The sequence below is a fragment of the Bombina bombina genome, chromosome 1 (genome assembly GCF_027579735.1).
Source record: "Bombina bombina isolate aBomBom1 chromosome 1, aBomBom1.pri, whole genome shotgun sequence".
Taxonomy (NCBI): Eukaryota; Metazoa; Chordata; class Amphibia; order Anura; family Bombinatoridae; genus Bombina; species Bombina bombina.
In genome coordinates this window covers 463,517,715-463,589,803 of record NC_069499.1, presented here as the reverse complement: position 1 = coordinate 463,589,803, position 72,089 = coordinate 463,517,715, and positions in this window count along the sequence as shown.

Below are 72,089 nucleotides of genomic sequence, written 5' to 3'. Positions count from 1 at the left end.
AAATCTCGCGTGGGAAACGTATCTTGCAACACGCGATTCGCATCTTTAAAAATGAGATTCTAATGTCACGCAATAGCACACACTCGATGTGCATTATAAATACATTTAATAGAGCAATGTCAATACTTCACAATAAGTAACAAAATTTATTTAATAAACAATAAATACATACAATGTTAAATTTGTATTAATAAAACGTATTTGTATTTAAGAACCTGATCGATATTAAACATCGAAATATGTAAAACATTTACTAATGTGACTGGATTATATTTCCAAAAATAAAAAATAAAATTAATATTTAATGGATCACGGATATTACATCTGCGTCACACATATCCGCATAACAGTCCCATGAGTTACGAATAAGTCTACATGAAAAATGTAGTAACAGCACCCCCAGGAGGTATGTGTATGGAAGTTACTAAGATATGAAACATTAAGGAACAACCAATCAGAGTTCATCACACAAACATAACTTGAGTCAGTATGGTCTCACAGACATGATAACAAAATTTCAATATTTTATCCAATCAGATGTACAGATAGCATGTCCCATGGTGCATCTCATGTTTACTTCACCATATAAAAGTCCATTACACATTGCCATCTTTGTCAGTTCTCTAATGCCTGCTGTCAGTGATATATAATAATATATAATATATATATTCTAAGGACTAGCAGGCATGATGTCTCCCAGGTTCACCAAGCCAGAGAGAGCAGCACTGATCAACGCCGTTGAGGACTTCTATCTGCAGCTGTTTGGGAACAAGAAGAGGTCGACGAAGCAGAGCATTAAGAAGGCCCTCTGGGCGTCTATCACCAATGATGTTAATTCGGTGTGTGGCGTCCAGAGGAGCCAGGATCAAATCATGCGGAGGTTCGGGGATATGAGGTTGCTTCTCACCAAAAAAGTCGGCCAAATAAGGGAGTGGGTACAAGCCCGTCAGAGGGATGGAAAGAAAGCTCCACCCCCACGGAAACTATACCTTCTCACTTATGAGGTGGCTTTGTGTGACCTCCTCAATCTTCGGGTCCCCCACAGATTTAGTTCCTCTTGCTCCTCGGCTTCTTCTTCCTCCCTCCCAGCTGCTGGATCTGAAAGTCCTGACCCGGAGGCCAGTGCAGTTGCTTCTCCATCCGGTGGCCTGGGAGAGGAGGACAGAGAATCTGAACCAGGTAAATATCCAACTTCATATAATATATTAATATTTGAGTAGATTTTTAAGAAATGTGTATATAGTCATATATTCAACCTATATAGATCTCACAACATACACTACATATGATGTTTAGATATCTGATTTTAGATTTGTCACACATGAAATAGGAGTGATGTTTCTTGCGCTCTCCAGAATATGCATCACAGAGCGAAAAGGGAATTGCGCATCCGTGAAAACCCTATCATCCGCCATTTCATACATTGACTATCGAATCATAACCCAGTTATAAATATTATTTGTTATTGTTCAATATTAACAAATATCCGATTGGAATCTCGTAATACACCCAATTTCAAATATATTTGAAGTCTTTATAAATGATACTCATTACACTACTATATCCAAATCAATTCTGAATCACGGATGCGCAATTACGCATAGAATCATTGCGCAATGATCACGAAAGATAGAATTGCGCACACACATGAACATGTGTTTGCTGTAACTGGCATTGCTTTAGACATGTTGGTCAAATCACGGATGCGCAATTACACATAAAATCATTGCACAATGATCACGAAAGATAGAATTGTGCACACACGTGAACATGTGTTTGCTGTAACAGTGGCATCGCTTTAGACATGTTGGTCAAATGTATACGTTAATTGGTATATATGGGAAGAATAGAGTATCCTTATTTACAATCTTCTACATTATAAAAGCTATACTAGCAAGATCACAAGAAGAAATTAACTATCTATATCAATTGGTGAGAATGCAAGAAGACACAAAATGAATTAAAGCTACAGTAAACAACATAAAAGATTGAAAATAAGAATACAGGATCTATTTATTTAGACATTAATTGAGGAAACAATTAACTCATGTGAATACAAATCGATTTGTACTTTGTCAATTATAATTTAAAAATCAGATTGTTTGTCTCCATGGCCTGATTTGTATTAATGATATTCAATACTCATTGGATATTTTACAGCTATGGATGTTGGTGCTGGAACCTCAAGCCAGGGTTCGTCACAGCATGGTATGTCTCATTTTAATTTACCTTTGTCTTACAAACCTGGACATAACATTACATAATACATTCACATTGATCGATATTTATTTGGATACTCTAATTCTCTTTTCTTGTTATTTTAAATTAAGAAACACGAATCAAAGTTGGGATTATATTGTAATACAAATCTCAAATTATGAGTATTTGAAGATATCCCTTCTATTCTTGATATCTTCATTTTAATGTAAGCTTAGGTTCCTGGCCATTTTATATTCTGCCCCTGTGTAGTGCTTGACATTTTTTGGATACATTTAGACAACATTAACACATTTTTGCATATGTGCAGATTAGAAAAATATACATCTCATACGTTATTTTGTTTATTGTTATCATTAAAGGGACATGAAAACAAACATTTCACTTTTAGGATTTAGACACATGTAATTTACCACTAATTTAAAATTTGATTTGATTATCTAAATTGCTTCAGTCTATTGTTATCCTTATTAGCAAATCATATCTAGGTAGGCTCAGGATCAGCAATGCATTACTGGGAGTAACCGGCTGATTGTTTGATGCTGAAAATTGCATATTTTCATTGGTTCAACTCATGTGTTCAGATAACAGTAGTACATAGTTGCTCCTTTAAAAAAAGATTATAAGACAATGAAGCAAAATAGCCAAAAATAAGTCTATTTGAAAGCTTTTTTAAATCACAGGATGGATTTGAAAAAGAAAAATTAATACAATTACACATTTTGAGCTTCATGTCCCTTTAAGAGAGAAGGATAATTAAAGAAGCTTGATGATATCCTTAAATTACATATTTTATTGTAATTGCATGCTCCATCTCATTCATTACATCAACATATGGACTCGACAATTCATTAACAGCGACATTGTCAAATCAAGATATTTTAATATTAAAGGGACACTGAACACAAATTATTTCTGTTGTCATTCAGATAGAGCATGCAATATTAATAAACTTTCTCTTTTACTCCTATAATCATATTTTCAGTATGCTCTTGGAATCTTTATTTGAAAATCAAGAATGTAAGTTTAGATGCAGGTCCATTTTTTGGGAACAACCTGGGTTGTTCTTGCTGATTGGTGGATACATTCAACGACCAATATTTTCAGAACCAAAGTATTGTTTAGCTGACTTTTTTTTTAAATAAATAAAGCAAGAGAACGCAGACAAATTTATAATAGGAGTAAATGTTAAATTTGCTTAAAATTTAATATTCTATTTGAATCAATGAATTTAAAAATTGTGGTCAGTGTCCCTTTAATAAACAATATATTCAGGGGGGGGGGGGCTAACCACTGAGCTGAGCGCCTGCATGACTCTAGAGCTCCGTGAGAGATAACAGTTTATGACCCAATAAAAGTTCAAAATTATAGTAAATACTCTAACTTGGACTTACAAAGACAGAGCTTTTTCTAAGGGTCAAGCCGACACCATTAACCTGCGTGTCCCCAGTCGGGGGAAACCGGTTCAACGTGACCGTCAATCCTGTACCTGAACGCCAGCCTCCACAGAGAAGAGAGCTTGCTCTTGCACAGAGCCACAGACACACACGACTTCGGAGGGTCGGGGCTCCGTTCCAGAGTCTCTACTGGCCTAGGCATACCTGATTCCTGCACTCGGGACCCTGAAGAGGACTCCTCCGGGACCCACGCCACTAAGTCACAACCCCTGTGATCCGGGGCATAGAGGACTATTAATCGGAGCCTGAGGCAGGCCGGGCTCGTCCACTGACACAGGTGTAAGTGAACTTACCATATAGGGAGCACCCCCAGAGGACCTCACCATCCAGAGGCGATCAGGGTCAGAGGATCTGCAGTGCGATCATTATTGCAGTGGCACGAACGGCCGCCATATTGGGCCTAGCACTCTACTGGCATTAGCTGCGCACTTCACTAACATACAGGCATCCGCTCCGGATCTGCGGAGCTAGCATCTGGACTGAAGAGACAAGACACAGGATAGTCGGGTGAGTCTGGCCTACACCAAGTAGAGCAGTAGTGAAGATAGCTAAAAAGACGTAGCGGCAACACCTTACACCCGTTATAGGCCCAAGTATACAAACTCTGCACCATCTACATAATACTCATAACCCCACGAGCCTCCTTAACTTGAATCTATACCTATATATATTTTCTCTACCTGTTATATTGAGCCTGAAAGGTACCTACCATGTGGGAAACTGACTGTTTGGGCTGCAGTTAGACCTCCCTGAGGCCTAAATTTCTGCCTACACCATAGCTCAATTTACATCGCATTGTACACAGCTTCACACCTCCTGGTATCAGAGCTGGAACTTTGGCCAATACTCAATCTACCTACATATCAGAGTCAAACCATACAGCAACATCCAATTAACTCCATAACGGCTGGGAGACAGCCAGGAGCCTCCAGAATTTCACTGCAATCCATTTATGTAACCCAGACCCTACTCCCCACCATTTCCCACCTGCTATCGCAGGTGGGTCATACCCCCATCCCTTTTCCCAGCTTCGTCAAAAGGAGACACATCCCTTGGGGAGTGGGATTTGAATGTAGGGACTCTGCTCTCATAATTGCCACCTGGTCAATGAGCCACAACAGCACGCTGAGACAGTACTGAGTCAGCAAAGCAAAAATATTCTTTAGCCATCCTGACGGAGGACTGACCCCTAGTGCAGAGCACTCTGGCTTGAGAAGTTAGGGCCGAACAATATTCAATTCAATACAATTTTTTTTCCTGAGGTGACCAGACTGCAGCAGCATGTAAACAATCCTTAAGTGTCTGTGCCCCCCCCCTGGCCTATGTCATGCCAATAGCATACTTGAAACAAGCAGGTTCTCCCTGATAATGAGCAGATACTTTGCAAGACATCTCACCTACTACGGCAGTAAAATGTTGCAGGCTCAAAAATGAAAACAGAAACCCCATATCACGCCTAAAAGAACTGTTGCAGACCACTTCCAACGCCACTCTGGAACAGCCCAGACAAGATCAGAAGATGAATGTTCAGACACAGAAAGCCTCTCAGATAACCAGGCAGGTTCAGTGCTAGTGCAACAAGTCTCTCAACTGCCAGCTACAGACAATCTCTCCAACAATTTGATGGACTTTATTAAATCAATGTTGGCCTCTTATCATGACTCTCTGTCAAAAAGATTTGATAGGTCTCATGCTGACTTGAAGAGAGACATTGGTATAATAGGAGAAAGGACCGATACACTAGAGCGCAAACAAGAGGACCTTACAATAGATCATTCTAATCTCCTCAGCTACTCCCAGAACCTAGCCTGTCAAATCTCAGACCTGGAACTGAAACTTTCAGATTTAGAGGATCGGTCACGCCGCAACAATATCCGTATCAAGGGCATTCCAGAGTCAGTCCTACCACAGGATTTAGAGAAGTATCTGCAAGATCTATTCGAAGCTATACTGGGGTCAACAACCAGTAATGAAACCCTTATAGATAGGGTACATAGGGCGCTCAGAACAAGACCAACTGAAGGCGGCCAACCAAAGATGTAATAGCGAGACTCCATGTAAAGTGCTGGTTTCATAGGGGGAGTGTCAGTCAGGCCTTGTGCACACCGTACCACCTGGAAATGAAGATTATTGGATAAGGACATCCAGAGAACAGTAATTCAGACCACACAGAAATGATCTAAACCTGTTCTGTTTATTGAAAGACACACAACATCTCTTATAGCCAACAATTACAGCATATGGGGTTAACTTGATGACACGTTATGGCCACGTCATTTTGCACAGTTTCACAGTGTGGGTCAGGAAAAATACTAGCTCATAAACAATATTTCTAGAGTCATAATAAACAGTGCATCTAGGATGAAGACAAGGTTATTCGAGCATCTTATAGAGATAGTGATTTCCAGGCGTTGTGCCAGGACCTCTGCAAGGTTAACTATCTTTGCAGAGAATAATAACAAGCATGTATTTCTCACTACAGAATAACTGCTATAATAAAAGATTATTCAGACAAGATGGATGCCAAAGACAAAATGGAGCTCAAGAACAAGATGGTGCTACTTACGCTAACAATAATTCCTAACATACCACTCTTTTATTCTAACAGAATAACATACAAATAGACAGGCACAGAAAATGAGGAAAGCCTTTAACAACAGTATGAGCCTAATACTACGGTAACAGAACTCTATGTGAGAATACTATAGAGAAAAATATTCACATGTTGTGGTATAATTTTATAGGCTAATAGGACACAATTTGTCACTGCACATAGGTGCGGCCTCTCCAATACGCTCCGTCTACCATCCAGCATCCCCAAAACTACCGGTCTACCTGCACAAAGACCCAACCAGCCCCCCATCTACCCCCAAACAACGCTGCATCTTTTATTTCTCCACCTGCATTGCTAGCACCCCCCCCCCCCAATATGCCCAACAGTTCTTTGCTTTGTACACTCTCCACAGTGAAGCATGACATGGGAACAGCACAAATGTCTCTAGGTGGCCTCTGATCACTTTAAGAACAGTCTTTGTCCTCTTAGAGCGCTCCACCTTCCTCAGACACTTTGCATTAATACAGTTCATTTGCAGTAGGGGTGCTTATCCAGTGTTCTTCCGCAGGGAGATGCTGGAAATCTGATGGTTTGTTCATGGGGTAGACAAGGTAGCCAGTAGATCCCCATAGCAAGCAGACACTTGAGTCAGAAGGAGTCTAAGAAGGAAACAGAAACAGCAGAAGATGAGTACACACCCCAATACAATCACAATTATGTCCAAATAAAACTTCTTTCATCCTTTTTGTAAGCATCACAATTCCTTTAGCTTAACTCATCCTATGTCATTTAAAACCAAGAAAAAACATTGTTGATATATAATACAAACTAAATACATTGATACTTTTACAGAGAATAATTCACAGCTTCTCTATACAATTTAAATGATACTTCATGAATACTAAGCAAGTGAAAACTGCTAGACTTCATCAAGAGGCTGAATGGCTATGCTAAAAACTTATGGTAAGGCCTGCCCTGTAGCAAAAATGAAAAAATAAAACAGTCAATAAAAATATTTTAGTAAAAAAAATGAATCTCTTTACACTGTCACTTGGAACTACTAAAAATAAAAGAACCTAGTGTTGCTTTATTCTGCACAGCTACTATCTATAATGTTTATAATTCTCCAACTATGATCCTAATAGTCAACAATCTCATCTGATATAAACACTACTAGTTTACTAATTATTTTATGCAACCTAAATTCTCTCACACTCCTGTATGAGGAAAGAATACAATCATAACATTATTTAAAACTACAAAATCTTTTAAAGGTAAACACATCTTTATGGAAAAATAATTCCTTTCATTGACAAACCTCTAGAACTACAAAATTCAAGTTGCAGATATCATACCAATTAATAAAAGGGAAAAATACATTTGCTTTCATAAACTATAATTATGCTACTCCCTAAAGAAATATTTCTCTGTATAATTAATATAAACTTCTAGCTGAGACATGTCCTCATTGCGTTCTATAGGGTGAAGGGTCTAAAATATTCTGATATATTGCAGCATTTTCTTTAAACTATAAAGGTGCAAACATATTTTCTATACTCAGTGGGCCATTCAATAGGCCACAACACTGCAAGGTTTAGAGTTATGCTTATCTAAAGGGTTACTTTGTTTAAGTACATAAACTACAATGTGCACTAATACCAATAAGGCATGCTTTTCTGTAGAAAAAAAAACTATATGATTTCTTATAACTAATATGATCAACAGAAAATAACACCAATACAAGAGCATACAAAACAAGAAATATAAGTAAACGAGTTAAAACAATACTCCCCTAATTTAATTGGTTGACCCTGTAACAGCATAACAGGTCCTCAATATCAACCGGCAAGGCACAGTCCAGAGAAGGATAGTCTTTATGTCCTGAAGACACACCTCATAGGAAGCAGTCATGGATTACCCAGAGTCCAGTTCTGGGGCTGGTACCAGCATGCAATGCAAAGAATGGATCCAAAGATAGTTCAGCAACTTTTACTGCAGTATGGTGGTTAAAACAAGCTTGACAAAAGGTCTTTTATCTTCATCTTTTCTTTCTTTAAAATGTTTACTTGCATTCAATCTTCAATCTTTTGAAGAGTGCACTTATGGAATTTTATCTGTACAGATTTTACCTAAATATGGAAAACTCAAAAATAATTCAGTTAGTGTCTTTAATCTCTGGATGCAGCTGCATGATCTCATCCTGTAAATACAAATATTGTGTTAAGAAAAAAATAGAAAAATAAAACCATTTTAGGTTCACTTTCTTACTTAAAATAATAATCACCCAACTCACATAAAGATACTCATCAATATTTCCCCCTTGTTTGCCTGAAACATCCCATGTGGCACGCAAACACAATATAACACAAAACTAAAAGACAAATAATGCACTCCACTCATGCATGCAGAATACTATTCTCAATAGCAAGCAAAATCAAATACACCTTACTACTCAATATGCCATTCATACAGCACGCTGTCACACGCAGTCACAAAAGAGAAAAACATAACAATCTCTTAGAAAACAGTTAAAGGGACATGAAACCAAATTTTTTTCTTTCATGATTTAGAAAGAGCATACAATTTTAAACAGCTTTCTAATAAACTTCTATTACCTAATTTCTTTCACTCTCTTGATATACTTTCCTGAAAAGCATATCTAGATATGCTCAGGAGCTGCTGATTGGTTGCTGCACATAGATGCCTCATGTGATTGGCTCACCCATATGAATTGCTATTTCTTCAACAAAGGATATCTAAAAAATGAAGCAAATAAGATAATAAAAGTAAATTGGAATGTTGTTTAAAATTGTATTCTCTACTTGAATCATGAAAAAAAATGTTTGGGTTTAGTGTCCCTTTAAAACAACTTGTCCATTCCACACAACAAAACATTAACAGCCGACACAAACTTTAAATAACCACAATTAACCTGAAATTCAACACATATACTTGCATTCACTAAAACACAGCACTCGCAAAACACTACAATAATTAAAATCCTATAAGAACCATCTATACCCTGGTTTGCAAATTCTACTATGCACAATACTATAAGATCATACTAATGATACAATCACTGCAGATGCTCAATAAACTCCAGTTGCATATTTACAAATAAAATCCTGAACCATAAATTTACAAAGGAACACACAAACACCTAAGTATCCTATTTTGGGAAAGATCAGATAACAAAGGTACCGCCACTGTTCTATATAGCCCCTGCCCGCATGCACCATGCAAATCCATTGTTAACCCCTTAACAACCGAGGACGTGCAGGGTACGTCCTCAAAAAAAAGTCACTTAACGATCAAGGACGTACCCTGCACGTACTCGGTCTGGAAAGCAGCTGGAAGCGATCCTGCTCGCTTCCAGCTGCTTTCCGGTTATTGCAGTGATGCCTCGATATCGAGGCATCCTGCAATAACCTTTAGTAGCCATCCGATGCAGAGAGAGCCACTCTGTGGCCCTCTCTGAACCGGACATCCATGGCTTTCATCGTTGGTGGGTGGGAGCCTGTGTGGGAGACGGGTGGCGGCCATCAATGGCCCAGGTGATGTGGAGGGGGGCGGGATCGTGGGCGGGGATGCCCGGGGGCGTGCACAGGAGGCGCGCACGTGCACGGGGAGGGAGCGGGTGGGAACCGCTACACAACAGAAAACTTTAACTGATTAGTGGGGAAAAAGGGGGGGGAAAGGTAAATAAAAACAAAAAATGGTCATCAGGGGGTGTTGGGTTGCTCTGTGGAGGGAGGGAAGCTACACTACAGAAAAAAAAACATGAGGAAAAAAAAATAAAAAACATTTTTTTCTGCAAACTGGGTACTCGCAGACAGCTGCCAGTACCCAAGATGGCCCCCAATAAGGCAGAGGGGGAGGGTTAGAGAGCTGTTTGGGGGGGATCAGGGAGGTTGGGGGCTATGGGGGTATTCTACAAAGCAGCATATGTAATTATGCCAAAAAAACAAAAACAAAAAAAGATACCTTATATTTTAGTATTGGCAGACTTTCTGCCAGTACTTAAGATGGCAGGGACAATTGTGGGATGGGGGAGGGAAGGAAGCTGTTTGGGAGGGATCAGGGGGTGTGATGTGTCAGGTGGGAGGCTGATCTCTACTCTAAAGCTAAAATTAACCCTGCAAGCTCCCTACAAACTACCTAATTAACCCCTTCACTGCTAGCCATAATACATGTGTGATGCGCAGCAGCATTTAGCGGCCTTCTAATTACCAAAAAGCAACTCCAAAGTCATATATGTCTGCTATTTCTGAACAAAAGGGATCCCAGAGAAGCATTTACAACCATTTGTGCCATAATTGCACAAGCTGTTTGTAAATAATTTCAGTGAGAAACCTAAAATTGTGAAAAAATGAACGTTTTTTTTAATTTGATCGCATTTGGCGGTGAAAGGGTGGAATGAAATATACCAAAATGGGCCTAGATCAATACTTGGGGTTCTCTACTACACTACACTAAAGCTAAAATTAACCCTAGAAGCTCCCTACATGCTCCCTAATTAACCCCTTCACTGCTGGGCATAATACACGTGTGGTGCGCAGCCTTCTAATTACCAAAAAGCAAAGCCAAACCCATATATGTCTGCTATTTATGAACAAAGGGGATCCCAAAGAAGCATTTACAACCATTTATTCCATAATTGCATAAGTTCTTTGTAAATAATTTCAGTGAGAAACCTAAAGTTTGTGAAAAAAATTGTGAAAAAGTGAACAATTTTTTTTATTTGATCGCATTTGGCGGTGAAATGGTGGCATGAAATATACCAAAATGGGCCTAGATTAATACTTTGGGATGTCTTCTAAAAAAATATATATACATGTCAATGGATATTCAGGAATTCCTGAAAGATATTAGTGTTCCAATGTAACTAGCGCTAATTTTGAAAAAAAATGGTTTGGAAATAGCAAAGTGCTACTTGTATTTATGGCCCTATAACTTGCAAGAAAAGCAAAGAACATGTAAACATTGGGTATTTCTAAACTCAGGACAAAATTTAGAAACTATTTAGCATGGGTGTTTTTTGGTGGTTGTAGATGTGTAACAGATTTTGGGGGTCAAAGTTAGAAAAAGTGTGTTTTTTTCAAATTTTTCCTCATATTTTATAATTTTTTATAGTAAATTATAAGATATGATGAAAATAATGGTATCTTTTGAAATTCCTTTTAATGGCGAGAAAAACGGTATATAATATGTGTGGGTACAGTAAATGAGTAAGAGGAAAATTACAGCTAAACACAAACACTGCAAAAATGTAAAAATAGCCTTGGTCCCAAACGGACAGAAAATGGAAAAGTGCTGTGGTCATTAAGGGGTTAAATAAATCAGGTGCGGCACAAATAAGTTGTGAAAAACTCTAGAATCCAGTCTATACTTTTACATAACCAAAATTTTAATAACAATTACAAACAATTATTTGATTTAACTTTGTTTATAATTTGATATTCACCATTCTGCAGCTCTCTAGCCAAATATAACAATTGCATATAACAAAAAATAAGCTTTCTACTAAAGAATAATTATAAAATTTCCCCTTTAAATTGTTCCCAATGATCCATTGGCCTTACGTATAATAAAAATGTATACTGACGTTCATTAAATAGCCTAAGCAAGCATAACCAGCATAAAAACACATTTACGGGGGGGGTGGAGTTAACCGCAGGAGAGAGAAGACGTGCTTTCAGGAGCTCCTCACTAGATAGCACAATTTTAATAGTTTTTTTTAATATTTAAGAGAACTTTGGGAGTTTATACTTTCTTGCAAACAGGGCACTGAAGAACAGGGTCCTATTCCTGCGATCCTGCGCTTTTATATTAGGCCCTAGCTTCAAGACATCCCGGCTGGTGTAAGGCTGAGTGAGACTATATCCTCCGGGGCTCTGCTCTGGAGGCTTAACTACTACATTTAACAGCTCCTAGCCGAAGCCTGTCCCTTTATTGCATTCTACTCCGGAGGGTCGGGGATCTGCTCCGGAGTACCATTACCCTACCTGGCGCCCCTTAGCAACACGAAGACATTGCACGCTACAGAGAACCTTCCTCTTCAAGTGCTGAGAGAACTCTGAGACCGCCTCAGCCGCAAAAGGAGTTAAGGCTCTAGCGAAGTACCTGAGGCGCCCTGCAGCAGGCTCCGGAGGGTCGGGGATCCGCTCCGGAGCTGAAGAATTAAGCCGCACCAGCAGATTTGAGGAACCGGAGGACCTTTTACACCGTTATATACAAATAAACCGGCTGAGTCTCAAGGCATATGTTTTGTAAAACTCTTGCAGCTTTATTAGAAACAAAATTATTTTCCCATCATCAGGACAAGTAGATAAATTCTCCTTTTAAAAGCAAATATTCTTCATAAGATCAGCTGGAGCAGTACTGTCTTACGCATTTCGGCTTGATGTCAGCCTTACTCATAGACATATTGATGTGGGTGAACACCGGGCTTAAATAGCCCTGTATCATCCATTATCAACTGCCCCAGCTGTGTACAATTAAATGCCATAGTAACACTTACAGGTAATGTTAACAGAGTATTAACAATAAACTATGAACTTTTTCCCCCACAAAAATGGATATATACATATGTGAAGCACATCTTAGCTAAATAAAGATGGACATTATTTGTATATAATCATATTACAATCATATTGCAAATTCAAGATGCAGACTAAAATTCTTTTTGACAAAGTCATAATGTTAATGGAGATGGGCAATTCAGTAGTGGCTCATATTTGCTCTTATTGTTAAACTCCCTCTGTTATCTGTCTGAAAAAAATCTTTAGATTAATTCTTAGACTAGTAGATGGTTTGACATATTTAATCCTGTCATTTTTGGGGTTAACATAACCAAACTTTGTATGTCTGCAGTTGATTCTCATTATTTCTCACAAATTATTTTGAGATCACTGATATTCGTTTGAAATTAACCCAATAATTACTTGTGATCAAAACCATCCCAGTACTCACAGAGTCAATAAGGTCACTGTTTGAAATTGTATGAGTTGTGTTATATATCCTATCTGTGGAAATCATATTATTGAAGGATAATCTTTTTACTTGTATTATTGCAAGTTGTCCACTCTATATATACTTCAAATATGTCCTGATTCATCCTCCCCGCTCTTATCCTCATGTTTTATGAAAAACATATGTTGAATAGTGATGTCGCGAACCTAAAAATTTCGGTTCGCGAACGGCGGACTCGAACTTCCAGTATTGTTCACGAACCGGCGAACTGTGCGTTGACTTTGATAGGCAAGCAAACTTTAAAACCTACAAGGACTCTTTCTGGCCACAATAGTGATGGAAAAGTTGTTTCAAGTGGACTAACACCGGGACTGTGGCATGCTGGAGGGGGATCCCTTTCAAAACTCCCATGGAAAATTACATAGTTTATGCAGAGTCTGCTTTTAACCCATAAAGGGCCTAAATCACCTAACATTCCCAAATTGTTTGCAATAACGTGCTTTAAAACATCTGTTATGATGTCGTATCTATCAGGTAGTGTAAGGGTTACGGCCGCTTCACAGTGACAGAGCAAACTCCAAGTGTAACGCACCGCAATCAACCGCAAACAGTCCATTTGCACAACCATGAGAAAGATAGATTTGATAGATAGATACATAGATTAGATAGCTCAATCGATGCAATATACATATGATCGATACAATTTACATAGATCAATAGATGCAATATACATTTGATAGATACGAATTACATCGATCAATAGATGCAATATACATTTGATAGATACGAATGTTATCGAATCAAAGATGCAATATACATTTGATAGATACGAATTACATCAACCAAAATATGTAATATACATTTTATAGATACGAATTACATCAACCAAAATATGTAATATACATTTTATAGATACGAATTACATCAATCAATAGATGCAATCTACAGTTGATAGATACGTTTGATTGTTCGATCGATTTGATAGATAAATAAATAGATTTGAAATATATATAATTTCCCTGACAGAGTATAACAACAAGACATGCGGTCTGTGACCCGTGGTGTGTTAAGTAGTACTATTCTTAGCAGTTTACTACAACCTGTTACTCCCCCTATCGGGGGAGGTCTATATGGCCTTCATTTTTGGAACCGGGAGATGGAAGAAGATGATTTGTCTGTCCTCCTACTTCAAATTTGTCAAAAACACAAGTGTCTGTCTCAAAACAGTCCGGACCGAAGATAGATAGGATAGATATACATAGATTGATAGTTAGATAGAATCGATAGAAGAGAAATAGATAGATTTGTTAGATATATAATTACCCTGACAAAGTATAATAATTAAACATGCGGTCTTGGACCCATGGTAACTAGGTTGTGTTAAGTAGTACTATTCTTAGCACTTTCAGCCCTGTAACTTCCCCTATTGGTGGAGGTCTATATGGCGTGTATGATTACCCTGATAAAGTATAACAACAAGACACGCGGTCTGGGACCCATGGTAATTCGGTTGTGTTAAGTAAAACTTTTCTTAGCACTTTAATCCCTCTTACCCCCCCTTTCGGTGGAGTTCTATATGGCCTGCATGATTAGCCTGACAAAGTATAACAAGAAAACATCTGGTCTGGGACCCATGGTAACTAGGTTGTGTTAAGTATTACTATTCTTAGAACTGTAATCCCTGTTACTCCCCCTATCAAGGGAGGTCTATATGGCCTGCATGATTACCCTGACAAAGTATAACAACAAGACACACGGTGTTGGATCCATGGTAACTAGCTTGTGTTAATTAGTACTTTTCGTAGCACTTTAATCCCTGTTACCCCCCCCCCCCTATCGGGGGAGGTCTATACGGCCTGCATGATTACCCATACAAAATATAATAATAAGACATCTGCTCTGGGTCTGGGACCCATGGTAACTAGGTTGTGTTAAGTAGTACTGTTCTTAGCATTTTAATACCTGTTACTCACCCTGTCGGGGGAGGTCTATAGTGCCTGCATGATTACCCTAACAAAATATAATAACAACACATGCGTTCTGGGACCCATGGTAACTATGTTGTGTTAAGTAGTAATGTCCTTAGCATTTTAATACCTGTTACTCACCCTATCGGTGGAGGTCTATATGGCCTGCATGATTACCCTTACAAAATATAATAACAAGACATGCGGTCTGTGACCCATGGTAACTAGGTTGTGTTAAGTAGTACTCTTCTTAGCATTTTAATACCTGTTACTCACCCTATCGGGGGAGGTCTATATGGCCTGCATAATTAACCGAACAAAATATAATAATAAGACATATGCTCTGGGACCCATGGTAACTTTGTGTTAAGTAGTACTGTTCTTACCATTTCAATACTTGTTACTCACCCTATTGGGGGAGGTCTATATGGCCTGCATGATTATCCTTACAAAATATAATAATAAAACATATGCTCTTGAACCCATGGTAACTAGGTTGTGTTAAGTAGTACTGTTCTTAGCAGTTTAATACCTATTACAACACCGAATGGTGGCAGGTCTATATGGCCTTCATGATTAGCCGCACCCAAACCAAAAAAAAAGCCAAGCGGTCTTGGACTAACACCCATGGCTAACTCGGTTATTTCAAGTAGTACTATTCTTAGCCCTTTCATCCCTGTTACTTCCAGGCCTCTCGGGGGTGGTCTACATGGCCATCATGATTAGCCTAACAAAATACTACAATCCAACCTTGACTCAGTCTTGATAGGCCCTTAATTGGCTGTATTTTGGTAGTACTGTTCTTATTAGTTTAATACCTGAAACAACACCGAATGTTGGCAGGTCTATATGGCCTTCATGTTTAGCCACACCCAAACCCAAAAAAAAGCCAGGCGGTCTTGGACTAACACCCATGGCTAACTCGGTTGTTTCAAGTAGTACTATTCTTAGCACTTTCATCTCATCCCTGTTACTTCCAGGCCTCTTGGGGGTGGTCTACATGGCCATTATGATTAGCCTACCAAAATACTAAAATCCAAACTTGGCTCAGTCTTGATAGGCCCTTAATTGGCTGTATTTTGGTAGTACTGTTCTTATTAGTTTAATACCTGATACAACGCCGAATGGTGGCAGGTCTATATGGCCTGCATGATTAGCCGCACCCAAACCAAAAAAAATAAACAAACGGTCTTGGACTAACACCTATGGCTAACTCGGTTGTTTCAAGTAGTACTATTCTTAGCACTTTCATCTCATCCCTGTTACTTCCAGGCCTCTCAGGGGGTGGTCTACATGGCCATCATGATTAGCCTACCAAAATACTACAATCCAACCTTGGCTCAGTCTTCATAGGCCCTTAATTGGCTGTATTTTGGTAGTACTGTTCTTATTAGTTTAATACCTGAAACAACACCGAATGTTGGCAGGTCTATATGGCCTTCATGTTTAGCCACACCCAAACCCAAAAAAAAGCCAGGCGGTCTTGGACTAACACCCATGGCTAACTCGGTTGTTTCAAGTAGTACTATTCTTAGCACTTTCATCTCATCCCTGTTACTTCCAGGCCTCTTGGGGGTGGTCTACATGGCCATTATGATTAGCCTACCAAAATACTAAAATCCAAACTTGGCTCAGTCTTGATAGGCCCTTAATTGGCTGTATTTTGGTAGTACTGTTCTTATTAGTTTAATACCTATTACAACACTGAATGTTGGCAGGTCTATATGGCCTTCATGATTAGCCGCACCCAAACCAAAAAAAAAGCCAAGCGGTCTTGGACTAACACCCATGGCTAACTCGGTTGTTTCAAGTAGTACTATTCTTAGCACTTTCATCCCTGTTACTTCCAGGCCTCTCGGGGGTGGTCTACATGGCCATCATGATTAGCCTAACAAAATACTACAATCTAACCTTGACTCAGTCTTGATAGGCCCTTAATTGGCTGTATTTTGGAAGTACTGTTCTTATTAGTTTAATACCTGAAACAACACCGAATGTTGGCAGGTCTATATTGCCTTCATGATTAGCCGCACCCAAACCCAAAAAAAAGCCAAGCGGTCTTGGACTAACACCCATGGCTAACTCGGTTGTTTCAAGTAGTACTATTCTTAGCACTTTCATCTCATCCCTGTTACTTCCAGGCCTTTTGGGGGTGGTCTACATGGCCATCATGATTAGCCTACCAAAATACTACAATCCAACCTTGGCTCAGTCTTGATGGGCCCTTAATTGGCTGTATTTTGGTAGTACTGTTCTTATTAGTTTAATACCTGATACAACACCGAATGGTGGCAGGTCTATATGGCCTGCATGATTAGCCGCACCCAAACCAAAAAAAAGCCAAGCGGTCTTGGACTAACACCCATGGCTAACTCGGTTGTTTCAAGTAGTACTATTCTTAGCACTTTCATCTCATCCCTGTTACTTCCAGGCCTCTCGGGGGTGGTCTACATGGCCATCATGATTAGCCTACCAAAATACTACAATCCAACCTTGGCTCAGTCTTGATAGGCCCTTAATTGGCTGTATTTTGGTAGTACTGTTCTTATTAGTTTAATACCTGATACAACACCGAATGGTGGCAGGTCTATATGGCCTGCATGATTAGCCGAACCCAAACCAAAAAAAAGCCAAGCGGTCTTGGACTAACACCCATGGCTAACTCGGTTGTTTCAAGTAGTACTATTCTTAGCACTTTCATCTCATCCCTGTTACTTCCAGGCCTCTCGGAGGTGGTCTACATGGCCATCATGATTAGCCTACCAAAATACTACAATCCAACCTTGGCTCAGTCTTGATAGGCCCTTAATTGGCTGTATTTTGGTAGTACTGTTCTTATTAGTTTAATACCTGATACAACGCCGAATGGTGGCAGGTCTATATGGCCTGCATGATTAGCCGCACCCAAACCAAAAAAAAGCCAAGCGGTCTTGGACTAACACCTATGGCTAACTCGGTTGTTTCAAGTAGTACTATTCTTAGCACTTTCATCTCATCCCTGTTACTTCCAGGCCTCTCAGGGGGTGGTCTACATGGCCATCATGATTAGCCTACCAAAATACTACAATCCAACCTTGGCTCAGTCTTCATAGGCCCTTAATTGGCTGTATTTTGGTAGTACTGTTCTTATTAGTTTAATACCTGATACAACACCGAATGGTGGCAGGTCTATATGGCCTGCATGATTAGCCGCACCCAAACCAAAAAAAAGCCAAGCCGTCTTGGACTAACACCCATGGCTAACTCGGTTGTTTCATGTTGTACTATTCTTAGCACTTTCATCTCATCCCTGTTACTTCCAGGCCTCTCGGGGGTGGTCTACATGGCCATCATGATTAGCCTAACAAAATACTACAATCCAACCTTGGCTCAGTCTTGATAGGCCCTTAATTGGCTGTATTTTGGTAGTACTGTTCTTATTAGTTTAATACCTGATACAACACCGAATGGTGGCAGGTCTATATGGCCTGCATGATTAGCCGCACCCAAACCGAAAAAAAGCCAAGCGGTCTTGGACTAACACCCATGGCTAACTCGATTGTTTCATGTTGTACTATTCTTAGCACTTTCATCTCATCCCTGTTACTTCCAGGCCTCTCGGGGGTGGTCTACATGGCCATCATGATTAGCCTACCAAAATACTACAATCCAACCTTGACTCAGTCTTGATAGGCCCTTAATTGGCTGTATTTTGGTAGTACTGTTCTTATTAGTTTAATACCTGATACAACACCGAATGGTGGCAGGTCTATATGGCCTGCATGATTAGCCGAACCCAAACCAAAAAAAAGCCAAGCGGTCTTGGACTAACACCCATGGCTAACTCGGTTGTTTCAAGTAGTATTATTCTTAGCACTTTCATCTCATCCCTGTTACTTCCAGGCCTCTCGGAGGTGGTCTACATGGCCATCATGATTAGCCTACCAAAATACTACAATCCAACCTTGGCTCAGTCTTCATAGGCCCTTAATTGGCTGTATTTTGGTAGTACTGTTCTTATTAGTTTAATACCTGATACAACGCCGAATGGTGGCAGGTCTATATGGCCTGCGTGATTAGCCGCACCCAAACCAAAAAAAAGCCAAGCGGTCTTGGACTAACACCTATGGCTAACTCGGTTGTTTCAAGTAGTACTATTCTTAGCACTTTCATCTCATCCCTGTTACTTCCAGGCCTCTCAGGGTGTGGTCTACATGGCCATCATGATTAGCCTACCAAAATACTACAATCCAACCTTGGCTCAGTCTTCATAGGCCCTTAATTGGCTGTATTTTGGTAGTACTGTTCTTATTAGTTTAATACCTGATACAATACCGAATGGTGGCAGGTCTATATGGCCTGCATGATTAGCCGCACCCAAACCAAAAAAAAGCCAAGCCGTCTTGGACTAACACCCATGGCTAACTCGGTTGTTTCATGTTGTACTATTCTTAGCACTTTCATCTCATCCCTGTTACTTCCAGGCCTCTCGGGGGTGGTCTACATGGCCATCATGTTTAGCCTACCAAAATACTACAATCCAACCTTGGCTCAGTCTTGATAGGCCCTTAATTGGCTGTATTTTGGAAGTACTGTTCTTATTAGTTTAATACCTGATACAACACCGAATGGTGGCAGGTCTATATGGCCTGCATGATTAGCCGCACCCAAACCAAAAAAAAGCCAAGTGGTCTTGGACTAACACCCATGGCTAACTCGGTTGTTTCAAGTAGTACTATTCTTAGCACTTTCATCTCATCCCTGTTACTTCCAGGCCTCTCGGGGGTGGTCTACATGGCCATCATGATTAGCCTACCAAAATACTACAATCCAACCTTGGCTCAGTCTTGATAGGCCCTTAATTGGCTGTATTTTGGTAGTACTGTTCTTATTAGTTTAATACCTGATACAACACCGAATGGTGGCAGGTCTATATGGCCTGCATGATTAGCCGCACCCAAACCAAAAAAAAGCCAAGCGGTCTTGGACTAACACCCATGGCTAACTCGGTTGTCTCAAGTAGTACTATTTTTAGCACTTTCATCTCATCCCTGTTACTTCCAGGCCTCTCGGGGGTGGTCTACATGGCCATCATGATTACCCTCACCAAAATACTACAATCCAATCTTGACTCAGTCTTGATAGGCCCTTAATTGGCTGTATTTTGGTAGTACTGTTCTTATTAGTTTAATACCTGAAACAACACCGAATGTTGGCAGGTCTATAGGGCCTTCATGATTAGCCACACCCAAACCCAAAAAAAAGCCAAGCGGTCTTGGACTAACACCCATGGCTAACTCGGTTGTTTCAAGTAGTACTATTCTTAGCACTTTCATCTCATCCCTGTTACTTCCAGGCCTCTTGGGGGTGGTCTACATGGCCATTATGATTAGCCTACCAAAATACTAAAATCCAACCTTGGCTCAGTCTTGATAGGCCCTTAATTGGCTGTATTTTGGTAGTACTGTTCTTATTAGTTTAATACCTGATACAACACCGAATGGTGGCAGGTCTATATGGCCTGCATGATTAGCCGCACCCAAACCAAAAAAAAGCCAAGTGGTCTTGGACTAACACCCATGGCTAACTCGGTTGTTTCAAGTAGTACTATTCTTAGCACTTTCATCTCATCCCTGTTACTTCCAGGCCTCTCGGGGGTGGTCTACATGGCCATCATGATTAGCCTACCAAAATACTACAATCCAACCTTGGCTCAGTCTTGATAGGCCCTTAATTGGCTGTATTTTGGTAGTACTGTTCTTATTAGTTTAATACCTGATACAACACCGAATGGTGGCAGGTCTATATGGCCTGCATGATTAGCCGCACCCAAACCAAAAAAAAGCCAAGCGGTCTTGGACTAACACCCATGGCTAACTCGGTTGTTTCAAGTAGTACTATTCTTAGCACTTTCATCTCATCCCTGTTACTTCCAGGCCTCTCGGGGGTGGTCTACATGGCAATCATGATTACCCTCACCAAAATACTACAATCCAATCTTGACTCAGTCTTGATAGGCCCTTAATTGGCTGTATTTTGGTAGTACTGTTCTTATTAGTTTAATACCTGAAACAACACCGAATGTTGGCAGGTCTATATGGCCTTCATGATTAGCCGCACCCAAACCCCAAAAAAAGCCAAGCAGTCTTGGACTAACACCCATGGCTAACTCGGTTGTTTCAAGTAGTACTATTCTTAGCACTTTCATCTCATCCCTGTTACTTCAAGGCCTCTCGGGGGTGGTCTACATGGCCATCATGATTTGCCTAACAAAATACTACAATCCAACCTTGGCTCAGTCTTGATAGGCCCTTAATTGGCTGTATTTTGGTAGTACTGTTCTTATTAGTTTAATACCTGATACAACACCGAATGGTGGCAGGTCTATATGGCCTGCATGATTAGCCGCACCCAAACCAAAAAAAAGCCAAGCGGTCTTGGACTAACACCCATGGCTAACTCGATTGTTTCATGTTGTACTATTCTTAGCACTTTCATCTCATCCCTGTTACTTCCAGGCCTCTCGGGGGTGGTCTACATGGCCATCATGATTAGCCTACCAAAATACTACAATCCAACCTTGACTCAGTCTTGATAGGCCCTTAATTGGCTGTATTTTGGTAGTACTGTTCTTATTAGTTTAATACCTGATACAACACCGAATGGTGGCAGGTCTATATGGCCTGCATGATTAGCCGCACCCAAACCAAAAAAAAGCCAAGCGGTCTTGGACTAACACCCATGGCTAACTCGGTTGTTTCAAGTAGTACTATTCTTAGCACTTTAATCTCATACCTGTTACTTCAAGGCCTCTCGGGGGTGGTCTACATGGCCATCATGATTTGCCTAACAAAATACTACAATCCAACCTTGGCTCAGTCTTGATAGGCCCTTAATTGGCTGTATTTTGGTAGTACTGTTCTTATTAGTTTAATACCTGATACAACACCGAATGGTGGCAGGTCTATATGGCCTGCATGATTAGCCACACCCAAACCAAAAAAAAGCCAAGCGGTCTTGGACTAACACCCATGGCTAACTCGATTGTTTCATGTTGTACTATTCTTAGCACTTTCATCTCATCCCTGTTACTTCCAGGCCTCTCGGGGGTGGTCTACATGGCCATCATGATTAGCCTACCAAAATACTACAATCCAACCTTGACTCAGTCTTGATAGGCCCTTAATTGGCTGTATTTTGGTAGTACTGTTCTTATTAGTTTAATACCTGATACAACACCGAATGGTGGCAGGTCTATATGGCCTGCATGATTAGCCGCACCCAAACCAAAAAAAAGCCAAGCGGTCTTGGACTAACACCCATGGCTAACTCGGTTGTTTCAAGTAGTACTATTCTTAGCACTTTAATCTCATCCCTGTTACTTCCAGGCCTCTCGGAGGTGGTCTACATGGCCATCATGATTAGCCTACCAAAATACTACAATCCAACCTTGGCTCAGTCTTGATAGGCCCTTAATTGGCTGTATTTTGGTAGTACTGTTCTTATTAGTTTAATACCTGATACAACGCCGAATGGTGGCAGGTCTATATGGCCTGCATGATTAGCCGCACCCAAACCAAAAAAAAGCCAAGCGGTCTTGGACTAACACCTATGGCTAACTCGGTTGTTTCAAGTAGTACTATTCTTAGCACTTTCATCTCATCCCTGTTACTTCCAGGCCTCTCAGGGGGTGGTCTACATGGCCATCATGATTAGCCTACCAAAATACTACAATCCAACCTTGGCTCAGTCTTCATAGGCCCTTAATTGGCTGTATTTTGGTAGTACTGTTCTTATTAGTTTAATACCTGATACAACACCGAATGGTGGCAGGTCTATATGGCCTGCATGATTAGCCGCACCCAAACCAAAAAAAAGCCAAGTGGTCTTGGACTAACACCCATGGCTAACTCGGTTGTTTCAAGTAGTACTATTCTTAGCACTTTCATCTCATCCCTGTTACTTCCAGGCCTCTCGGGGGTGGTCTACATGGCAATCATGATTACCCTCACCAAAATACTACAATCCAATCTTGACTCAGTCTTGATAGGCCCTTAATTGGCTGTATTTTGGTAGTACTGTTCTTATTAGTTTAATACCTGAAACAACACCGAATGTTGGCAGGTCTATATGGCCTTCATGATTAGCCGCACCCAAACTCCAAAAAAAGCCAAGCAGTCTTGGACTAACACCCATGGCTAACTCGGTTGTTTCAAGTAGTACTATTCTTAGCACTTTCATCTCATCCCTGTTACTTCAAGGCCTCTCGGGGGTGGTCTACATGGCCATCATGATTTGCCTAACAAAATACTACAATCCAACCTTGGCTCAGTCTTGATAGGCCCTTAATTGGCTGTATTTTGGTAGTACTGTTCTTATTAGTTTAATACCTGATACAACACCGAATGGTGGCAGGTCTATATGGCCTGCATGATTAGCCGCACCCAAACCAAAAAAAAGCCAAGCGGTCTTGGGCTAACACCCATGGCTAACTCGATTGTTTCATGTTGTACTATTCTTAGCACTTTCATCTCATCCCTGTTACTTCCAGGCCTCTCGGGGGTGGTCTACATGGCCATCATGATTAGCCTACCAAAATACTACAATCCAACCTTGACTCAGTCTTGATAGGCCCTTAATTGGCTGTATTTTGGTAGTACTGTTCTTATTAGTTTAATACCTGATACAACACCAAATGGTGGCAGGTCTATATGGCCTGCATGATTAGCCGCACCCAAACCAAAAAAAAGCCAAGCGGTCTTGGACTAACACCCATGGCTAACTCGGTTGTTTCAAGTAGTACTATTCTTAGCACTTTAATCTCATCCCTGTTACTTCAAGGCCTCTCGGGGGTGGTCTACATGGCCATCATGATTTGCCTAACAAAATACTACAATCCAACCTTGGCTCAGTCTTGATAGGCCCTTAATTGGCTGTATTTTGGTAGTACTGTTCTTATTAGTTTAATACCTGATACAACACCGAATGGTGGCAGGTCTATATGGCCTGCATGATTAGCCGCACCCAAACCAAAAAAAAGCCAAGCGGTCTTGGACTAACACCCATGGCTAACTCGATTGTTTCATGTTGTACTATTTTTAGCACTTTCATCTCATCCCTGTTACTTCCAGGCCTCTCGGGGGTGGTCTACATGGCCATCATGATTAGCCTACCAAAATACTACAATCCAACCTTGACTCAGTCTTGATAGGCCCTTAATTGGCTGTATTTTGGTAGTACTGTTCTTATTAGTTTAATACCTGATACAACACCGAATGGTGGCAGGTCTATATGGCCTGCATGATTAGCCGCACCCAAACCAAAAAAAAGCCAAGCGGTCTTGGACTAACACCCATGGCTAACTCGGTTGTTTCAAGTAGTACTATTCTTAGCACTTTAATCTCATCCCTGTTACTTCCAGGCCTCTCGGGGGTGGTCTACATGGCCATCATGATTAGCCTAACAAAATACTACAATCCAACCTTGGCTCAGTCTTGATAGGCCCTTAATTGGCTGTATTTTGGTAGTACTGTTCTTATTAGTTTAATACCTGATACAACACCGAATGGTGGCAGGTCTATATGGCCTGCATGATTAGCCGCACCCAAACCGAAAAAAAGCCAAGCGGTCTTGGACTAACACCCATGGCTAACTCGATTGTTTCATGTTGTACTATTCTTAGCACTTTCATCTCATCCCTGTTACTTCCAGGCCTCTCGGGGGTGGTCTACATGGCCATCATGATTAGCCTACCAAAATACTACAATCCAACCTTGACTCAGTCTTGATAGGCCCTTAATTGGCTGTATTTTGGTAGTACTGTTCTTATTAGTTTAATACCTGATACAACACCGAATGGTGGCAGGTCTATATGGCCTGCATGATTAGCCGAACCCAAACCAAAAAAAAGCCAAGCGGTCTTGGACTAACACCCATGGCTAACTCGGTTGTTTCAAGTAGTATTATTCTTAGCACTTTCATCTCATCCCTGTTACTTCCAGGCCTCTCGGAGGTGGTCTACATGGCCATCATGATTAGCCTACCAAAATACTACAATCCAACCTTGGCTCAGTCTTCATAGGCCCTTAATTGGCTGTATTTTGGTAGTACTGTTCTTATTAGTTTAATACCTGATACAACGCCGAATGGTGGCAGGTCTATATGGCCTGCGTGATTAGCCGCACCCAAACCAAAAAAAAGCCAAGCGGTCTTGGACTAACACCTATGGCTAACTCGGTTGTTTCAAGTAGTACTATTCTTAGCACTTTCATCTCATCCCTGTTACTTCCAGGCCTCTCAGGGTGTGGTCTACATGGCCATCATGATTAGCCTACCAAAATACTACAATCCAACCTTGGCTCAGTCTTCATAGGCCCTTAATTGGCTGTATTTTGGTAGTACTGTTCTTATTAGTTTAATACCTGATACAATACCGAATGGTGGCAGGTCTATATGGCCTGCATGATTAGCCGCACCCAAACCAAAAAAAAGCCAAGCCGTCTTGGACTAACACCCATGGCTAACTCGGTTGTTTCATGTTGTACTATTCTTAGCACTTTCATCTCATCCCTGTTACTTCCAGGCCTCTCGGGGGTGGTCTACATGGCCATCATGTTTAGCCTACCAAAATACTACAATCCAACCTTGGCTCAGTCTTGATAGGCCCTTAATTGGCTGTATTTTGGAAGTACTGTTCTTATTAGTTTAATACCTGATACAACACCGAATGGTGGCAGGTCTATATGGCCTGCATGATTAGCCGCACCCAAACCAAAAAAAAGCCAAGTGGTCTTGGACTAACACCCATGGCTAACTCGGTTGTTTCAAGTAGTACTATTCTTAGCACTTTCATCTCATCCCTGTTACTTCCAGGCCTCTCGGGGGTGGTCTACATGGCCATCATGATTAGCCTACCAAAATACTACAATCCAACCTTGGCTCAGTCTTGATAGGCCCTTAATTGGCTGTATTTTGGTAGTACTGTTCTTATTAGTTTAATACCTGATACAACACCGAATGGTGGCAGGTCTATATGGCCTGCATGATTAGCCGCACCCAAACCAAAAAAAAGCCAAGCGGTCTTGGACTAACACCCATGGCTAACTCGGTTGTCTCAAGTAGTACTATTTTTAGCACTTTCATCTCATCCCTGTTACTTCCAGGCCTCTCGGGGGTGGTCTACATGGCCATCATGATTACCCTCACCAAAATACTACAATCCAATCTTGACTCAGTCTTGATAGGCCCTTAATTGGCTGTATTTTGGTAGTACTGTTCTTATTAGTTTAATACCTGAAACAACACCGAATGTTGGCAGGTCTATAGGGCCTTCATGATTAGCCACACCCAAACCCAAAAAAAAGCCAAGCGGTCTTGGACTAACACCCATGGCTAACTCGGTTGTTTCAAGTAGTACTATTCTTAGCACTTTCATCTCATCCCTGTTACTTCCAGGCCTCTTGGGGGTGGTCTACATGGCCATTATGATTAGCCTACCAAAATACTAAAATCCAACCTTGGCTCAGTCTTGATAGGCCCTTAATTGGCTGTATTTTGGTAGTACTGTTCTTATTAGTTTAATACCTGATACAACACCGAATGGTGGCAGGTCTATATGGCCTGCATGATTAGCCGCACCCAAACCAAAAAAAAGCCAAGTGGTCTTGGACTAACACCCATGGCTAACTCGGTTGTTTCAAGTAGTACTATTCTTAGCACTTTCATCTCATCCCTGTTACTTCCAGGCCTCTCGGGGGTGGTCTACATGGCCATCATGATTAGCCTACCAAAATACTACAATCCAACCTTGGCTCAGTCTTGATAGGCCCTTAATTGGCTGTATTTTGGTAGTACTGTTCTTATTAGTTTAATACCTGATACAACACCGAATGGTGGCAGGTCTATATGGCCTGCATGATTAGCCGCACCCAAACCAAAAAAAAGCCAAGCGGTCTTGGACTAACACCCATGGCTAACTCGGTTGTTTCAAGTAGTACTATTCTTAGCACTTTCATCTCATCCCTGTTACTTCCAGGCCTCTCGGGGGTGGTCTACATGGCAATCATGATTACCCTCACCAAAATACTACAATCCAATCTTGACTCAGTCTTGATAGGCCCTTAATTGGCTGTATTTTGGTAGTACTGTTCTTATTAGTTTAATACCTGAAACAACACCGAATGTTGGCAGGTCTATATGGCCTTCATGATTAGCCGCACCCAAACCCCAAAAAAGCCAAGCAGTCTTGGACTAACACCCATGGCTAACTCGGTTGTTTCAAGTAGTACTATTCTTAGCACTTTCATCTCATCCCTGTTACTTCAAGGCCTCTCGGGGGTGGTCTACATGGCCATCATGATTTGCCTAACAAAATACTACAATCCAACCTTGGCTCAGTCTTGATAGGCCCTTAATTGGCTGTATTTTGGTAGTACTGTTCTTATTAGTTTAATACCTGATACAACACCGAATGGTGGCAGGTCTATATGGCCTGCATGATTAGCCGCACCCAAACCAAAAAAAAGCCAAGCGGTCTTGGACTAACACCCATGGCTAACTCGATTGTTTCATGTTGTACTATTCTTAGCACTTTCATCTCATCCCTGTTACTTCCAGGCCTCTCGGGGGTGGTCTACATGGCCATCATGATTAGCCTACCAAAATACTACAATCCAACCTTGACTCAGTCTTGATAGGCCCTTAATTGGCTGTATTTTGGTAGTACTGTTCTTATTAGTTTAATACCTGATACAACACCGAATGGTGGCAGGTCTATATGGCCTGCATGATTAGCCGCACCCAAACCAAAAAAAAGCCAAGCGGTCTTGGACTAACACCCATGGCTAACTCGGTTGTTTCAAGTAGTACTATTCTTAGCACTTTAATCTCATACCTGTTACTTCAAGGCCTCTCGGGGGTGGTCTACATGGCCATCATGATTTGCCTAACAAAATACTACAATCCAACCTTGGCTCAGTCTTGATAGGCCCTTAATTGGCTGTATTTTGGTAGTACTGTTCTTATTAGTTTAATACCTGATACAACACCGAATGGTGGCAGGTCTATATGGCCTGCATGATTAGCCACACCCAAACCAAAAAAAAGCCAAGCGGTCTTGGACTAACACCCATGGCTAACTCGATTGTTTCATGTTGTACTATTCTTAGCACTTTCATCTCATCCCTGTTACTTCCAGGCCTCTCGGGGGTGGTCTACATGGCCATCATGATTAGCCTACCAAAATACTACAATCCAACCTTGACTCAGTCTTGATAGGCCCTTAATTGGCTGTATTTTGGTAGTACTGTTCTTATTAGTTTAATACCTGATACAACACCGAATGGTGGCAGGTCTATATGGCCTGCATGATTAGCCGCACCCAAACCAAAAAAAAGCCAAGCGGTCTTGGACTAACACCCATGGCTAACTCGGTTGTTTCAAGTAGTACTATTCTTAGCACTTTAATCTCATCCCTGTTACTTCCAGGCCTCTCGGAGGTGGTCTACATGGCCATCATGATTAGCCTACCAAAATACTACAATCCAACCTTGGCTCAGTCTTGATAGGCCCTTAATTGGCTGTATTTTGGTAGTACTGTTCTTATTAGTTTAATACCTGATACAACGCCGAATGGTGGCAGGTCTATATGGCCTGCATGATTAGCCGCACCCAAACCAAAAAAAAGCCAAGCGGTCTTGGACTAACACCTATGGCTAACTCGGTTGTTTCAAGTAGTACTATTCTTAGCACTTTCATCTCATCCCTGTTACTTCCAGGCCTCTCAGGGGGTGGTCTACATGGCCATCATGATTAGCCTACCAAAATACTACAATCCAACCTTGGCTCAGTCTTCATAGGCCCTTAATTGGCTGTATTTTGGTAGTACTGTTCTTATTAGTTTAATACCTGATACAACACCGAATGGTGGCAGGTCTATATGGCCTGCATGATTAGCCGCACCCAAACCAAAAAAAAGCCAAGTGGTCTTGGACTAACACCCATGGCTAACTCGGTTGTTTCAAGTAGTACTATTCTTAGCACTTTCATCTCATCCCTGTTACTTCCAGGCCTCTCGGGGGTGGTCTACATGGCAATCATGATTACCCTCACCAAAATACTACAATCCAATCTTGACTCAGTCTTGATAGGCCCTTAATTGGCTGTATTTTGGTAGTACTGTTCTTATTAGTTTAATACCTGAAACAACACCGAATGTTGGCAGGTCTATATGGCCTTCATGATTAGCCGCACCCAAACTCCAAAAAAAGCCAAGCAGTCTTGGACTAACACCCATGGCTAACTCGGTTGTTTCAAGTAGTACTATTCTTAGCACTTTCATCTCATCCCTGTTACTTCAAGGCCTCTCGGGGGTGGTCTACATGGCCATCATGATTTGCCTAACAAAATACTACAATCCAACCTTGGCTCAGTCTTGATAGGCCCTTAATTGGCTGTATTTTGGTAGTACTGTTCTTATTAGTTTAATACCTGATACAACACCGAATGGTGGCAGGTCTATATGGCCTGCATGATTAGCCGCACCCAAACCAAAAAAAAGCCAAGCGGTCTTGGGCTAACACCCATGGCTAACTCGATTGTTTCATGTTGTACTATTCTTAGCACTTTCATCTCATCCCTGTTACTTCCAGGCCTCTCGGGGGTGGTCTACATGGCCATCATGATTAGCCTACCAAAATACTACAATCCAACCTTGACTCAGTCTTGATAGGCCCTTAATTGGCTGTATTTTGGTAGTACTGTTCTTATTAGTTTAATACCTGATACAACACCAAATGGTGGCAGGTCTATATGGCCTGCATGATTAGCCGCACCCAAACCAAAAAAAAGCCAAGCGGTCTTGGACTAACACCCATGGCTAACTCGGTTGTTTCAAGTAGTACTATTCTTAGCACTTTAATCTCATCCCTGTTACTTCAAGGCCTCTCGGGGGTGGTCTACATGGCCATCATGATTTGCCTAACAAAATACTACAATCCAACCTTGGCTCAGTCTTGATAGGCCCTTAATTGGCTGTATTTTGGTAGTACTGTTCTTATTAGTTTAATACCTGATACAACACCGAATGGTGGCAGGTCTATATGGCCTGCATGATTAGCCGCACCCAAACCAAAAAAAAGCCAAGCGGTCTTGGACTAACACCCATGGCTAACTCGATTGTTTCATGTTGTACTATTTTTAGCACTTTCATCTCATCCCTGTTACTTCCAGGCCTCTCGGGGGTGGTCTACATGGCCATCATGATTAGCCTACCAAAATACTACAATCCAACCTTGACTCAGTCTTGATAGGCCCTTAATTGGCTGTATTTTGGTAGTACTGTTCTTATTAGTTTAATACCTGATACAACACCGAATGGTGGCAGGTCTATATGGCCTGCATGATTAGCCGCACCCAAACCAAAAAAAAGCCAAGCGGTCTTGGACTAACACCCATGGCTAACTCGGTTGTTTCAAGTAGTACTATTCTTAGCACTTTAATCTCATCCCTGTTACTTCCAGGCCTCTCGGAGGTGGTCTACATGGCCATCATGATTAGCCTACCAAAATACTACAATCCAACCTTGGCTCAGTCTTGATAGGCCCTTAATTGGCTGTATTTTGGTAGTACTGTTCTTATTAGTTTAATACCTGATACAACGCCGAATGGTGGCAGGTCTATATGGCCTGCATGATTAGCCGCACCCAAACCAAAAAAAAGCCAAGCGGTCTTGGACTAACACCTATGGCTAACTCGGTTGTTTCAAGTAGTACTATTCTTAGCACTTTCATCTCATCCCTGTTACTTCCAGGCCTCTCAGGGGGTGGTCTACATGGCCATCATGATTAGCCTACCAAAATACTACAATCCAACCTTGGCTCAGTCTTCATAGGCCCTTAATTGGCTGTATTTTGGTAGTACTGTTCTTATTAGTTTAATACCTGATACAACACCGAATGGTGGCAGGTCTATATGGCCTGCATGATTAGCCGCACCCAAACCAAAAAAAAAGCCAAGCCGTCTTGGACTAACACCTATGGCTAACTCGGTTGTTTCATGTTGTACTATTCTTAGCACTTTCATCTCATCCCTGTTACTTCCAGGCCTCTCGGGGGTGGTCTACATGGCCATCATGTTTAGCCTACCAAAATACTACAATCCAACCTTGGCTCAGTCTTGATAGGCCCTTAATTGGCTGTATTTTGGTAGTACTGTTCTTATTAGTTTAATACCTGATACAACACCGAATGGTGGCAGGTCTATATGGCCTGCATGATTAGCCGCACCCAAACCAAAAAAAAGCCAAGCGGTCTTGGGCTAACACCCATGGCTAACTCGATTGTTTCATGTTGTACTATTCTTAGCACTTTCATCTCATCCCTGTTACTTCCAGGCCTCTCGGGGGTGGTCTACATGGCCATCATGATTAGCCTACCAAAATACTACAATCCAACCTTGACTCAGTCTTGATAGGCCCTTAATTGGCTGTATTTTGGTAGTACTGTTCTTATTAGTTTAATACCTGATACAACACCAAATGGTGGCAGGTCTATATGGCCTGCATGATTAGCCGCACCCAAACCAAAAAAAAGCCAAGCGGTCTTGGACTAACACCCATGGCTAACTCGGTTGTTTCAAGTAGTACTATTCTTAGCACTTTAATCTCATCCCTGTTACTTCAAGGCCTCTCGGGGGTGGTCTACATGGCCATCATGATTTGCCTAACAAAATACTACAATCCAACCTTGGCTCAGTCTTGATAGGCCCTTAATTGGCTGTATTTTGGTAGTACTGTTCTTATTAGTTTAATACCTGATACAACACCGAATGGTGGCAGGTCTATATGGCCTGCATGATTAGCCGCACCCAAACCAAAAAAAAGCCAAGCGGTCTTGGACTAACACCCATGGCTAACTCGATTGTTTCATGTTGTACTATTTTTAGCACTTTCATCTCATCCCTGTTACTTCCAGGCCTCTCGGGGGTGGTCTACATGGCCATCATGATTAGCCTACCAAAATACTACAATCCAACCTTGACTCAGTCTTGATAGGCCCTTAATTGGCTGTATTTTGGTAGTACTGTTCTTATTAGTTTAATACCTGATACAACACCGAATGGTGGCAGGTCTATATGGCCTGCATGATTAGCCGCACCCAAACCAAAAAAAAGCCAAGCGGTCTTGGACTAACACCCATGGCTAACTCGGTTGTTTCAAGTAGTACTATTCTTAGCACTTTAATCTCATCCCTGTTACTTCCAGGCCTCTCGGAGGTGGTCTACATGGCCATCATGATTAGCCTACCAAAATACTACAATCCAACCTTGGCTCAGTCTTGATAGGCCCTTAATTGGCTGTATTTTGGTAGTACTGTTCTTATTAGTTTAATACCTGATACAACGCCGAATGGTGGCAGGTCTATATGGCCTGCATGATTAGCCGCACCCAAACCAAAAAAAAGCCAAGCGGTCTTGGACTAACACCTATGGCTAACTCGGTTGTTTCAAGTAGTACTATTCTTAGCACTTTCATCTCATCCCTGTTACTTCCAGGCCTCTCAGGGGGTGGTCTACATGGCCATCATGATTAGCCTACCAAAATACTACAATCCAACCTTGGCTCAGTCTTCATAGGCCCTTAATTGGCTGTATTTTGGTAGTACTGTTCTTATTAGTTTAATACCTGATACAACACCGAATGGTGGCAGGTCTATATGGCCTGCATGATTAGCCGCACCCAAACCAAAAAAAAAGCCAAGCCGTCTTGGACTAACACCTATGGCTAACTCGGTTGTTTCATGTTGTACTATTCTTAGCACTTTCATCTCATCCCTGTTACTTCCAGGCCTCTCGGGGGTGGTCTACATGGCCATCATGTTTAGCCTACCAAAATACTACAATCCAACCTTGGCTCAGTCTTGATAGGCCCTTAATTGGCTGTATTTTGGAAGTACTGTTCTTATTAGTTTAATACCTGATACAACACCGAATGGTGGCAGGTCTATATGGCCTGCATGATTAGCCGCACCCAAACCAAAAGAAAGCCAAGTGGTCTTGGACTAACACCCATGGCTAACTCGGTTGTTTCAAGTAGTACTATTCTTAGCACTTTCATCTCATCCCTGTTACTTCCAGGCCTCTCGGGGGTGGTCTACATGGCCATCATGATTAGCCTACCAAAATACTACAATCCAACCTTGGCTCAGTCTTGATAGGCCCTTAATTGGCTGTATTTTGGTAGTACTGTTCTTATTAGTTTAATACCTGATACAACACCGAATGGTGGCAGGTCTATATGGCCTGCATGATTAGCCGCACCCAAACCAAAAAAAAGCCAAGCGGTCTTGGACTAACACCCATGGCTAACTCGGTTGTTTCAAGTAGTACTATTCTTAGCACTTTCATCTCATCCCTGTTACTTCCAGGCCTCTCGGGGGTGGTCTACATGGCCATCATGATTACCCTCACCAAAATACTACAATCCAATCTTGACTCAGTCTTGATAGGCCCTTAATTGGCTGTATTTTGGTAGTACTGTTCTTATTAGTTTAATACCTGAAACAACACCGAATGTTGGCAGGTCTATACGGCCTTCATGATTAGCCACACCCAAACCCAAAAAAAAGCCAAGCGGTCTTGGACTAACACCCATGGCTAACTCGGTTGTTTCAAGTAGTACTATTCTTAGCACTTTCATCTCATCCCTGTTACTTCCAGGCCTCTTGGGGGTGGTCTACATGGCCATTATGATTAGCCTACCAAAATACTAAAATCCAACCTTGGCTCAGTCTTGATAGGCCCTTAATTGGCTGTATTTTGGTAGTACTGTTCTTATTAGTTTAATACCTATTACAACACCGAATGTTGGCAGGTCTATATGGCCTTCATGATTAGCCGCACCCAAACCAAAAAAAAAGCCAAGCGGTCTTGGACTAACACCCATGGCTAACTCGGTTGTTTCAAGTAGTACTATTCTTAGCACTTTCATCCCTGTTACTTCCAGGCCTCTCGGGGGTGGTCTACATGGCCATCATGATTAGCCTAACAAAATACTACAATCCAACCTTGACTCAGTCTTGATAGGCCCTTGATTGGCTGTATTTTGGTAGTACTGTTCTTATTAGTTTAATACCTGAAACAACACCGAATGTTGGCAGGTCTATATTGCCTTCATGATTAGCCGTACCCAAACCCAAAAAAAAGCCAAGCGGTCTTGGACTAACACCCATGGCTAACTCGGTTGTTTCAAGTAGTACTATTCTTAGCACTTTCATCTCATCCCTGTTACTTCAAGGCCTCTTGGGGGTGGTCTACATGGCCATCATGATTAGCCTACCAAAATACTACAATCCAACCTTGGCTCAGTCTTGATGGGCCCTTAATTGGCTGTATTTTGGTAGTACTGTTCTTATTAGTTTAATACCTGATACAACACCGAATGGTGGCAGGTCTATATGGCCTGCATGATTAGCCGCACCCAAACCAAAAAAAAGCCAAGCGGTCTTGGACTAACACCCATGGCTAACTCGGTTGTTTCATGTTGTACTATTCTTAGCACTTTCATCTCATCCCTGTTACTTCCAGGCCTCTCGGGGGTGGTCTACATGGCCATCATGATTACCCTCACCAAAATACTACAATCCAATCTTGACTCAGTCTTGATAGGCCCTTAATTGGCTGTATTTTGGTAGTACTGTTCTTATTAGTTTAATACCTGAAACAACACCGAATGTTGGCAGGTCTATATGGCCTTCATGATTAGCCGCACCCAAACCCCAAAAAAAGCCAAGCAGTCTTGGACTAACACCCATGGTTAACTCGGTTGTTTCAAGTAGTACTATTCTTAGCACTTTCATCTCATCCCTGTTACTTCCAGGCCTCTCGGGGGTGGTCTACATGGCCATCATGATTAGCCTAACAAAATACTACAATCCAACCTTGGCTCAGTCTTGATAGGCCCTTAATTGGCTGTATTTTGGTAGTACTGTTCTTATTAGTTTAACACCTGATACAACACCGAATGGTGGCAGGTCTATATGGCCTGCATGATTAGCCGCACCCAAACCAAAAAAAAGCCAAGCGGTCTTGGACTAACACCCATGGCTAACTCGATTGTTTCATGTTGTACTATTCTTAGCACTTTCATCTCATCCCTGTTACTTCCAGGCCTCTCGGGGGTGGTCTACATGGCCATCATGATTAGCCTACCAAAATACTACAATCCAACCTTGGCTCAGTCTTGATAGGCCCTTAATTGGCTGTATTTTGGTAGTACTGTTCTTATTAGTTTAATACCTGATACAACACAGAATGGTGGCAGGTCTATATGGCCTGCATGATTAGCCGCACCCAAACCAAAAAAAAGCCAAGCGGTCTTGGACTAACACCCATGGCTAACTCGGTTGTTTCAAGTAGTACTATTCTTAGCACTTTCATCTCATCCCTGTTACTTCCAGGCCTCTCGGAGGTGGTCTACATGGCCATCATGATTAGCCTACCAAAATACTACAATCCAACCTTGGCTCAGTCTTGATAGGCTCTTAATTGGCTGTATTTTGGTAGTACTGTTCTTATTAGTTTAATACCTGATACAACACCGAATGGTGGCAGGTCTATATGGCCTGCATGATTAGCCGCACCCAAACCAAAAAAAAGCCAAGTGGTCTTGAACTAACACCCATGGCTAACTCGGTTGTTTCAAGTAGTACTATTCTTAGCACTTTCATCTCATCCCTGTTACTTCCAGGCCTCTCGGGGGTGGTCTACATGGCCATCATGATTAGCCTACCAAAATACTACAATCCAACCTTGGCTCAGTCTTGATAGGCCCTTAATTGGCTGTATTTTGGTAGTACTGTTCTTATTAATTTAATACCTGATACAACACCGAATGGTGGCAGGTCTATATGGCCTGCATGATTAGCCGCACCCAAACAAAAAAAAAGCCAAGCGGTCTTGGACTAACACCCATGGCTAACTCGGTTGTTTCAAGTAGTACTATTCTTAGCACTTTCATCTCATCCCTGTTACTTCCAGGCCTCTCGGGGGTGGTCTACATGGCCATCATGATTACCCTCACCAAAATACTACAATCCAACCTTGACTCAGTCTTGATAGGCCCTTAATTGGCTGTATTTTGGTAGTACTGTTCTTATTAGTTTAATACCTGAAACAACACCGAATGTTGGCAGGTCTATATGGCCTTCATGATTAGCCGCACCCAAACCAAAAAAAAGCCAAGCGGTCTTGGACTAAAACCCATGGCTAACTTGGTTGTTTCAAGTAGTACTATTCTTAGCACTTTCATCTCATCCCTGTTACTTCCAGGCGTCTCGGGGGTGGTCTACATGGCCATCATGATTAGCCTACCAAAATACTACAATCCAACCTTGGCTCATTCTTGATAGGCCCTTAATTGGCTGTATTTTGGTAGTACTGTTCTTATTAGTTTAATACCTGATACAACACTGAATGGTGGCAGGTCTATATGGCCTGCATGATTAGCCGCACCCATAGAAAAAAACAATGATTGAACACCCAGTACACTTCTTTATCCTTGGGCCTTTTTATAAGAGGGTCCAGGACCCTCAAACAAAACAACAGCAGGAAAGAGGGCATATGCCATCCTTTTGAACAATAGATTACAGGTAAGGCATTGATTATAGAATCCCTGAGATAATTTTTATGAACAGGAAAATAGAAAAAAACATTGATTGGACACCCAGTACACTTCTTTATCCTTAGGCCTTTTTATAAGAGGGTCCAGGACCCTCAAACAAAACAACAGCAGGAAAGAGGACATATGGCATCCTTTTGAACAATAGATTACAGGTAAGGCATTGATTTTAGAAACCCTGAGATAATTTGTTGCAACCGTTAAATAGAAAAAAACATTGATTGGACAGGACACCCAGTACACTTCTTTCTCCTTCGGCCTTTTTATAAGAGGGTCCAGGACCCTCAACAGAAACAACAGCAGGAAAGAGGACAGATGGCATCCTTTTGAACAAGAGAGTACAGGTACAGCATTGATTTTAGAAACCCGGAGATAATTTGTTGCAACTGGGAAATTGAAACAAAAAACATGATTGGACACCCAGTACACTTCTTTCTACTTCAGCCTTTTTATAAGAGGGTCCCGGACCCTCAACAGAAACAACAGCAGGAAAGAGGACATATGGCATCCTTTTGAACAATAGATTACAGGGAAGGCATTGATTTTAGAAACCCTGAGATAATTTGTTGTAACCGTGAAATTGAACCAAAAAAATTATTGGACACCCAGTACAATTCTTTCTACTTCAGCCTTTTTATAAGAGGCTCCAGGACCCTCATATGAAACAACAGCAGGAAAGAGGACATTTGGCATCCTTTTGAACAATAGAGTACAGGTACAGCATTGATTTTAGAAACCAGGAGATAATTTTTAGGAAACGGGAAATAGAAAAAAACATTGATTGGACACCCAGTACACTTCTTTCTCCTTCTGCCTTTTTATAAGAGGGTTCAGGACTCTCAACAGAAACAACAGCAGGAAATAGGACATATGGCATCCTTTTGAACAATAGAGTACAGGTACAGCATTGATTTTAGAAACCCGTAGATAATTTGTAGGAACCGCAAATTTGAACCCAAAAAATTATTGGATGGAGACCCAGTACACTTCTTTCTACTTCTGCCTTTTTATAAGAGGGTCCAGGACCCTCAACAGAAACAACAGCAGGAAAGAGGACATATGCCATTCTTTGGAACAATAGAGTACAGGTACAGCATTGATTTTAGAAACCCGGAGATAATTATTAGGAAACGGGAAATAGAAAAAAACATTGATTGGCCAGGACACCCAGTACACTTCTTTCTCCTTCTGCCTTTTTATAAGAGGCTCCTGGACCCTCATATGAAACAACAGCAGGAAAGAGGACATATGGCATCCTTTTGAACAATAGAGTACAGGTACAGCATTGATTTTAGAAACCCGGAGATAATTTGTTGCAACCGGGAAATTGAACCAAAAAAATGATTGGACACCCAGGACACCTCTTTCTACTTTAGCCTTTTTATAAGAGGGTCCAGGACCCTCATATGAAACAACAGCAGGAAAGAGGACATATGGCATCCTTTTGAACAATAGAGTACAGGTACGGCATTGGTTTTATAAACCCAGAGATAATTTTTTGGAAACGTGAAATTGCCCAAAAAAACATGCTTGGACACCCAGTACAGGTCGTTCTCCTTCAGCCTTTTTATAAGAGGTTCCAGCACCCTCAACAGAAACAACTGCAGGAAACACCACATATGTCATCCTTTTGCACAATCGAGTACAGGTATGGCATCCATTTTAGAAACCCGAAGATAATTGAGAGGAACCGGGAACATTTTTCAAAAAATGTGCTTGGACACCCATTACAGATCGTTCTCCTTCAGCCTTTTTATACCATGGGCCACGACCCGCAACAGGCACAACAGCATGAAACACCACATATGCCACCCTTTTGCACAATAGAGTACAGGTATGGCATAGATGGAACCCGGAGATAATTTAGAGCAACCAAGAGACAGATAAAGATGCTTGGTCGGTCCTCCTCTTTCACATTTGGGGCACTGCGCGTGCAATTTAATGGTCCACCAGATATGAGTGGTGTGTTAAGTTGTACTATTCTTAACAGTTTAATCACTGTTATGTGCCTTATTTTTCTATTTGAGTTTTGTCCCCACAGAGCAGCAGCAGAGGCCAGAAAAATTAGGTATGTACAACTGACTGAAAAATTGGGTATTGTTGTAGCCACTGCAGTAGCAGCGGCCAGAAAAATTGATGTTTGTAAAACATTTAGAAAGTGCCCTAAAAGCTTGTGGCTTGAACACTAGTTGTTGGTGGATAAGTCAAGCAAGTCATCCTGCATTATAAGAAAAAAAAAAGCCAGCGTGTGTACCAATTGTAGCCCAAGCCAGCTTATCTCATCATCAGGCCTTTTTTACTCAAATGTATCGCCCAATGTCAGTCCCTTCGGGATCCATCCCTCATTCATTTTAATAAAAGTGAGATAGTCAAGGCTTTTTTGACCTAGGCGACTTCTCATCTCAGTGACAAAACCTCCTGCTGCACTGAAGGTCCTTTCGGACAGGACACTTGAAGCGGGGCAGGCCAGAAGTTCGATTGCAAATTGGGATAGCTCACACCACAAGTCAAGCCTGCACACCCAGGGGTCCATCGCTCCTGAGAGTGTCGAGATCCGCAGTTAATGCTAGGTAGTCTGCTACCTGTCGGTTGAGTCTTTCTTTGAGGCTGGATCCCGAAAGGCTCTGGGGATGCATGGGAGTTAAAAAAGTATGCATGTCCTCCATCAACAAGATGTCAGGAAAGTGTCCTGTCCTTGCCGCTGTGGTCATGGGAGGAGGAGGATTACTTTCATCTCTTCCCCTGTTACATTCCCGTTGTGCTGTGACATCACCCTTATACGCTGTGTAAAGTATATTTTTTAATTTATTTTTAAAATGCTCCATCCTTTCCGACTTGCGGGAATTTGGTAACATTTCAGGCACTTTATGCTTATACCGGGGGTCGAGGAGCGTGGACACCCAGTACAGGTCGTTCTCCTTCAGCTTTTTTATACAAGGGTCCCTCAACAGGCCCAACAGCATGAAAGAACCCATTTGAACAAGGTTGGATGCCGAGCTAATCATGTCACGTTCCTCGTCCTCACTGATCTCACTGAGGATATCTTCTTCCCCCCAGCCACATACAACACCACGCGTACCAGAGAGGTGACAACAACGAGCACCCTGGGATGCCTCTTGTGCTCTGTCTTCCTCCTCCTCCTCAAAGCCACATTCCTCCTCTGACTCCTCTTCCTCACAATCCTCTTCCTGCGATGCTGATAAGGCTGCTGGTGGGGGTGATGGACACCACAACTCTACCTCTTCCTCTTCACGCTCATCTACGGCCTTATCCAGCACTCTTCGCAGGGCACGCTCCAGGAAGAAAACAAATGGTATGATGTCGCTGATGGTGCCTTCGGTGGGACTGACAAGGTTTGTCACCTCCTCAAAAGGACGCATGAGCCTACAGGCATTGCGCATGAGTGTCCAGTAATTTGGCAAAAAAATCCCCAGCTCCCCAGAGGCTGTCCTAGCACCCCGGTCATACAAATACTCATTAACAGCTTTTTCTTGTTGGAGCAGGCGGTCAAACATTAGGAGTGTTGAATTCCACCGTGTCGGGCTGTCGCAAATCAAGCGCCTCACTGGCAGGTTGTTTCGACGCTGGATATCGGACAAGTGCACCATGGCCATGTAGGAACGCCTGAAATGGCCACACACCTTCCTGGCCTGCTTCAGGACATCCTGTAAGCCTGGGTACTTATGGACAAATCGTTGTACAATTAGATTACACACATGTGCCATGCACGGCCCAATTTCAATGCCGCCACCAAATTACTTCCATTGTCAGAAACAACCTTGCCAATCTCCAGTTGGTGCAGAGTCAGCCACTGATCCACCTGTGCGTTCAGGGCGGTCAGGAGTGCTGGTGCGGTGTGACTCTCCACTTAAGGGCAAGTCAATCCCAAGACGGTGTGACACTGCCGTACCCGGGATGTGGAATAGTACCTGGGGAGCTGGGGGGGTGCCATTGATGTGGAGCAAGATGCAGAAGCAGAAGAGGACTCAGCCGAGGAAGAGGTTATGGAAGAGGATGGAGTAGGAGGAGTAGAGGAGGTAGCAGCAGGCCTGCCTGCAAGTCATGGCGGTGTCACCAACTCTTCTGCAGAGCCACGCATTCCATGCTTGTCAGACGTCAGCAGGTTTACCCAATGCGCAGTGTAGGTGATATACCTGCCCTGACCATGCTTTGCAGACCAGCTATCCGTGGTCATATGGACCCTTGCCCCAACGCTGTGTGCCAGACATGCCATTACTTCCTTTCGCACAACAGAGTAGAGGTTTGGGATTGCTTTTTGTGAAAATAAATTTCTGCCAGGTACCTTCCACTGCAGTGTCCCAATAGATACAAATTTTTTGAAAGCATCAGACTCCACCAGCTTGTATGGTAAAAGCTGGCGGGCTAAGAGTTCAGACAAGCCAGCTGTCAGACGCCGGGCAAGGGGGTGACTTTGAGAAATTGACTTCTTACGCTCAAACATGTCCTTGACAGACACCTGACTGTGGGCAGATGACCAGGAACTGCTACGTAAGAGAGACTGAGTGGAGGATGGTTGAGAGGGGGCAAGGAGGACAGCAGTGGTTGACGTGGCTGAAGATGCTGGAGCAGGAGGAGGAGGGCGGCTTTCAGTTTGTGTGCTGCTTCTACTCATGTGTTCTTCCAATCGGCGTTTGTGATGGGAGACCATGTGCCTTCGCAAAGCAGTTGTACCTAGGTGGGTGTTGGACTTCCCACGACTCAGTTTCTTTTGGCACAGGTTGCAAATGGCATCGCTGTTGTCAGAGGCAGACACACAAAAAAAAATGCCACACTGCTGAGCTCTGCGATGACGGCATTCTGGTGGTGGCAACAGCATGCGTTGATGGGCGTCGGCGTGCTGTCTGACTGACCCCGGGTGCCGATGCATGCTGTCTGACTGTGCCACTAGCTCCTTGCGATGACCTCCCCCTGCTTTCAACTCATCTCCTCCTCCTCCTCCTCCTCCTCTCTGTCTCCCCATCTGAACTTTCCCCCTCTTCTTCTTCTCTTCTACCAGGCACCCACGTGACATCCACCGACACATCATCATCAACCGCTTCACTTGTATCTGACACATCAAGAAAGGAAGCAGCAGCGGGTACAACATCATCATCATCACACCGTACCTCCATGTCGGTAATGCTGCCTGACTGAGACATATCACTGTTATCTACATCCTCTGTCAATCATGGTTGCGCATCACTCATTTCTTCCAACTGATGTGTCAATAACTCCTGTGACAGATCAAGTGAAGCAGCTGTGGTGCTAGTGTTGGTGGTGGCGACAGGCGGGCGAGTGGCACTGGTCACTTGAGACGTGCCCAAAGCACAGCTGGACGTAGATGGTGCGTCAAGGTTAGGAGGACTAGGAGCGGAAGCTGTAGAAGATTGGGTGTCCTGTGTTAGCCATTCAACTAGCTCCTCCTCAGAACTTTTTGCGTCCCCCCTGGCACCAGGCGTCTGAACAATGTGCATATTTGTAGGGTCTAAAGGAATCACAGCACCACGACCACGACCACGGAACCTGTGGGGTGGCCTGCCTCTGCCTGTCATTTTTTTTTAAATGGACACTGACAATACTATTACACAAATTATGAGTGGTGGCACTGGGCAAGTGGGCACAGTATACGCTGTGAGACTGACAACAACAAAAAAGACAGATGTTTAAAAGTCACAAATTGTTAATTTTTAAAATATTAGAAGTACTGTGACAACAAATATGATTGTTGGCAATAGTTAGCAAATGGGCCTGTCTGGCACACACGCTGGGAGAAAGGCAACTGCAATTAGATTAAACTAGCCGAGTCATGCTTCTTAGTCCAAAAATTTATTTTGAAAAAAATTTGACAATACTGTTAGCACAAATATGATTGGTGGCACTAGTTGGAAACGGCAAGTGGGCCTGGCACACACGCTGGCAGACAGGCAACTGCAATTCAATGGCACTAGGAGACTGAAGATTCACAGTCAAAACAGTTATGATTTAAAAAAATGTCAATACTGTTAAAAGAAATATGATTGGTGGCACTAATTGGCTAGTTGGGCCTGGCACACAGGCTGGCAGGCAGGAGGAAAGTGCAATTCAATGGCACGAGCAAACTGATGATTCAGAATAACAATCAAAAAATGTTTAATTTTAATTATTAACAATACTGTGACAACAAATATGATTGGTGTAACTAGTTGGCAAGTCGGCCTGGCACACAGGCTGGCAGGCAGGAGGAAAATGCAATTCAAGTACACTAGTAGACTGCAGATTCACAGTCAAAAAAGTGATGATTTACAATTTTTTCAATACTGTTAAAAGAAATATGATGGGTGGCACTAATTGGCTAGTTGGGCCTGGCACACAGGCTGGCAGGCAAGAGGAAAGTGCAATTCAATGGCACGAGCAAACTGATGATTCAGAATAACAATCAAACAATTTTTAATTTTAAATATTAACAATACTGTGACAACAAATATGATTGGTGTAACTAGTTGGCAAGTCGGCCTGGCACACAGGCTGGCAGGCAGGAGGAAAATGCAATTCAAGGACACTAGTAGACTGCAGATTCACAGTCAAAAAAGTGATGATTTACAATTTTTTCAATACTGTTAAAAGAAATATGATTGGTGGCACTAATTGGCTAGTTGGGCCTGGCACACAGGCTGGCAGGCAAGAGGAAAGTGCAATTCAATGGCACGAGCAAACTGATGATTCAGAATAACAATCAAACAATTTTTCATTTTAAATAATAACAATACTGTGACAACAAATATGATTAGTGTAACTAGTTGGCAAGTCGGCCTGGCACACAGACTGGCAGGCAGGAGGGAACTGCAATTCAATGGCACTACTAGACTACAGATTCACAGTCAAAAAAGTGATGATTTACAATTTTTTCAATACTGTTATAACAACTATGATTGGTGGCACTAATTGGCTAGTTGGGCCTGGCACACAGGCTGGCAGGCAGGAGGAAACTGCAATTCAATGGCACTAGGAGAATGAAGATTTGCAGTCAAAAAACTTATAATTTTTAAATTTTTCTATACTGTTACAAGAAATATTATTGGTGGCACTAATTGGCTAGTTGGGTCTGGCACACGGGCTGGCAGGCAGGAGGAAAGTGCAATTCAATGGCATGAGCAAACTGATGATTCACAAGCGAACAATTTGTAATTTTAAAGATTAACAATACTGTTACAACAACTATGATTGGTGTAACTAGTTGGCAAGTCGGCCTGGCACACAGGCTGGCAGGCAGGAGGAAACTGCAATTCAATGGCACTACTAGACTGCAGATTCACAGTCAAAAAAGTGATGATTTACAATTTTTTCTATACTGTTATAACAACTATGATTGGTGGCACTAATTGGCTAGTTGGGCCTGGCACACAGGCTGGCAGGCAGGAGGGAACTGCAATTCAATGGCACTACTAGACTGCAGATTCACAGTCAAAAAAGTGGTGATTTACAATTTTTTCAATACTGCTAAAACAACTATGATTGGTGGCACTAATTGGCTAGTTGGGCCTGGCACACAGGCTGGCAGGCAGGAGGAAAGTGCAATTCAATGGCACGAGCAAACTGATGATTCACAATCGAACAATGTTTAATTTTAAATATTAACAATACTGTTACAACAACTATGATTGGTGGCACTAATTGGCTAGATTGGCCTGGCACACAGGATGGCAGGCAGGAGGAAACTGCAATTCAATGGCACTAGGAGACTGAAGATTTGCAGTCAAAAAAATTATGATTTAAAATGTTTTATATACTGTTACAAGAAATATGATTGGTGGCACTAATTGGCTAGTTGGACCTGGCACGCAGGCTGGCAGGCAGGAGGAAAGTGCAATTCAATGGCACGAGCAAACTGATGATTCACAATCGAACAATTTGTAATTTTAAAGATTAACAATACTGTTACAACAACTATGATTGGTGTAACTAGTTGGCAAGTCGGCCTGGCACACAGGCTGGCAGGCAGGAGGGAACTGCAATTCAATGGCACTACTAGACTGCAGATTCACAGTCAAAAAAGTGATGATTTACAATGTTTTCAATACTGTTACAACAACTATGATTGGTGGCACTAATTGGCTAGTTGGGCCTGGCACACAAGCTGGCAGATATGAGTCGTGGCTGGTAGGTAGGGCAGCAATTTAACACAGTATGCTGTGTAAGTGAGAAAAACACAGGCCTGATAGAAAATTAAGTTAGATTACACTAGCAAAATAATTTAAAAGTTTATATTTTAATATTAAAATAATGTTAAGCAGTGCACATATGAGTGGTGGCACTGGCTGGCTGCTACGTAGGGCAGCAATTAACAACAGTATGCTCTGTAAGTCAGATAGACAGTTAGACACAGGCCTGATAGAAAATAAAATTAGATTACACTAGCATAATGATTTAAAGATTTTTTTGGGGAATTTAAAGAAAAAGGTTAAACACATATGAGTCGTGGCTCATAGACTAGGGAGGGCAGCAATTAAACACATTATGCTCTGTAAGTCAGCAAAACACACAGGCCTGATAGAAAATAATATTAGATTACACTAACAAAAACAATTTTATTTTATTTTTTTTATTTAAAATAAGGTGAAGCAGATATGAGTGGTGGCTGCCTGGCACAGAGCAATTAACCAAAAGACTGAAAAAATCTGAAGTATATGCTGTGTGAGCCTGACAGACACAGGCCTGATAGAAAATGAAATTAGATTACACTAGCAAAATGATTTAAAAGTTTTTTTTAAAATTTAAAATAATGTTATAAGCGGATATGACCACTGGTGGCTGGCACAGAGCAATGGACCAGAGTATATGCTGTGTGACACAGGCCTGATAGAAAATGAAAATAAATTACACTAGCAAAATAATTTCAAATTTTTGTTGGTTAAATTGAAACTAATGTTGTTAGGCAGATATCAGTGGTGGCAGTAATCACAGCATATGCTGTGAGCCTTAAACACAGGCTGAAAGCCAGGCAAATGCTAATAAAAATACGAAGAAAAAAAAAAACATTGCATGTGTTCACCCGCAGCCGCGAACGCGAACAAGCTAACGGCTAGATTTAGAGTTTTGTCGGTAACGACCCAAAAAGCTAACGCTGGCTTTTTTCTGGCCGCACCATAAAAATAACTCTGGTATTGAGAGTCCAAATAAAGGCTGCGTTAGGCTCCAAAAAAGGAGCGTAGAGCATATTTAACGCAGCTTCAACTCTCGATACCAGAGTTGCTTACGGACGCGGCCAGCCTCAAAAACGTGCTCGTGCACGATTCCCCCATAGGAAACAATGGGGCTGTTTGAGCTGAAAAAAAACCTAACACCTGCAAAAAAGCCGCGTTCAGCGCCTAACGCAGCCCCATTGTTTGCTATGCGGAAACACTTCCTACGTCTGCACCTAACACCCTAACATGTACCCCGAGTCTAAACACCCCTAGCCTTACACTTATTAACCCCTAATCTGCCGCCCCCGCTATTGCTGACACCTGCATATTATTATTAACCCCTAATCTGACGCTCCGTAAACCGCAGCTACTTACATTATCCCTATGTACCCCTAATCTGCTGCCCTAACATCGCCGACCCCTATATTATATTTATTAACCCCTAATCTGCCCCCCACAACGTCGCCTCCACCTGCCTACACTTATTAACCCCTAATCTGCCGAGCGGACCTGAGCGCTACTATAATAAAGTTATTAACCCCTAATCCGCCTCACTAACCCTATAATAAATAGAATTAACCCCTAATCTGCCCTCCCTAACATCGCCGACACCTAACTTCAATTATTAACCCCTAATCTGCCGACTGGAGCTCACCGCTATTCTATAAATGTATTAACCCCTAAAGCTAAGTCTAACCCTAACACTAACACCCCCCTAAGTTAAATATAATTTACATCTAACGAAATTATCTCTTATTAAATAAATTATTCCTATTTAAAGCTAAATACTTACCTGTAAAATAAATCCTAATATAGCTACACTATAAATTATAATTATATTATAGCTATTTTAGGATTAATATTTATTTTACAGGTAACTTTGTAATTATTTTAACCAGGTACAATAGCTATTTAATAGTTAAGAACTATTTAATAGTTACCTAGTTAAAATAATAACAAAATTACCTGTAAAATAAATCCTAACCTAAGTTACAATTAAACCTAACACTACACTATCATTAAATTAATTAAATAAAATATCTACAATTACCTACAATTAAACCTAACACTACACTATCAATACATTAATTAAATACAATATCTACAAATAACTACAATGAAATAAACTAACTAAAGTACAAAAAATAAAAAAGAACTAAGTTACAAAAATTAAAACAATATTTACAAACATAAGGAAAATCTTACAACAATTTTAAACTAATTACACCTACTTTAAGCCCCCTAATAAAATAACAAAGACCCCCAAAATAAAAAATGCCCTAACCTATTCTAAATTACTAAAGTTCAAAGCTCTTTTACCTTACCAGCCCTGAACAGGGCCCTTTGCGGGGCATGCCCCAAGAAGTTCAGCTCTTTTGCCTGTAAAAAAAAACATACAATACCCCCCCCAACATTACAACCCACCACCCACATACCCCTAATCTAACCCAAACTCCCCTTAAATAAACCTAACACTAAGCCCCTGAAAATTATCCTACCTTGTCTTCACCTCACCGGGTATCACACCGATCCGTCCTGGCTCCGACATCTTCATCCAACCCAAGCGGGGGCTAGACATCCACTGAAGAAGTCCAGAAGAGGGTCCAAAGTCTTCATCCTATCCAGGAAGAAGAGTAGATCCGGACCGGTAACCATCATCTTCCAAGCGGCATCTTCTATCTTCATCCGATGAGGACCGGCTCCATCCTGAAGACCTCCACCGCAGGCCCATCTTCATCCGGCGACGTCCAACTGAAGAATGACGGTTCCTTTAAGGGACGTCATCCAAGATGGCGTCCCTCGAATTCCGATTGGCTGATAGGATTCTATCAGCCAATCGGAATTAAGGTAGGAATATTCTGATTGGCTGATGGAATCAGCCAATCAGAATCAAGTTCAATCCGATTGGCTGATCCAATCAGCCAATCAGATTGAGCTCGCATTCTATTGGCTGTTCCGATCAGCCAATAGAATGCGAGCTCAATCTGATTGGCTGATTGGATCAGCCAATAGGATTGATCTTGATTCTGATTGGCTGATTCCATCAGCCAATCAGAATATTCCTACCTTAATTCCGATTGGCTGATAGAATCCTATCAGCCAATCGGAATTCGAGGGACGCCATCTTGGATGACGTCCCTTAAAGGAACCGTCATTCTTCAGTTGGACGTCGCCGGATGAAGATGGGTCCGCGGTGGAGGTCTTCAGGAAGGAGCCGGTCCTCATCGGATCAAGATAGAAGATGCCGCTTGGAAGATGATGGTTGCCGGTCCGGATCTACTCTTCTTCCCGGATAGGATGAAGACTTTGAACCCTCTTCTGGACTTCTTCAGTGGATGTCTAGCCCCCGCTTGGGTTGGATGAAGATATCGGAGCCAGGACGGATCGGTGAACCTGGTATGGTGAAGACAAGGTAGGATGATCTTCAGGGGCTTAGTGTTAGGTTTATTTAAGGGGGGTTTGGGTTAGATTAGGGGTATGTGGGTGGTGGGTTGTAATGTTGGGGGGGGGTATTGTATGTTTTTTTTTACAGGCAAAAGAGCTGAACTTCTTGGGGCATGCCCCGCAAAGGGCCCTGTTCAGGGCTGGTAAGGTAAAAGAGCTTTGAACTTTAGTAATTTAGAATAGGGTAGGGCATTTTTGTATTTTGGGGGGCTTTGTTATTTTATTAGGGGGTTTAGAGTAGGTTAATTAGTTTAAAATTGTTGTAATATTTTTCTTATGTTTGTAAATATTTTTTATTTTTTGTAACTTAGTTCTTTTTTTTTTTGTACTTTAGTTAGTTTATTTCATTGTAGTTATTTGTAGGTATTGTATTTAATTTATTTATTGATAGTGTAGTGTTAGGTTTAATTGTAGGTAATTGTAGGTATTTTATTTAATTAATTTATTGATAGTGTAGTGTTAGGTTTAATTGTAACTTAGGTTAGGATTTATTTTACAGGTAAATTTGTAATTATTTTAACTATTTTAGCTATTAAATAGTTAGTAACTATTTAATAGCTATTGTACCTGGTTAAAATAAATACAAAGTTACCTGTAAAATAAATATTAATCCTAAAATAGCTATAATATAATTATAATTTATGTTGTAGCTATATTAGGATTTATTTTACAGGTAAGTATTTAGCTTTAAATAGGAATAATTTATTTAATAAGAGTTAATTAATTTCGTTAGATTAAAATTATATTTAATTTAGGGGTGTGTTAGTGTTAGGGTTAGACTTAGCTTTAGGGGTTAATACATTTATTAGAATAGCGGCGAGATTCGGTCGGCAGATTAGGGGTTAATAATTGAAGTTAGGTGTCGGCAATGTTAGGGAGGGCAGGTTAGGGGTTAATAAATATAATATAGGGGTCGGCGGTGTTAGGGGCAGCAGATTAGGGGTACATAGCTATAATGTAGCTGGCGGCTCTTTGCGGTCGGCAGATTAGGGGTTAATTATTGTAGGTAGGTGGCGGCGACGTTGTGGGGGGCAGGTTAGGGGTTAATAAATATAATATAGGGGTCGGCGATGTTAGGGCAGCAGATTAGGGGTACATAGGGATAATGTAGCTGGCAGCGGCGTGCGGACGGCAAATTAGGGGTTAATAAGTGTAGGTAGCTGGCGGCGACGTTGTGGGGGGCAGATTAGGGGTTAATAAATATAATATAGGGGTCGGCGGTGTTAGGGGCAGCAGATTAGGGGTACATAAGGATAACGTAGGTGGCGGTCGGCAGATTAGGGGTTAAAAAATTTAATCGAGTTGCAGCGATGTGGGGGGACCTCGGTTTAGGGGTACATAGGTAGTTTATGGGTGTTAGTGTACTTTAGAGCACAGTAGTTAAGAGCTTTATGAACCGGCGTTAGCCCAGAAAGCTCTTAACTACTGACTTTTTTCTGCGGCTGGAGTTTTGTCGTTAGATTTCTAACGCTCACTTCAGACACGACTCTAAATACCGGAGTTAGAAAAATCCCATTGAAAAGATAGGATACGCAATTTACGTAAGGGGATCTGCGGTATGGAAAAGTCGCGGCTGAAAAGTGAGCGTTAGACCCTTTTTTGAGTGACTCCAAATACCGGAGGTAGCCTAAAACCAGCGTTAGGAGCCTCTAACGCTGGTTTTCACGGCTACCGCCAAACTCCAAATCTAGGCCTTAGTTCGCCATGAACTGTTCGCGGGTGAACAGTTCGGGACATCACTAATGTTGAATTAGTGAAATGTACAATTTCAAACAGTGGCCTTATTGACTCTGTGAGTACTGGGATGGTTTTGATCACAAGTAATTATTGGGTTAATTTCAAACGAATATCAGTGATCTCAAAATAATTTGTGAGAAATAATGAGAATCAACTGCAGGTATACAAAGTTTGGTTATGTTCACCCCAAAAATGACAGGATTAAATATGTCAAACCATCTACTAGGCTAAGAATTAATCTAAAGATTTTTTTCAGACAGATAACAGAGGGAGTTTAGCAATAAGAGCAAATATGAGCCACTACTGAATTGCCCATCTCCATTAACATTATGACTTTGTCAAAAAGAATTTTAGTCTGCATCTTGAATTTGCAATATGATTGTAATATGATTATATAAAAATAATGTCCATCTGTATTTAGCTAAGATGTGCTTCACATATGTATATATCCATTTTTGTGGGGGAAAAAGTTCATAGTTTATTGTTAATACTCTGTTAACATTACCTGTAAGTGTTACTATGACATTTAATTGTACACAGCTGGGGCAGTTGATAATGGATGATATGGGGCTATTTAAGCCCGGTGTTCACCCACATCAATATCTCTATGAGTAAGGCTGACATCAAGCCGAAACGCGTAAGACAGTACTGCTCCAGCTGATCTTATGAAGAATATTTGCTTTCAAAAGGAGAATTTATCTACTTGTCCTGTTGATGGGAAAATAATTTTGTTTCTAATAAAGCTGCAAGAGTTTTACAAAACATATGCCTTGAGACTCAGCCGGTTTATTTGTATATAATCTTGATAAAGCTTACCGGGCTGGATTTCGGCATACCAGAAGTCATCACAGTGCTAGGGGCTACGGTAATGTAGTAGGAGATTCCATTGGCTGTGCAGCTCGATACGGACCGGAAGTACACAGAACGAAGGCCAATTACATCAGTGCAATACCGCAGCATTGCAAAGGACGCCAAAACAGTGCAGAGTGCAGAGTTCCTACGGAGAAGCGGGGCCTCCTGAGAGGCAGGGGAAAGCGAACACTCGGATGAAGAGGCAGTAGACACCATGGTGAGTTGTTGCCCTTTTCTGTTTTTTGAAACGCTACCACATACGCTACACCGCAAGATGCAACATTTGATAGACTTTGAAATCCTGGCATTTCTGACAATCTATCTAACTGACACTGGCATACTGCATCTGACAGCACTTATCCTTTACTGCACATCTTTGCACATATAATTTTGGGATCCCCTCCCCGTATATATCTTGAGCCTCACTGGGAAGAACATCCACCTTTGTTGATAGACCTTTTACACCGGCCATAAGCTTCACACAGCAGTCAGGTTCCAACCGGAACACACAGCCACCTCGCGCCTTCCGCACAGCCAGCAGAGGAGAAGCGGAGGGAAAGAGAGGATTGCCGGTGACTTCCATCTGCTATTGTTTAGTAGCACCGAGGTGAGACTTTCTATCCTTGGGCCTGTTGGGGCTTTTTGGCGCGAACCGCGGCCATCTTGACAGAGCAGTGAGGGGGCCGCCAGCAGGCCCTGAGGCCTTCAAGTGTTGGGCTTATCCATAAGGTCCAGCGTACAGTTCAGCTCCTGGTGGACAAGCAGATTACCTGGAAAGGTGAGCCGAGACACAGAAGGGTTCCTCCATATACATCCCCACTAGGACAGGCCGGGTGAGTCGCATACAATCTACCTTACTGCCACGTGGGATACCTAGGTCACTGATATCCCCCCTTTACCAGTACCCCACACGCAGGAGATAAAGGTTTGGCCCCCAGGCTTCATTCTATCTTAAGCTGGGACGCATGATTGTACCTCAGGGACATTAGACACTGTATACTCCAGTTTGTCTGCTTCCTTAGCAATTTTTCTCTCTATCTGGCCTTTAATAGAGTAATACATAAGGGTCAACTTTAACAGCCGGTTGCAAACACCCCCTCTCTACCCTGTAACAGCTCAAGCAATGTGAGTGTTTGAAATGCCAGTACTGTGTTGAGGGATCCATACTGCTCATTGACTAAGTGACATTTGCCCATCTTGCAGACTATCCCACTGCATGTTCTCACTACGGAGTTCTTATCCCTTGAGACATCTCTAAATGTTAATTTCTCAACCTGGTCACACTATTGCATTGTTGCTCCTATACTTTGCAACCACACCAGTCTATGCCTCACTGTGGCCTGATCATAAAGTAAAGTTATTAAGCTTACATAGTCCCAACGTATTCCATTTGTGGACACTCTTCACCACTGTATAGTATAACAGTTGTATGGACATTACTGGAACTAATTTGCAACTTCAAGTTACAGCCTGTAGCACATATAGAACTGTTTATTGACTGTCAGGCTAAGTGATTTCTTAGGCTGCATATCTTTAGGTCACAGCTGCTGCGTCAGCTCAGGTGTCCCTGAACTTCGTTTTCAGGGTGTAGTGTTGTTGATCTAACCTGCTTTTTCTTTTTACAGGTTCTATCTTATGGTGGACACACCGCATAAGGCTAGCATATCCCTCCATATCACTACTGATTCAGTTTCAATCTGATATAGATTCAGTTTAACTCTGATACACAACCCTCATTACTACTATTACTGTGGAGTACACTGACCTAGATGTGGACTTGGGTAATAGATTTCATACTCCGCATTAGTCCAGTATAGACCTAGACCACGCTGTCGGACTAGATCAGGTTTTATATACATTCCTCTCTACACATTCACGAGAACAAGTCTTACCAAGCTTACATCTAGGCATAATACACTATAAAGCTCCGCCACCAAAGCCCAGCCCTGAATAATTCTGTATTGATATTTACTGCCTGCACTCAGACTATAGGGGGCACGCTTCATATCAGCCCTGTACAGAATTAGTACAGGATACCGGGTCTAATTAGACTTATTGGACATTCCTTACTGTACACCCATGAGAACAATTCAGCTCACACTTACATCTAGGCAATAGGACACTACAGAGCTATACCCCTAGAGACCTGCCAGGAATAATATTGTATTGGTATTCACCGTATTCTCAGTTTGTCTGCTTGACCTTCCTGCCACTGCTCTCCACTCCCTCACCTCCCCGCTCCCACTCGGCTTGTCCGGGTGGGTCACTTCCAATTTCCTTTCCCCTTCCTTCGGGTCGTATCCCCAATATCCCTGAGGTGAGGGACCAGAATTGATCTATTGTATGCGAGTGTTTGCATTTAACATGTGATTGCTACAATCTGTATGGTAATCAGCCCCGCTCTGCAAAACCAAGAGTAATGCTTGACTTTTCCATATGATTCACTAATTCTTTTTTTTCAGCAGAACTATACAGCCCCTTGCAAATCAACCTTAAGTACATTTGTTTTGGGGTGCTGTGTCAACATTTAGCCCTTGCAATATGCCGCACTTAGGTAGGAAGCCTCTGAAATCAGCATCGAAATCTAAGAAGACAGTCTACGACCACTTCTCACAACAATCTAAGAGCCCAGACATGGAACCCCAAGGAGAGTTAAGTGACCCTGACTCGCAAGATGAGGAGTCCCAATCTAGTATCCAGTCAGCGTCTGCCTCACAACATTACATCACCGAGAAATCTCTAAAGAAATTGTTAGCCTCACAGACTAAATTCATTATGCAGGAAATTCAGCGAAGTTCAGCAGAGCTCAAAAAAGAGATCTCGGAGATTGGGGAGAGAGTGGACGCCCTGGAACGGAAGCAAGACGACATAGTGGTGGATCAATCTAATCTCTTAGCCTACTCAGAAAGCCTGGCTGACCAAATCTCTCAATTGGAACTCAAGGTGGCAGATGTAGAGGACAGATCCAGGCGCAATAACATCAGATTCCGTGGAATTACGGAATCGATTGCGCCATCTGAGCTGCTGGACTTCTTGAGGGAACTGTTTCATACTTTGTTTGGCAGCCCGGAGGGCTTGACCCCCACCATGGAGCGAGCACACAGGGCACTGCACTCTAGAAACGTGGCTCAAGACAAACCACGGGATGTAATAGTGTGCTTCCACAGGATTGGCTAATGCAAGCGGCCTTCAAGAAGCCTTCTCTATGCGAGAAATTTAAAGACATCCAGCTCCTCCCTGATCTCTCAGCTCACACCCTCCAACAGAGACGCCACTATCAATCTGTCACTGTCACTCTCCGGAAAAATAATATCAAGTACAGATGGGGGTACCCAACTCGCCTTATCATCACCAAGGACAATCAAACCTTTGTGGCCGCAACTCAGGGCCTAGCTCTCCTCACCAACTGGGGTCTTAGACCAGAGCCTCCTCCCCAACGGGACCCTCTCTATCCTAAGTTGCGCGCTTCCGCGCCAGAGTGGACTGTCAATGAACACAGAGCTAAAAGGGCAAAACTGCCTCAACCCACAGCCATCACTTAAACCCTAGGGCTCGTTCTCTTCAACTTATGTATGGAACTAATTTTATCACCAATCCATAACTACTCGGTGGACCTATGTTCTCATGTTCACTAGTATTATGTTTGCAATACCTGTTGAATTTGTTCTTTTCAAATTTGTTCTGCTGTTTACTATTTTACTGTTCTCAAACAAATTACTTATTACTCTTTCACTGTTAGTTTGTATTCTGGTACTTATTTGTCGCAGAGCGGGGCTGTTGTTGACAATGCTCTTAACTTTGTGTACCTCAGGTTAATCTCCTCAACTGCTCCGCCCCCGCATAGAAGTCCACTTCAGGACTCTTTGAGGTGGACTATTTCCACCACACTTCTGGGCACTCCTCTTAGTGCCCCTTCCTCCCCCTTCTCCTCCCAGCTCTATCCCCTTCACCCTTCCCCCCACTCACAACACAGTTTAGATACTTCATAGGGCTCTACACCCCCACTTTTCACACCGGCCATGTCCACTATTAGGCTTCTGACACATAATGTTAGAGGTCTTAATTCTCCCCATAAACGTAGCCTGTTACTTAGGTCATTGAAACATCATAACCCAGATGTGGTATTCCTGCAGGAGACCCACTGGCTGGAAAAGGAGCCTCTTAGGCTCATCTCCAAGTCCTATACCCATATTGAAACTGCCTCTTATGGTAAAAAAGCCAGAGGAGTAGCAATATTGTTACACAAGTGCCTGGCCTTCGAACTTGTGCAAGTTATCAGGGACCCTCAGGCGAGATATGTTACACTTATTTGCCAACTAAATCACGTCACTTGCACTCTAGTGTCCATATATCTCCCGAATTACAATCAGCCAAGATACCTTAAACATCAATTAGTACGTCTAGTGACACCAGCGTCACCAGAGTACTACTAAGAGGCGCCTAGGGCAGATATGATACAATATAAAATCCTAGATATAATACAATTTAGACAATTATTACCATAAATGCTGTGGATGGTAAGATACTGTACAAAGATAGATATAGCAACAATATTTGGTAACAATATTAGAATCCTCAATCCTAAAAAATAAATGCAAAATTAGAAAGGACAATTCCAAAATTAGAAAGGACAAGATGATGATGAATTATATCAATATATAGGAACTATGTTAGTCCAGTATAAATGGTTTATTTGCCAGCTCCAGCAAAGTCCAATTAATATTACCCAAAGGTTATATATGGTAGGCAATTTTTCAAGGAAAGGTAGGCTGCTCCTCCAGAGTGTTGTGCCAGGAACACAGATGAAAAATCTAGGAGAAAATAGATAGAGGGCGCCACATGGTGCAGATCATATGAGATGAAAACAAAGCAACAATATGATCAAAAGAATCCTACTCACAGATTGTGGCGCACAAAATAGTGCAATAATCGCAGTCCAGAACCACACGTCGTCCGGTAGACCACAATGGATAGATGTCGCCGATGGAGGTCCTCGTCTCACCAGGGAGAGTCCAGGGATACTCAGGATAATGTAGTGGATGTGGATCAGTGCACCAAAGGTCCAGCAAAGAATCCAGAAGTGCTTGGGAAGGTGCCAAATGGGTGTATTAGGCCAAAGCCAAAAAAGAAAAGGTATAGTCGGCAGCAGATAGAGAGTTCAAAATATAAAAATGTAATATCAATAAAAACAACAGCAACGCGTTTCATATTAAACTGATCCACATCCACTTCATTATCCTGAGTATCCCTGGACTCTCCCTGGTGAGACGAGAACCTCCATCGGCGACATCTATCCATTGTGGTCTACCGGACGACGTGTGGTTCTGGACTGCGATTATTGCACTCTTTTGTGCGCCACAATCTGTGAGTAGGATTCTTTTGATCATATTGTTGCTTTGTTTTCATCTCATATGATCTGCACCATGTGGCGCCTTCTATCTATTTTCTCCTATACCTTAAACATAATCTCCTTGTCCTCTCCCAGGTCCAGCAGGGGAGGGTCCTCATAGCCGGGGACTTTAACATGGTCTGAGACCAATCAATAGACAGAAGATCTAGGTCTTCAGATCTAACACCCTCCCCAGCTAAAATACTTTCACACAGTTTCCGACAAATAATGTCTGCCTCGGGCCTGTATGACATCTGGAGAGCCCTACACCCACGTGACCATGACTATACCCATTTCTCGCACCCCCACAAACTATACTCGAGACTAGATTACATCTTCTCCACGGCTGATTCCCTTGACTTGATCAAGATGGCCAAAATATCCCTTTGTGCCTGGTCTGACCATGACCTAGTCCAGGCTGACATAACTTCTACTAACACTTCTCATATTAGACCCAAATGGAGGTTACCCCACCAGATTCTAGAGGAAGTACCCTTTAGAGAGGGACTTCGCAGAGATATTACCCACTTCATTCAAACTAATGACAATCTATCTGTTAGAGACGACACATTATGGGGTGCGGCTAAAGCTACAATTAGAGGCCTCCTCATTACTAAACAATCACACCTTAGAAAGCAGGCAGGCATCAAGTTGAGACAACTAGAGGCACGCAATAGAAGTGCAGTCACAGCAAATACCACATCCCAAATTATTGAACTTAAAGACCACATTTCCAGGATTGAACTGCGCAGAACCCAGCTTAACCTTACCAAGCTTAAGCACTTATTTTACTATAAATGCAATAAGGCCGATACTCTGCTAGCGAACAAAATTAGGAATAGATTAGGGGCATCCCGGATTCATTCCATACGGTTCTCAGGTTCCCTTCTTCGGGTTCCATCCCAGATAGGCGAGGCTTTTGCCGAATACTATGCAAAGCTTTATAATATAGCCACGGCTGAGTCACCTAAGTCCTCTTCTCAGGAGGTTCTGGAGATTTACCTTAAGACCTTGTCGCTCCCTATGCTTGCCCCGGAACAACGAGATGTCTTAAGCTCCCCTTTTTCTCTCCCAGAAGTCTTGATAGTTATTAAGAACGCGAAGTCCTTCAAGTCCCCTGGCCCAGATGGCTACCCGGCTCATTTCTATAAGGTCTATGCTCAAGAACTTGCCCCGCTACTATTAAAGTTTTATAACTTGGCCAGAAAAGAAGGCTGCTTTAAGAGTGAATTTCTAGAAGGACCCATCCCTTTGCGCGAGCTACAGGCCTATCTCTTTGATAAACACGGACATTAAGCTCTATTCAAAGATACTAGCCAATCAGCTCGCCAACCTTCTGCCTTCCCTCATTGACCCGGATCAGGTGGGATTCGTCCCTCTCTGAGAGGGCCCAGACAATACGAGGCGACTCCTCAATATTCTCACCCTTGCCTCACAACTTCGTAGGCCGCTAGCGGTCATCTCTCTTGATGCCAAAAAGGCGTTCGACCAGGTCAGATGGCAATACCTGTGGGCAGTCCTTAAGAGATTTCACTTTCTCCCTGACTTCATAGCGGCCGTTCAGGCCCTTTACTCCACTCCTACTGCATCTGTGAGCGGTCTGGGCTTCCACTCCCCACTCTTTTCTATCACAAACGGCACCAGGCAGGGGTGTCCCTTCTCGCCGCTTTTGTTCGCCCTTTCGATTGAACCCCTTGCAGAGCAGATAAGATCTGATTCCCAAATTAAAGGTGTCACCCTGTCGGGAACCTCGCACAAGATTGCACTATTTGCCGACAATGTCACCCTCTTCTCGTCGCATCCTGTGCAGGGGATTCCCAGACTTCTAGATATACTCACCTCCTTCAGTGCCCACTCTTACTACAAGCTAAATTTGTCAAAAACTCAAGTGTATACACAAGGGTTTACAAGTGGGCAATTAGTTTCCCTCTCTAAGAACTACAATTTTAATTGGACAGAACAATCTGTTTTACACTTAGGTGTCCGGATTTCTAGTAGCCTCCCCCAAATAATTAAAGATAACTTTCTCCCTCTACTATCTGTAACAATAACAATACTTAACTTGTGTAACTGTTAATTACTAGACAATATAAATGTGTTTTGTGACACTAAATCATAAAGTGAGCACTATGAGAAGTGACACCAGGTTGATTTGGTGTAGAATTAAGCCTTTTAATATTGATAGAAATCTGAACTGTTTAGCTAACAGTCAGATACAAATTAGCACAGCAAATAGGTTGAATAGCAAGTTACTTAATTTTAGAAGCAAGTGCAGTTAGCTGTCATAGAGTCAATAGACATAGAAAACTTATACTTTAAGTAACTAACCAGATGAGATCTGCTTATGTCCCATGAGTTGAAGCTGCAGCTGACATGCAGGGAAGAGATCCTGTGTTGAGAGAGAGAGGCGCGGTGTTTGGCATGTGACGTCACCGCAAACACGATCCGGAGCTCACAGAAGGATTTCTGGCAACTTTAAAGCTGGAACAAATATGGAACAAGGTTTGTGAGAGTTACCTTCGTTGAGATTGTATACAATACTGCTTTAGTTAGATGATAGAGTCTGTGAGAATGCAGGACATGCGGTAGAATGATTAGCTGAGTGGCAGCTGGAAGTCTGTGGAACTGCAGGTGTCTGGTTCAGGGAAAGATGTTGTCAGGCAAGCTGAATCGGTCTGTAATATAAATAATCACTCTGGAAAGATTAGATTGAGGTTTGCTCACACAGATAGAAACTTTTGAATAGTACTTGGAGACCTTAGGAATCTAAGGTACAGTTAAATTGGTAGTTAGCTCAGGAACAAGTATGACTCTCAGGAAGTTTTACAAATTACTAAACAAAGCTTGGAGGTGTGAGCAGGTGTGATAAAGGGGGTGTGAGCCTGTGATTGGTTAGTACACCTTAAAGGAAAAGCAGCATAATAGTAATACTCTGACAGGACCCCCTCCTCAAGCAAGCTGATCCTCAGCTTGAGGTCGTGGACAGTCTGGGTTGCGACGATGGAAAAGGGATACCAATCTAGGTGCAGAAAGATTGGTAGACGGTTCCCAACTATCCTCCTCCTCTGTGAAGTTTTTCCATCTAATTAGATACTGGAGAACCCCTCTGGACATTCAGGAATCCAAGATCCTTTCAATTTCAAAGACATCATTTTCAGAAGGTACCATCGTCGAGGGTAATAGCGGAACAGAAGATCTTGTAGGAAGGTAGGGTTTCAATAAAGAAACATGGAAAGTTGGGTGAATTTTCATGGTTGTCGGGAGCTGTAACGTGACAGCATTGTCATTTACCACTTTTGTGATAGGGAAAGGACCACAAAATTTCTGAGTGAACTTTTACTTGGCAGATGAAACTTCAGATTCTTTGTTGACAACCATACGTAATCACCTATTCTATATTCTGGTGGTTTCCTATGTCTCAAATCGTAGTAGAATTTCTGAGAGCTTTGTGCCTTCTCAATATTTTCTTTGATGATTTGGAAATTTTCCAATAGAGTATTCTTTAGTTCATTCACCATAGGTGAGTCTGCTGGTGTTGATGATAAGGAAGTGAAGCTGGGATGGTACCCATAGTTTGCATAGAACGGGGTCATTTTTGTAGAGGTGCTTGTTAAGTTGTTATATGCAAATTCTGCATAAGGTAAGTATTTCGTCCAATCTTGTTGACATGAGCAGAAACAGCAGAGGTATTCATCGAGCCACTGATTCACTCTCTCAGTCTGTCCATTCGCTTGAGGGTGATATGATGTTGTATAATGGTGTTGAATTTTTAAGGCTTTGCATAGATCTTTCCAGAAACGGGAGGTGAACTGAGACCCTCTATCGGAAATAATTACGGAAGGTACCCCATGTAATTTTAGAATATGATTCAAGAAGAGAGTAGCAGTTTCAGATGATGATGGAATTTTGTGATATGGTAGAAAATGTACCATTTTGGTAAATGTATCAATAACAACCATGATGGTAGTCTGGTTATTGGAAGGTGGTAACTCTACAATAAAATCTATACCGATCTGCTGCCAAGGAGAATTTGAAACTGGGAGGGACATAAGCAGTCCATAAGGTGTTGATCTGTCAGTTTTTGAAATCTGACATGCTACACAGCTTTTGATGTACTCCTTGACTGTATCCTTCATGTGTGGCCACCAGTAATTCCTGGAAATTAGTTCCAAAGTCCGTTTTACCCCTGGATGACCTGCTAATGGAGTGTCATGATGTTCATTTAGAATTTTTAAACTTAAGTCAGTTGGTAAGAATATCCGATCATTATAGTAGTAAACACCATCTTTTTGCTTGATGTTTTTATTATGGACTGGTTCAACTGGAGATGAGGAATTTCTTATCTCTGTTATGAGATCTGAAGTGAGACCAATGAATTTTTCTGCTGGTATAATAGCAGTTGGTGTTGAAGAGTCTTCGATCTTGAGTAGTTGTCTTGAGAGGGCATCAGCCTTTCCGTTTTTGTTAGCAGGTCTGTAAACGATGTGAAAGTCAAATCTGGAAAAGTATAAACTTCATCGCACTTGACGCGAGGACAGTGTTTTGTTATTTTGGAGGTATTGTAGATTCTTGTGATCCGTATAAATTAATATGGGATGCTGGGCTCCCTCCAAGAGATGTCTCCAAAATTCTAGTGCCCTCCTAATAGCTAATAGTTCTTTATCACCGATTGTATAGTTCTTTTCAGCAGGAGACATAATCTTGGAGAAAAAGTATACAGGATGAAGTGGGGAGCTTTCTGAAGTGCGTTGTGATAGAATGGCTCCGATTGCATAGTCTGATGATTCTACCTCCAACACATATTGCAAATTTACATTTGGAAATCTTAAGATTGGAGCTGAAATGAATTGATTTTTTAATTATTGGAATATATCAGTGTGTTTCTGGGTCCAATGGAATGGTACTGTGGAACCTGTGAGTTGTGTGAGTGGTTTTACTAGCCCAGAAAAATCTTTAATAAATTTGCGATAGTAGTTAGTGAAGCCTAAGAATCTCTGTAGCTCCTTTTTATTCGTTGGTACTGGCCAGTCTCTAACGGAATCTACCTTTTCAGTTTGCATCTGAATTCCTGAGGAGGAAATTGTATACCCTAAAAATGAAATCGTAGATTTGTGGAATGAACATTTTTCCAATTTAGCATACAATTTGTGTACTTTTAATGTTGTTGGAGTAAATGAGAATGTCGTCTAGGTAAACGACTATGCATATATCCAGTAAGTCACGAAAAATGTCATTAATGAAATGTTGGAAAGCTGCGGGCGCATTACAAAGGCCGCATGGCATCACTAAATATTCATATAAACCATACCTGGTTCGGAAAGCAGTGAGCCATTCGTCACCTTCTCTTATACGAATTAGATTGTAAGCGCCGCGCAGGTCGAGCTTTGTGAAAATCTTGGCATTGGTAAGTCTTTCAATTAGTTCCGGTATTAATGGTAACGGATATCGGTTTTTAACGGTTCGTTTATTTAGCTCTCTGTAATCAATTATTGGTCTCAAACTAGAATCCTTATTTGTCACAAAAAACATACCTGCTGCTGTTGGTGATGAAGATGGTCGGATGAAACCTTTTTTAAGGTTATCTTGTAGGTACTGCTTTAAATAATCGAGTTCAGCTTGACTTAACGGGTATAAATGGCCAACTGGTAGGGTGGAACCTGGTATTAGTTCTATAGGGCAATCGTATAATCTGTGGGGAGGAAGAGATTCATCCTCCGTTTTGCTAAAGACATCTGTAAACTCATTATAAACTTTTGGAATGTTAACTTCTTCTGTAGAAGTTAGCATGATAGATTGTTGAGGATAACAAGTATTCTTACAATATATAGAGTGTAAAGATAAATTGAATGTAGACCAATCTATTGTGGGATTATGAAGTTGTAACCAATGAACCCCTAAAATAACTGGAAAATGAGGAGAAGGTATGACATCAAAGGTGATGTATTCTGTATGTCCTTCATGTTTAAGTACAAGTAGTGGGATAGTATGGTGTGTGACTGGACCTTCTGTTAGTGTTGAACCATCAATAACTTTGAGAGACACCAGTATCTTTTTCAATACAGCTGGAATTTTATTTTTGGTTACTATAGTAGCATCAATAAAATTGCCAAAAGCGCCCGAATCAATGATGGCAGTTGTCTCCAATCTTCTAAGGTCCCACTGTAGTAAAAGAGAGAGGTTACAGTAAGCTGTTGAACTGTTACTATAGTATGAGTTATGTAACATGATTAACTTACTCTTCTTGTTCTTGCGAAGAACTGGGCATTCAGAAACTGTATGGTTAGGGCTGGCACAGTACATGCACAGTTGTTTAGATCTTCTTCTCATCCTCTCCTCTGGGGTAAGCGGCCCTTTAATTACTCCAATTTCCATGGGGGTACTGGTTTCTGAACTGGTAGTAGTAGTAGTGGAATAGCAAGATGCATGAGATCGTGGTGTTGTTTCAGTCTGCATTCTTCTGCCTTTCTTTCTCTTAATCTTCTGTCTATCTGTGTGGCTACCTTAATCATAGCTTCTAAAGTATTGGGCATTTCTATACGAGAGAGTTCATCCTTTATACTTTCGGATAACCCTAACCTGTATTGATTTCGGAGAGAAATCATACTCCAGGAGGAATCAGAAGCATGCAACTTGAATTCAGCGGTGTAATCTTCAATAGGCTTCTTCCCTTGTTTTAGTTGTCTCATTTTATGTTCAGCTGTTAGTTGTACATCTGTATCTGTATACAATTCATCCAATGCATTAAAAAAATCTGTTAATGAATTCAGGATAGGTGAATTGGTTTCAAATAATTGATCAGCCCATTTCCTAGGCTCTGCTCTTAAATATGATACAGTGGTAAGAACCTTCACTCTATCAGTGGGATAAGTGAGAGGCTTTAGGTTGTACAATAGATAGCATGCATTTTTGAACTGTCTGTAGTTCCTTCTGTCACCAGAGAATGCTTCTGGCAAACTCACTTGTGGTTCAGGTGTAGGAAATCTTTGTTCTCTATTATCCTTGAACATATCTTTTAATACTTTATTCTCCACTTGTAAGTCTCTAATAGCTTGCCCCATCTGGTCGATTTTCTGACTTAAATTATAAACAAACTGAGGTAATTCAGCTGGATCCATAACTCTAACCAGCTTTCTCTTCTTTTTCAGGCTTAGTAATATGTAACAATAACAGTACTTAACTTGTGTAACTGTTAATTACTAGACAATATAAATGTGTTTTGTGACACTAAATCAGAAAGTGAGCACTATGAGAAGTGACACCAGGTTGATTTGGTGTAGAATTAAGCCTTTTAATATTGATAGAAATCTGAACTGTTTAGCTAACAGTCAGATACAAATTAGCACAGCAAATAGGTTGAATAGCAAGTTACTTAATTTTAGAAGCAAGTGCAAGTAGCTGTCATAGAGTCAATAGACATAGAAAACTTATACTTTAAGTAACTAACCGGATGAGATCTGCTTATGTCCCATGAGTTGAAGCTGCAGCTGACATGCAGGGAAGAGATCCTGTGTTGAGAGAGAGAGGCGCGGTGTTTGGCGTGTGACGTCACCGCAAACACGATCCGGAGCTCACAGAAGGATTTCTGGCAACTTTAAAGCTGGAACAAATATGGAACAAGGTTTGTGAGAGTTACCTTCGTTGAGATTGTATACAATACTCCTTTAGTTAGGTGATAGAGTCTGTGAGAATGCAGGACATGCGGTGGAATGATTAGCTGAGTGGCAGCTGGAAGTCTGTGGAACTGCAGGTGTCCGGTTCAGGGAAAGATGTTGTCAGGCAAGCTGAATCGGTCTGTAATATAAATAATCACTCTGGAAAGATTAGATTGAGGTTTGCTCGCACAGATAGAAACTTTTGAATAGTACTTGGAGACCTTAGGAGTCTAAGGTACAGTTAAATTGGTAGTTAGCTCAGGAACAAGTATGACTCTCAGGAAGTTTTACAAATTACTAAGCAAAGCTTGGAGGTGTGAGCAGGTGTGATAAAGGGGGAGTGGACCTGTGATTGGTTAGTACACCTTAAAAGAAAAGCAGCATAATAGTAATACTCTGACACTATCCTCACTTCGCTCCTTGCGAAAAGACTGGAACCTCCAACATGTATCTTGGCTGGGCAGGATCACGTCGTTGAAAATGTCTTTCCTCCCCAGGCTGACGTATCTATTCCATTGTCTGCCCATTAAAATACCAAGACAATTGCTTCTCCAATTCCAGAGCAGGTTCACCAAATTCATCTGGATGGGTAAACCGCCTAGAGTTGCACATAGAGTGCTCCAACTCCCTAAATCCTCGGGGGGCATAGCTTCCCCGTCAGTGATACTGTATTATGAAGGTGCAATGCCTACCCATGTTTCCAAATGGGGAGTAAGGTCATCGGATGCTAAATGGAAATCCATTGCACAGGCCTCGCTGCCCTTCCAAATTGCCTTGCGGGACCTAATCTGGACCCCACCACATTGCCGAAGGGAACTGGCCTTAATCAACCCTGTCGTGAGTGATTGTCTCGACTTCTGGGTTGGAATCCGGCACCACCCACGTGTAGCCCCTCATCCTTCCCCAGTCGCTTCCATGGCGGGTCTTCTCTTGGGTCTTCAAGATTCTCACCCTAATAAATGGGCCCAACTAGGAATTAACTAGGAATTAATCGTGTATCGGACCTTTGGTCCTCGTCCCCCCGGGACTCCTTTAAACAGCTATCCCAAATTAGCGGTGCTACCCAGGTCCCTTCGTATCTATCCTTCGAATATCATAGAATTAAGAGTTTCCTAAACAGTTGGGGCTTTAAACCCACCTTAGATAGGCCATTAACTCTATGGGAGTCCATCTGGGCTAGGGGAGATAGGCTATGTAGGCCCCTTTCTACCCACTACGTGCTTTTAGGCGGGTCACAGAGCCCGGAAACTCCTGCCCATCTGTCCCGCTGGGATACACTGATGGGGAGGCACACTACCCCTGTGGAATGGGAGCAAGCCTTCTCTCTGACCCAGAAGGCTATTCATTGCACAACGTTGTACGAGACCTATTTTAAACTTATAACCCACTGGTATTATGTACCCACTAGATTAGCAAAAATATTCCTGAAGGTGTCCCCCAAATGCTGGCGAAACTGTGGCCACAGGGGAAACACCCATCACATATGGTGGGAGTGCCCCGTGATTCAACCGCGATGGCAGAAATGTTTTTCGGTCCTACAGAGTATCGGCATTAGGCTCCCCAGGGTGTTTTCTGCAGCCCTTCTCCACCTAAATTTACACTCTTTACCTAAACATCATGCGTATATCTGCATCTACTTATTCATGACTATAAAATACTCTATAGCATGCTCCTGGAAAAAAGAACTATCCCCCAGCTGGCCAGTAGTCTGTAATAACATGGCTTTTATATATACCATGGAAAAGGATATCTTTTACAAACTAAATAAATCTGACCTATTCGAGCTGATTTGGGCAGATTGGAAGGAGACTCACAACACAGACTGGAAACCCAACGCAACTGCCCAGGACACTTAGCCCCTTGACTGTACCTTCCCCATATCAGTGACTCACTCAGTATGTTCGCGCTCACACCTGGACCACCCTTATCTCTTTCTGCTTTCTCCCCTATACCCCCCTTTACCCATCCCCCACTACCCCCCCCCTTTACATAAAGGTTTTCTTGACTTTTATTGATTATGATTTCCCCTCTATGTTCTCAGACTTGTCATCCATAGATTAAGGCATGATAAGTCGAGTATATACTCAGCATTTTGCTTTAAGTGAAACTGTTTATTTCAATTCTGACGCATCCAATTGTCTGTTATATTTCCAAGCTCTGTCTTGATGTTTTGGAGCTGCGTCTCCTTGGTATATGTACATTCATTTCATTGTTTCTTAATAAAAATATTTAAATTTAAAAAAAAAAAAAAAACATTTACAGTGGGGTGCAGGCCAGTTAAAGGGACATTTTACCCAAATTAAAAATATCTTTAAGTGAAACTGCTGACACAGTTAAATATACTAGTGTTAGGCTTACAGTAAACCTATTGTTTAAAGTAAATTATTGTCTTCTCTGTAAATATTTCCTTAAAATCTCAGATTTTAGATCAGTTTGCCTGTATCCCTTTAAATATTTTCTCTACTCTTTTATTTTTTCTCCACTAGTCACACAGATCGCAACACCAAGATTGTAGACAATTTATCAGTTCAGCTTGCATTACAGAGAGAATTAAGTTACACTGCATAAATATCTGCTATCTAAACGGCGGATTTAAAAAGAATCATACAAAGAAAGGTCTCAAAAAATATATTTTGCCTACTGCTAATACAGTGCTATTGCTACTCATGAACTCCTTTCACACGAGTGAACTGGTCATAAGATAAGGAACACAATAAAATATACTTATTATCCGAAATTCAACCCATTGCAATTTACTTCATATATACAAATAAACTCACAAATGCAACTTCTCCTACATTTTAAACTATTCAGCTTGTATAACAATACATTAATATCAAAACTATGTTACAGTGTACTGTCCCTTCGAGGACTAACCATTTATCATGTAAATTACAGACGTATACCCTAACCATGATTTAGGCTGCTTGTATTATTTACCAAACAAATTCTACTGCTTTACTGTATCATGACCTGCATATTAATTTATTTGCAACAGAAACGGACCCAAATACTTTCAGATAAATTTAATGATATACAGCTTATAACCTTATTTTATCTTTTCTACTAACTCCTTGCACAAATCTTGCAAATACCACATACTTGAAGCAAGTCACTCAATCATACGCACATTTACAAATCCCTTAATTAGTTCCCTTGCAAACACAATATATTTATATGCCGCAACAGGTGGACAGTTTTTTTTTTTTATTTGCATACAACAATTATCACTTAAAACTAAAACTGCTATTAATAACAGACATACATAAAAACATGCTGTTGACTTTAAAATACAGTTATAAAAAAATAACACAACAAAATACTTCCTTACAACATCTAATTTCTTAGCTAAGAAACAGAAAGAAAAATGCACTAAGGTCAGTTTTACAGCGATACACACACAAGCTCATCTCATCTCGCAAACCAGAAATTCACTCCCTTTTTTTCTTTCCTTCTCCGGAAAACAAATATTTCATAACATACCAAAGACATATCAAAATACAACAAGATTAACTTTCCACCAAATTTAAAATGCATTTGAAAGTGTCCGAATTTGCAAGAAATGGCCATTTCCCTACAAATTGAGAAAAACACATTTCAAACAGGATAAAACATCCTTTTTTTTATCTAAGCAACTCTTTTACACGTGATAAGAGACATATCACACATGACAGATCAAAATATACAAAATTTCCTTTTCATTACTGCAAACAAAGAGAGAAAGAGTTTTACAAATGGAGCTGCTGTAACAGTTTTTTTTCTGTTCTCTGACTATATGATCTGTGTGTGCACTCGGTGGCCCCCCTTGTTTGCCCTCAACATTCTTTAACACAGAGTTTTCTCTTTGAATCTGTTAACCCTTTTGTAGACATTAAAAATGCAATAACATTCTCCTTTTCAAACACGCATTTATTATCAATATTTTACATGCAAATAAGAGCAGCAATGCTAAAATGTACAGTCACTTAATATGTTCTAAGCACAGCACATACAATTTTATAGCAATTAAATAGCAATTAAAAGCCTGTAAGCAAAAGCATCAAATATCAAACATCAGATCCATGTGGGTAACAAAACTCTATTATAGGAATGGATATGGACAACTTCAACACAAGTGGGACTCAAACCCACTTATCACAAAGCAATGCCAACTTGCCCGGGGGACTGATAACCTCTGTCAACTGCATGCTAATCTTTATCTTGCGCGCTGCAATCAGACAGGGCTACAATACCTGTCATAAACTAGCACAGGACTATTAACCTGTCTAGAGGGATTTATCACAAGTGCCGACAGGACTCAAGCCTTCGCACAAACCCTGCTTCTTTCTTTACTGCATGAATCCATTTTAACCCTTTATCATATATTACCAACACCTATTACAAAAAATAAAAACAAATACATTTAGGTTCAGATTCACAGAGGGAAAGTAGAGTAAAAAACACTCATCCACTTACCCCGTGCAAATCCCACAAGCTGACACCAGAAATTGTAAGGTGCTGGTTTCATAGGGGGAGTGTCAGTCAGGACTTGTGCACACCGTACCACCTGGAAATGAAGATTATTTGATAAGGACGTCCAGAGAACAGTAATTCAGACCACGCAGCAATGATCTAAACCTGTTCTGTTTATTGAAAGACACACAACATGTCTTATAGCCAACAATTACATCATATGGGGTTAACTTAATGACACGTTAGGGCCGCGTCATTTTACACAGTTTCACAGTGTGGGTCAGGAAAAACACTAGCTCATAAACAATATTTCTAGAGTCATAATAAACAGTGCAAATAGGATGAAGACAAGGTTATTCGAGCATCTTATAGAGATAGTGATTTCCAGGCGTTGTGCCAGGACCTCTGCAAGGTTAACTATCTTTGCAGAGAATAATAACAAGCATGTATTTCTCACTACAGAATAACTGCTATAATAAAAGATTATTCAGACAAGATGGATGCCAAAGACAAAATGGAGCTCAAGAACAAGATGGCGCTACTTACGCTAACAATAATTCCTAACATACCACTCTTTTATTCTAACAGAATAACATACAAATAGAGCACTCTACCTTCCTCAGACACTTTGCTTTAATACAGTTCATTTGCAGTAGGGGTGCTTATCCAGTGTTCTTCCACAGGAAGATGCTGGAAATCTGATGAGTACACACCCCAATACAATCACAATTATGTCTAAATAAAACTTCTTTCATCCTTTTTGTAAGCATCACAATTCCTTTAGCTTAACTTATGTCATTTAAAACTAAGAAAAAACATTGTTGATATATAATACAAACTAAATACATTGATACTTTTACAGAGAATAATTCACAGCTTCTCTATACAATTTAAATGATACTTCATGAATACTAAGCAAGTGAAAACTGCTAGACTTCATCAAGAGGCTGAATGGCTATGCTAAAACTTATGGTAAGGCCTGCCCTGTAGCAAAAATGAAAAAATAACACAGTCAATAAAAATATTTTCTTAAAAAAATATGAATCTCTTTACACTGTCACTTGGAACTACTAAAAATAAAAGAACCTAGTGTTGCTTTGTTCTGCACAGCTACTATCTATAATGTTTATAATTCTCCAACTATGATCCTAATAGTCAACAATCTCATCTGATATAAACACTACTAATTGTTTTATGCAACCTAAATTCTCTCACACTCCTGTATGAGGAAAGAATACAATCATAACATTATTTAAAACTACACATTTAGAGAAAAGATTCTTAGAGTGCTTGCCAAAGATAAAGTTCTACCAGATGACTATGCTGATTTACAAATTTACCCTGACCTCTCAGCTCACACACTTCAGCTCCGCAGACACTTTCAGCCATATACCAGAATACTGAGAGACAAGGGCCTTAAATATAGATGGGGCTTTCCAGTGAGACTCTTTATTACTCTTTATTACTAGAGACAGTCACCATTTCATAGCCTCCACCCCACAACAGGCACGCAAACTACTTCAGAAATGGGAATTACTCCCCTCAGAAGGAGAAGATCATCCTACAGGCCCTACCATAGATACCAACCTAAGAGCTTCAGCACCACCATGGAGACCACTTCCACAAAGATCTGCCTCAGCCACAAGGAAACTCACAGAGAACCCAATAAAGACTCGTGAGTCTGTAGATTCACATCAGACTGAAAAAACATGGAGAACCTGCTCACAACTTAGCTGTACCTCTTGGCAAGAGACTTGAGACTTTCATTGTGGGAACACCCCACATTACTACAGGACAAATAACCAAGATGAATGAAAGAAGACGGGTGAGATCAGTAAAGTTTACGTAATATAACCTGTTTAGATACCCTCCCTAGGGAAACCAAGTATAGACTTTGGTTACATCTACTTATTATAGTTGATAGTGTTTTTGTTGTCAACCAAAAGAATGATGCCATACCTATAGTTGTTTTCTGTTACAAACATGTTACCTTGCTACTGCTTGCCTTATCACAGATCAGTTAGACTCCTGTTAAAGATCTGGTTTTACTGATAGTGAGTTGAACACCTATCAGCACACCCCTGTTCGGACCTGGTTGCCTGTAGCTGAACTTCCCATAGGTAATTTAGATCCCTGAGCTGTAGAAAATAAGGAACACATTCCATTAAAACCCAGACCCCAAAAAACTACGCCAGACGATAGCATTACATCCTTGACCAGTTCTGGAATGGGTGACTGCAGTTGCACAGTGACACACATAATCTGAAGCTAAGGATGGTAGACCTACCCTTACCCACAACGTGTTGGCCCTACCCAATAACAACAACTTATCAAGCCACCGGCGACCAGACCATGACCCTCTAGTAGCCCTCAGACAGACAGAGATGTTGGAGTCACTAAAATTCAACCTAGACCCCCTTCATGAGTCACCACAACCCTAATAGACTGAACAAAATAACCCCAGACCATACAGAGCTACGCCCAATGACTTGCAGATAGTTACCACCTAGTGAGGTATTAACAGATTTCTCCCCCCACTTATTTTTTTTCACAATGTTATACAATGTTTTGTTTGTTTTTCCTGTTTAGATTACTAAATCTTGCTTACTGTTTACAGCATTATTTGTACCATCAAGTGTGCTATACATATGATTACATTTACATGTTTTTAGTTGACATACCTGGCCGGCGGGGACCTGGACCTCTCTCTGCTTACCTCCACCCCAATATTTAAGCTGTGCCTCTCTGGTTGTGAACCAGACGGAACATTCATTGCGAAAGTGTATATTTATCACTTTTAAACAGTCTTCAAGGCCCTTGAGATAACTCCTTTTCAAGGAGACATTTGACTCACTGTTCTCCCACATCTGGCGACTAGTACTTCATTACCTACTCCCTAAACCTTCCCCCTCCTAAATTTCAGCATCCCGAACGACATTCCTCCCATCAAAATAATGGCGCCCATACGAATGGCCACGCTAAACGCACAGGGTCTAAATTCCCCTACAAAAAGAAAACTCCTGCAGCGCTATCTACTAACACATAAGATTCATATCCTGTTCCTACAGGAGACTCACTGGACGGGAGATTCCCGGACTTCCGGGATCTCCCAGCATTACCCGATATGTGAGATGGCCTCCAACACAGAGGGGAAAGCAAAGGGGGTTGCTATCTTGGTAAGCAATGATTTGTCCTTTAAACTAGAACATGCAGAAAGAGATAGATAAGGCAGGTTCCTAATACTCATATGCACGCTCAATGAGATTTTATTCACTCTAGTATCGGTTTACTCGCCAAATACAAAACAAATACCCTTCCTACGCAAATTGCTACCACGTATTGACCAAGTTAAGAGAGGACACCTATTAATTGGGGGAGATTTCAATATGGTTTGGGACCCTTCAAAAGACAAACAATCCACCCTAACGACACAGTCAGATAGAAATATTTCTTCAACTTCCAATGCCTTTCACAAACTCATATACCAAAATGACTTACATGACGCATGGAGATGCTTAGCGCCCTTAGAAAAAGACTTTACACATTACTCCAAGGCACACAATTCGTACTCTAGAAACGATT